Source organism: Nicotiana sylvestris, chromosome 9 (genome assembly GCF_000393655.2).
Source record: "Nicotiana sylvestris chromosome 9, ASM39365v2, whole genome shotgun sequence".
Classification (NCBI taxonomy): Eukaryota; Viridiplantae; Streptophyta; class Magnoliopsida; order Solanales; family Solanaceae; genus Nicotiana; species Nicotiana sylvestris.
Window position 1 is genome coordinate 114,261,818 of NC_091065.1, and position 72,089 is coordinate 114,333,906.

The following is a 72,089-nucleotide window of genomic DNA, read 5'->3' on the forward strand; positions in this document are numbered from 1 at the left end:
AAGTCTACCTTTACCCATAGGAGACGCATTTACTCCTAAGTTTAGTTTTACCCATAGGAGAGGCATTTCCTCCTAAGTCTACTCTTACCCATAGGAGACGCATTTCCTCCCAAGTTTAGTTTTACCCATATGAGAGGCATTTCCTCCTAAGTTGTTAAAATCAGGAGCCCGCCTGAAGAGAGGAGTGGCGTTTATTTTTAAAGTTGTTTAAATCTCGCCAACCTAAAGAAAGGAATGGCATTTTATTTTCAAAGTTGTTGAAATCATGAGCCCGCCTGAAGAGAGGAATGGCATTTATTTTTAAAGTTGTTGTTGAAAATCAGGAGCCCGCCTGAAGAGAGGAGTGGCGTTTATTTTAAAAGTTATTGTTGAAATCAGGAGCCCGCCTGAAGAGAGGAGTGGCGTTTATTTTAAAAGTTGTTGTTGAAGTTGGGAGCCCGCCCATAATAACAGAGGAATACATTCAGTCTTTACTTTTCAAGTGTTGAAGTTGGGAGCCCGCCCAGATAACAGAGGCATACATTCAGTCTTTTCATTTTCAAGTGTTGAAGTTGGGAGCCCGCCCATAATAACAGAGGAATACATTCAGTCTTTATATTTCAAGCGTTGGAGTTGGGAGCCCGCCCAGATAACAGAGGCATACATTTCAGTCTTTAATTTTCAAGTATTGAAGTTGGGAGCCCGCCCAGATAACAGAGGCATACATTCCAGTCTTTACTTTTCAAGTGTTGAAGTTGGGAGCCCGCCCAGATAACAGAGGCATACATTCTAGTCTTTATTTTCAAGCGTTGAAGTTGGGAGCCCGCCCATAATAACAGAGGAATACATTCAGTCTTTACTTTCAAGCGTTGAAGTTGGGAGCCCGCCCAGATAACAGAGGCATACATTTCAATCTTTAATTTTCAAGTGTTGAAATTGGGAGCCCGCCCATATAACAGAGGCATACATTTCAATATCAAGTCAGAAGACAATAAAACAGAGGGTTACAACAAGAATCTCCAGCAGGAAACAATAAAATCCCCAGCACCGGGAAACAAAAGGTTGCAACAAGAGGCCCCAGCACAAATTCAGGCGCATGAGTCAAAAGAAAGAAAAGAGGCATCTTGAAAGAAGCAGCTGGTGAACATTAAATCATGCCCAGCATAACAAGTCTGATGAAGAGAGCCGTACCCACCAGAGGAACCGCCAAAAAGTTTGATGAAGAAAGCCATATCCCTAGCGGACCGAGCAAAATGATGAAAACTGGTATTCAGAAAAGCAAAGGGCCAGTATCATTCCAAAAATTCAAGGAAGAAAAGCACCGGAGGAAACACAAGCCGACAAGAAAGCAAGGCAACAAGAACAAGTTACAGTGTATCCTAGCTTCTTGTTTTCTTTTAAACACGGTGTAATAAGAAGATCGGTAAGCAGTGATAACAGCATGCAACAGCAGTAACATTGCAGTCCCACGGTAGTCCTAGCTACCAAAACTTCCCGAACTACATTAACCTAATTCCCCTTTAGCCAGGGATATGTAGGAAACCTTTGAAGCAAAGGTTCGGTTAAATCGTTTTCAAAAAAAATGCTTCACACGGAGTACTCGGACAGGCAAAAATCGCTCGCTTTATCTTTGCACGAAAACCCTTCGTGTCTCCGGGCAAAGAGGGGCAGCTGTAAGCACGTGATTTTTGCCCTATATGAGAAATACTCCCAAAAAATGCAAAATAAAATGATTTTCCTTGGTGTGCAATTTTGAGTACTTTTGTGATATTTTTGGATAATTATTTGTATTTGTCTGTGTTTGCTTATTTGTTAAATTAATAAAAAATACAAAAATATGTCACATTTTGCATGTAGGATTTAATTCTACAATTGTTAGTAATTAAATTAGTTTTACAAAAATTAAAAATTACAAAAATAGGCATCTTTTGCATTTTTAGCATTTAATGCCCAAATGAATAATTTTATGCTTAATTATTACTTAATTGCGCGTTAATTGTTATTGGGAGTTAATTTGCGATTTTATAACTTAATTTAGTTCTTAATAATAATTTAAGTATTTTTATAATTTAGTTTTAGAAAATGAAAGAAGAAAAGAGAACAAAAATACAAAGAAAAATCGGATTGGGCCACTTCTTCAATTGTAAGCCAAAGGCCCAAAAAAATGTTCAATCTTCTCCATGACCCAGTCCACTTCAGACCGGTTCGACCCGGTCCGCCCCATTAACCCATTAACCCAACACCCCTCTTCATTCAAAAAACAAAACAAGGAAAAACCCTAAAAAATGGTCCGCCCCCTTCCTTACTTTCATCTTCTCCAAACTCCAAAAACACCCCATCCATGGCTGCCCAAACCAGCTCCCTTCTTCTGCGTCCACCACCCATCACCTTCCCGCCGCGAACACCACCACCATGGACGCAGTCCGGACTCCCTCACATCCAAACACCACCACCCGAGCTGCCTTCCCGCTATTGACGCTGCTTCAAGCTCGAGTTTTCTGCTTGCTGCGTCGACCACCTTCCTCCTCCTCGTCAACCAGCTGTTGCTTCATCTTCTCCAGCTCCTCCGTCTGCTGCAACCTCAGTTCCGCCATGGACTACTGCTGTCCGCCATCGTCCACCTCCAAACAAACCCAAACAGCAGCTCGTCCATGGCCGAGCCACATCTGTTCCAGCTCGTCGTCCATGGATGTGTCGCTGCTGATGTTCGTAGCTGCTTCTTCTGCTTTCAGCTTGAGTCCAAACCAAACCCCCATAGATACTGCTTCGTCGACCAGCCAAAACATCGCCATGGACGAACCCCAGACCACGCTTTTTTTGCTTCTGTTTTTTCGACCCCGTTGCTTTCTTCACCAATGGAAAAAGAAAAGAAAAAAAGAAGAAGAAAAGGGCTGCACAGAACAGCCTTCTCGTTCGTCATCCGTTCGTGGTCGTCTTCGGCGTGAAGTTATCTTGGTGCGATACTCGTTTCCGGACAGATTGTTTTTCATCCAAGTTCATCGTCATTTGTTCTAAGCTTTAGTCGTCAAAACAGTTCATACATATGTCGTGTTGATCCGGTTAGTAGTTTTTGAATTTTATGTTTGTCCGTATTTTGTTTTGATATTTTTGAATCTAAAATCGGCAAATGTTTGTTTTGTTTATCGTTTGAATTAATTTTTAGTTCATGTTCATGTGTTGTTTGTTAAATTGATTTTTCAGATTCCAAATGAAAGATTAATTAATTATTTTTCATGTTATTTCGTGTTTGTATTGTTGTTTAAGTGAATATTTGTTGGTTTAATGTTTGTTAGATTCAAATTGAAATTTAATTAATTATTTCTTCAATTTGTTTCATGTGTTATGTATTTTCCAGAAAATATTAATGTTGTTTGAATCGTTAGAATCCGTCATGTTTGTTGCTAAAAATAGATTTAATTCATGTTCATCTTTGTTTGAAGTTCATGTTTAAATCCAGTGATTTAATGTGAGTTTATGTTTGTCTTTGATTTGTTAATTTAGTTTGAATCATGTGTTTTGTTGTTCGTATTGTTGTGTTCTTGCTCATACATTCATGGTCTAAATTAACCAGGATTGGTTCCCGATATGGTTAATTCATTCCATTAATTTTGAGTTGTGTTGTTCATCGTGTTCATATAATTGTTGTTGAAGATTGTTGAGAAATTGGTCATCTTGACTATATTTTGGTTGAGTTATGATTAATTGATTGTTTAGAGCAGAGGGGTAATTTGGTAAATTGCATTGCATTCGGGGGTAGATTTGTAATTGCAATAAGGTCGGAGGGGTAGTTTGGTAATTGAACATTATTTTGATTCTTTATGTTAAGCATGGGGGACAAATATAATGGGGTGGGGTTTTTGAGGTATTTGTTTAATATAATGGGGGACAAGACAAAACATAATGGGGAGGAATCTTGTACTTTTTTAATATAAGCATGGGGACAAATTATAATGGGGAGGAATCTTATACTTTTTTAATATAGGCATGGGGGACAAATTGTAATGGGTTGGGAATGTGTTAGTTATTTAATGTAGTCATGGGGGACAAAATTTAAAATAAAGAAGACATTTAATAGTGGGCCAAAGCATGCCATTGGGGGAATAATTTTGGGATTGGGAATGGAAGACTTGTCTTGCTATATATAGAGTCATTCTTGACATTAAAAAGGGGACTAGAAGGAGAACATTTTAGAGGATTTTTTTTGAGAGAAAAAAGAAGAGAGTTTTTAGAACTTGAATATTATTAAGAGAGACTTGGAGAGTTGACATACTTTGATATTTGAGAGAGTTTGTGATAGTAAAAGAGAAAGACAATTTGAACTTTCACTCGAACAATTCTGTTTGTTTTTCTTCGAGTGTTATTCAAAAATCCGAAGCTACTGCATCTCGTATCTTTTCTCTTCTCTGCTTTGATTGTGATTGCACTTTGGCACTGCTGATTTTTCAATCCGTTGCTGGGTTATTCTACTGGTTGTTACTGGTTTTGCGGTGTTGCTGAACCTGCTGTTGCCGCGTTATTACTGTTGCTGACTCCTACTTCTTTTGTTCTTGTACTGCTGTTTCCAGGTACACATTTGTACACTCTTGGCTTGAAGCGAAAAATGAAATATTAATCAGGCTCCTGTTCCTGTTGAATTCTTTTGTTTGGATCTGTGTTTGAATATTAATTTTCCTCTCTTTGTATAAAAATGTAGTCGATTAATTAATGAGTAATGAGGCTGCATATGTATGATTTCTTCATCTAATAATGCTAGTTTAAATTATTTGAAGAATAGTTAATCTGCTTTGATATTATTGTGTATCTATCTCATGTTATAGCATTAGTAAATAATAGAATGTAGAATTAAAGCAGTTTTCCTTGTACAAACTCGATCGCAATTTCTCGTTCACATTAGTCAAACTAATAACTAATAAGTTACGTTTTTTTCAGCATGTAAATAATTAAGAGATTTTCTTTTATTTTTAGAGACGAATTTAATAGAAAAATGTAGTCACTATAGGTTTATCCTTTAAAATAAAAATGAGACGAGCCTCGCCAAATAAATCACAAACCGCCGGGGCCCTCAATAAAATACATAACCATTGACTAGACTTTGGATTTGGCCGTTTAATGAACCTTCACGGCCTCTTCCTAAAATAACAATACGTTAGACTCTTTAGGACGCGCCTTAATAAATCTTACCTTCTTAAACTCGGGTGCACATTTATGTGACCCAAATCCAATTCTCAACGGAGTCGAAATGTGTTTCTAATCACGGGTACATTGATTGTGACGTGGTTCGAGATGCGTGTCCATGACGTTGCAAATTCATTTTAAAAAAAATAAGAATGAGATGAGCCTCGCCAAATAAAATACAAATTGCGGGGCCCTCAGTAAATATTTGCTTTAAAAATTGTTTAGACTTCGGGATGGACCGTTTAGTAAAATTCCACGGTCCTACCCAAAATAAATACGCTAGTCGCTTTAGGCGCGCCTTTAATAATTTAATTTCCTTAAACTCGGGTGCACATTGATGTGACCCAAATCCAAATCTCAACGGAGTCAAAGTGTGTCGACGACCACGGGTACATTGATTGTAACGTGGTTCGAGATACATTTTATAACGTTGCAATTCTTGATAAAAATAACAGTAAATGATAAAAGCGGTTGAAAGATAAAATTTGCACATAAGTTCATATTGTATTTAAAATCAGATAAATAAGCCAAATATAACAGTTGAGCGACCGTGCTAGAACCACGGAACTCGGGAATGCCTAACACCTTCTCCCGGGTTAACAGAATTCCTTATCCGGATTTCTGGTACGCAGACTGTAATATGGAGTCATTCTTTTCCTCGATTCGGGATTAAAATTGGTGACTTGGGACACCCTAAATCTTCCAAGTGGCAACTCTGAAATTAATAAATAAAACCCGTTTCGATTGTCCTTTAATTGAAAAAAACTCCCTTGTACCCTCTCGGGTACGTAAAAAGGAGGTGTGACAATTGTTAGTAGAGAAACTTTTAAAAAATTCTAGTTTGATTGGGCAGTGGTCCGAATGGCTTCTAGTTATATGCTTGACATTAGCATCTTGGAATAGTTCTAACCATTCTGTGTTCGCAATGCATCTATCAAGCCGTTCCATAATTATGTTTTTACAATTTTTACTCTTGTTAGTCCAAGTAAACCTCGACCCTTTCAACCCTAAATCTACAAGGCCACATCGGTTCATACAATCTAAGAACTTGGATACTCTATTATAATTAATAGGTAAGCCTCCAAGTTTTTCTGATGCACAAGTGACTTCATTAAAGTCTCCCGCGACTAGCCATGGACCTTTATAATTATTAGCTACTATTTTTAAGTTATGCCAAAGAATTGATCTTTCTTCCAAGAGATTACTAGCATATATAATAGAACATAACTAATTTTTTGTTGGATTTCGTACCTTTACCATGGCGTGTATCTCTTGATCCGTTCCTCCAATTTGGTCTACCATTGTATCTCCATTGTTCCACATGAGCACAATGCCCCCCCTAGTTTCCATTAGCAGGCATTTGGATGAGACTAGAGTACCCGAAATCTTGGACCAAGACATGGTGATCCTCCATTTTTGTTTCCAACAGTGCCACTATACTAGGACGATGATAATCTAGCATAGCTCTAAAAGCTCGTCTAAATTCTGCGCTATTTGCGCCTCGACAGTTTCAAATGATCATATTCATACTGATGTTTCTGCTTGATACTCCCCTATCATGGCTACTGGTGGGGCTGTGGCTGCTCCTCATGCCCTCCCGTTGCGTCCAATAATGAGTAAGCATTGTTGGTACTAACACCACTGCATGTTGATAAAGGCTTGGGGGGTTCACTTTCCTGATGGAGATGGGGCATTTCCTCAAATCCACTGGGCAACTTAAGATGAACCTTTTTTCTCTTCTTGCTTGGAAGGCCATTGTTTTTGGGTATCTTAACACTCCGTGCTCCACTATTCTTTTTGTTGGGATTTCTTCCTCTTCTTCCTCCTCTTCCATCACAGTTTGGCTCGGGTTTTGTGGAGTTGGAGTTGCCATCTGTGCTTGGCTCGAAACTTGAAGGGTTGAGGGTGGTATTATTCTGGGCAGTGGTGTTAGAGGAGTGTTGCTGCTGGGTTGGGAGTTTGGTTGGGCTTGGACAGTTTGGATGGTAGGAGCTAGGGTTTGGGGGTTTGCATGGGACGGGCACATGGGTAGGTTGGGGCTAGGCATGTTGAACGTAGGCTGTTGGAGCCATGCATGGGAGCTCCATGGAGAGGGATGAGGACCTAGGTTCATTTGCATGGGGTGGGGCTGTTGGGGACTCATACATGGGCGGATCATAGCGTTGTTCAAGCCTAGTTGTGTCACTTCCGTCACAATCTGAGCTAGGTATGATAGATCCCCTATTTGGACTATTAGATCCCTCCCTTCTAGTTGAAGGCTTATGTTCAGAGCATGTCCCATGAGACCCCATTCCAACCAAGATTGGGGGGCATGGTCCGGTTGTATGGGTCTTGTAGTGAAGATCATAGGTATTTGGGATTGGTTTGGGAGTTGTGGCCTCGTCCAAACGTTCCTTCTTGGCCTTGGGTACCTCCTGTTGTGGTTGTATGGTAGCCTTGGCATCTTGTGTTTTGTTTTTACTTAGGGTTGAGTCTTTTGGAGTGTTGGAATCTCTACTAGTGGGTAAGTAGTTATTTGTATCCGTTGCTAATGTAGAGGGGCCAATATGTGCTGCAAAAATTTTGTCCATCCTAGGAGTCAAAATGTCTTGTTCATTAATGGTGTTATGACTTGAGTTTGACAAGGAATGAGGTTGATTTGTACTTAGTATTTATTGTATGGGTCTTGAAGCACGTATAGGCAGATTGGAGGGGATGATTTGTGAGCTACTAAAGTTTTGCATTAATGAGGGTGATTGGCTTTTTGTAGGTATTATAGAGTCTATGTCCATAGATTGCTCCTTGTTGTTGTCCTTCGATGGTACTATTGCTGATGCTAAGGGGCTATCATCATAAGCTTTTATTTTGTGAGAGTTATTGCCCAAGGGTGTATATGAGTTATGGGGGGAGTTAATGGTTTCTAGGTTGGTTATGGCAAGGTCCTTAGGGTAAAGGCAAGAGAAGGGGTTGTCATTGTGATGTTGATGTCTTGAGTTTTTAGGTACAATATTATCCAATTGTTGGCTTTGGACTATAGTGTAACGGTGTGGGATGGCTGGGGTCTCACCTAAGGTTTTAGTATTGTCCAGTGGGTTTTTCCTTCCCTCAAAGTTAGGAGATAGCCTTTGGTCATTTCCATTTCCAGACCTTTGCCATCTTTGAGTACTCTGGCTAGGTTTTTTGGTAGTCAATCCCCTAGGATGCACTAGGTCGTCTCTAGGGCTTAGGTTATAAAAGTTGTTTTGATGTTTTTTATTTCTCTTTTGGTGGGAGACAATAGTCCATTGGTCAATCTTATGGGTGAGTGTCTCCACCGTGTGAGGCTTATGCAGTGTATTGGATGAGCTTGATTCCTGGAGTTCTACTGGTTTGGGCGCTTGGTGAGGGCAGCTACTCAGGTTATGTCCAAGCCTGCCGCAATTTGTGAATAGGAGATTAAACCCCTCGTAGGAAATTTGTTGTATGTGTTTGCCAATCACAATATAGGTTTTTAGAGGTTTTTCTATGGGTACCATTACGCAAAGTCGAGCATACTTACCTCTTAGAGCAGATTTGGTGCATGCATCAATACGTATTAGTTGTCCTAGCTTCTCTCCAATTTTTTAAAGAATATCGTAGTCGTAGAATTCATTGGATAATTCCGGGAGTCTTGCCCATATGGCTGAGTAAGTTAATGCAGCTTTGGAAGCTACGAATCTAGGCTCCCATTTTCTTACTGTGAGAGATTGGTTCCCTATGAACCATGGTCCTTCATGAAGTGTCTTGTTATAATTTTCCTCTTTAGCAAATTTTATTAAGTAGTAGTCACATCCTAGGTCCACTAGGGATAGGGTTTCAGTTGGTTTCCATATTGCGCGAAGCTTTTTTTGGAGAAATTGGTAACCAACTCTCTTGCCGAGCATTTTGATAATAAGAGCGTTGGTCCAGTTCTTGTATATACGTTCCTTATCCGATGAGGTAATGAGGATGAAAAACTCCGGGTTAGGGTAGTTATTAGTTTCATTTTCTTGTTCATAGGAGATCATGTTTTGTTGGACTGTAACTTGGCTTCCTTCTGGCTCATTATTTGCAGTATTACCCACTACCAAGGTGTCCAGGAAGGTCATCCTCTTTGTAGGGTTGGTTGTGTCATTTGTTCTAGCTTCAGGTTTATCCGTGTGTTTTCCTTTACATATTTCCATGTCCGTTGGAGGGGTTGTATTGATGAGAAGGTCCGGCGTTGCCTTAGTGGCTACTTGCTCGTTTAATACAGATTGACTGGGCATCTCTTCAATTTGGTCATTGAGGGGCATGTCTTTTGGGTTCAAGGTCTTGTGTTCGTTAATATTCATCTGGTGAAAGATGAGGAAAGAAAGTGAGGAAGGGGGGAGTTGGGGAATATTAAAGAAGGAAGCTTTTAGAGAGAAGGTGGAGCCTTTCTCTCTAACCCATTGCTTTATGTTCTTAGAACAATAGACTTCCTATCATTCCATGATTGATTTTGAGTCATTTATCATACTGGGGACCATAAAATTGATAAATGGCCCTAGCCTCTCTTATTAATGTCCCAGGAGAGTGAGGAAATATATATATATATATATATACTGGATTAACTTATGCACTTCAATTACTTTTACCAACTAGTATTTCTAACAAATGCGTACCAAGTAACTCTACCGAAACTTAAACATCAGTAAAGAAATTATCTAATTGTTTCTTTTACTTCCAACACAACCCAAAATCTTGATCTCTTATGTTTTTCATTTCAACTTTGTTGATCGTTAAGCCACATTTTGATTTTTGGAAATTCCAAAAGGAATATTTGGAAAGAGAAATATTCACAGAAACTGAAGGCATAAGAAGGGGTAACAAAAAAAACACCTCAGTTTATTTAGCTGCTATGAATTCTAAAATTTTCTCATTTAATTTTTAAATCCCTTCAGTTAATAATGAAATAAGAGAAAGAAAAAAAAATCCATGTAGCTCATAGATTTTATTATTCTTTACCTAGGAATTGTAATTGAGTTCTGTCATTTCTTTTCCAATCTTTCAATTCTCATTTGATTGAGACTCCAAATCAACAACGCTTATTAAAATCAACGTCAGATTATATCATCCAGAAGCAAAAGGAGCACATGCTGACAGAATTATATAAACGTATAATATACTAAGGTATATGATGATGGAGGAAACCTTGAAAGCAGCATCCTTGATTATCTACTGACTTTTGCTTTTCTTTGGAAAATTATTGACTTAAGTAACACCTCATACTTTCAGAATCTCACATCCGCAAAACACAAAAGAGGTGCTGGATATATAAGTTAACAAGCGTTAAACCCTAGTGACGCGTTTTAAACTCGTGAAGGCCTACGACTCAAAGCGGACAATATCACTAGTGGGTTGGACGGTTACTCTTAAAATCACATTGTCTCATCAGACTATAAAAGTTAAGATTAAAGAACAAACAATTAAGAAATAAAAAAGTAAACACTGAATTAAATTATTAAATGGATAAGTGGGGCCATAATTGACAGATTGACATAAAGGATCTTTTCAAGCAGCTGTGAGAAATAGACATCCATACAAACTGATTACTATATTAATGGTACAGTTAACTTTTATAATAGCCGCCTATGTTTACTACATTGATTGCTAAAGGGACCTCATATGCTCAATCCTATAAAGTCAATTGAATGTTTGGTAGCTTAAGTACAGTTTGTAGTGAGTGAACATGGGATCTAGAATGGGTTTACCTTATTGTCTTCATCTTCTCTTCCTTTCATGGTTTCTGTCTGCTCATGTGTTCTGTTTCTTAGCTGTAGCGCAAAGATCCACTTACATTGTCCACTTGGACAAATCCTTAATGCCTAGTATCTTTGCTGATCACCATCATTGGCATTCTTCCACCATTGATTCCATTAAAGCTGCTGTTCCTTCATCAGTGGACAGATTCCACTCAGCTCCAAAACTTGTTTACTCTTATGACAATGTATTTCATGGCTTCAGTGCTGTTTTGTCCAAAGATGAACTTGAAGCTTTGAAGAAGTTACCAGGTTTCGTTTCAGCTTACAAAGATACAACTGTGGAACCTCACACTACCTATACATCTGATTTCCTCAAGCTCAATCCTTCATCTGGGCTATGGCCTGCTTCTGGTTTAGGCCAAGATGTGATCATTGGTGTTCTTGACACTGGCATCTGGCCTGAATCTGCGAGCTTTCGAGATGATGGTATGCCACAAGTCCCCAAAAGATGGAAAGGAATTTGCAAGCCCGGCACTCAGTTTAACACTTCATTGTGCAACAGAAAACTTATTGGGGCTAATTACTTCAATAAGGGGATTTTGGCTAATGATCCCACTGTAAACATTTCCATGAATTCTGCCAGGGATGATTATGGTCACGGCACACATTGCGCCTCCATTGCTGCTGGGAACTTTGCTGAAGGTGTTTCTCATTTTGGATATGCAGCAGGAACAGCAAAAGGAGTTGCGCCACGAGCTAGGCTAGCTGTATACAAGTTTAGCTTTAACGAAGGAACCTTTACTTCAGATTTAATTGCTGCTATGGACCAAGCTGTTGCAGACGGTGTTGACATGATATCCATTTCTTTTGGGTACCGTTTCATTCCCTTGTATGAAGATGCTATATCTATTGCTTCTTTTGGAGCTATGATGAAGGGAGTGCTAGTTTCTGCTTCAGCTGGAAATCGAGGTCCAAGCATGGGAAGTTTAGGCAACGGATCTCCATGGATCTTGTGTGTGGCATCAGGATACACCGACCGAACATTTGCAGGAACTTTGACTTTGGGCAATGGCTTACAAATTAGGGGGTGGAGCTTGTTTCCTGCAAGAGCCTTTGTCAGGGATTCACTGGTGATTTACAACAAGACTCTAGCCGCTTGCAATTCAGACGAGTTGTTATCACAAGTACCTGATCCCGAACGTACCATCATCATCTGCGATGATAGTAATGGTAATAATTGGGATTTGTCCAGTCAATTTTTTTACGTCACTCGAGCAAGACTTCGGGCAGGCATCTTTATCTCTCAGGATCCAGGAGTATTCAGGTCTGCTTCTTTTTCCTACCCGGGAGTTGTGATTGACAAAAAGGAAGGGAAACAAGTCATCAATTACGTTAAAACCAGTGTTTCTCCCACGGCCACCATCACGTTCCAAGAAACGTATGTGGATGGAGAAAGACCAGCCCCAGTTCTTGCTGGAAGCTCAGCTCGAGGGCCCTCCAGAAGCTACTTGGGAATCGCAAAGCCAGACATTATGGCACCAGGGGTACTGATTCTTGCAGCTGTCCCACCTAATCTCTTTTCAGAAAGCATTGGGACAAATATAGGATTATCTGCTGATTACGAGCTTAAATCAGGCACATCCATGGCTGCACCACATGCTGCTGGAATTGCAGCAATGCTAAAAGGCGCACATCCTGAATGGAGTCCTTCAGCTATTCGCTCCGCCATGATGACCACAGCAAACCATTTGGATAATAGTCAAAAACCTATTAGAGAGGACGATGGCATGGTAGCCACGCCCCTAGACATGGGAGCAGGGCACGTTGATCCAAACAAAGCTCTTGATCCCGGCCTAGTATATGATGCTACTCCACAAGATTACATAAATCTTATATGCTCAATGAATTTCACAGAAGAGCAATTTAAAACATTTGCAAGATCGTCAGCCAATTACCACAACTGCTCAAATCCATCTGCTGATCTCAATTACCCATCATTCATTGCCTTGTACCCGTTCAGCCTCGAGGGCAACTTCACCTGGTTGGAGCAGAAATTCAGGAGGACCCTTACAAATGTTGGAAAAGGTGGAGCAACTTATAAAGTAAAGATAGAAACTCCAAAGAATTCCACAGTTTCAATGTCTCCAAAAACTCTGGTGTTCAAGAAGAAAAATGAGAAGCAAAGTTATACTTTGACAATTCGGTATATAGGTGACGAGAATCAGAGTAGAAACGTTGGGTCTATCACTTGGGTTGAAGAGAATGGGAACCATTCAGTAAGAAGTCCTATAGTGGTAACTCGTATAATTGCGCTCTGGGGTTCAGATGATTAGGACCATTAGGTTATGTGTACTTAATAAAAAAGTGCTTGTATCCAAACGATATTGGAATAATTTATGTTTACGCTAGAAGCAACTTTAAGCCTTGAAGGTAAACCAATTAACAACTAACCAATTTAATGGGATTTATAAAGAAAAGAAATGATAAAACAATTGTTTTTATATAAGAATTTTCCAAGAACTGGTAGTACAAATCATGAGCGCCTGAGATTTAGAATTTCAAAGCTGGTATGAAATAAAGTACATCATCTGTTTGAACTATACATGAATAGATTAAAATTCTAAAGCTACCAAAATCAAGAGGCAACTATGACCGGAACGCAGGTACATCTTCAAATCCAGCTTCCGCCGTGCACAGCAACATTAGCATCTAACATCTACACGCAAAGTGCAGAAGTGTAGTATGAGTACAACCGACCTCATGTATTCAATAAGTAACAAACTTATCCTTAGGTTAAAAGTAGTAACGAGCTGGGACAAGAGTCAGAGTCCAACTCCAACAACCAGCAACAGTTCATAACAATATAATAAAACAGTGCATGAAAATAACTCAGAGATAAAACGCTCAACTCGTTCATAGTTACGGAAAAATAGGCTTGCTTTTCAAGTATAACAGTCAACTCCAAAACTTTCACCGAAAACACCAAAAGCATATAAGTAAGTTTGAACACTGTGATTTTTCCCAAAAACATTCAACAATAAACAAGATGCTTCATTTTCAGATAGCATGAGGAAAAATACATCTCTATGCTTACATGTCAATATACAAGTGAAATCATGAATGGCACGAAAACCAAGTAGCAAAAGGAAACACATCTCTATGCATGTATCTCAAGTACGCATGTCAAATGCAATATATCTGAGTGATGAACTTATGTACTCACACTCAAAGTACTCAATCTCATTGTCTCGTATCCTCTCTCACCATGAATACTCAGCACTCTCGTACAATACCTGATGCGGCACGCAACCCGATCCACACATATATATAGCCATAAGGCTCGTTGCGGAGTGCAGCCCGGTTTATATATATATAGCCATAAGGCTTGTTGCGGTGTGCAACCCGATCCACACACACACACACACACACACATATATATATATATATACACACACACACACACATCACGACACTCAGGCCCCAACTCAATCACCAATCTCTCTAGTCTCACAGGCTCACAACGCTCATATTAAGAAGCCCTTATCAATAATGCGGGATGTGACAATATACAATAATAGAGACTGAGATATGATATGAAATGATGAATGCGACTGAGTACATAACTGCAATTAAGCAAATAACTCAACAGCAAAGAACGACCACTGTGAGTCCCAATAGTACCATCATATAGCCTAAACATGATTTCTAGCATAAATTACAGCTCAAGTGCTTTAACACATAGTGTACCGTAAAAATGTTAAGATAAGATGGTTACACAGTTCCATGGAATCGACTAAATCACAAATCACACGGTGCACGCCCAAACGTCGGCCATCTAGCATGCGCGTCACCTCAACACCAATCACATAACGTGTAATTTGGGGTTTCATACCCTTAGCACCAAGTTTAGAACTGTTACTTACCTCGAACAAGCCAAATCCAATACCGAGCAAGCCAAACGATGCTCCAAAAGTGCCATCCCGCGCGTACCGACCTCCGAACGGCTCGAAACCCAATCCTCATGGTGAAAATCACTCCAAAAATTGCCTCAATCTGAGCCCCACATCTCAAAATATGATAAAAGAACCAAAAACCTCGATTTTTATAGCTTCTGCCCAAAAAATCGACTATGTTCATACATATAAATATTCCAGAAAACGCCGTCATATTAACATAACTACTAATTTATATGTTTATTCTAATGTCCTTTCCAAAGGAAATTGGAATAAATTTACTAGTCAATTGCAGCAGTTTTCAGAGCATATGAATACGTGTTGAAAACATATGCCGAAGCAAGCAGAATCTGACTTAATCAATAAAATTAACTCAGCTCATATCTCAGCTACAACAAATTAAAGCACACCTTCTGCTGGAATGCTAGTGCTAATGGCTGCTTTTCTACAAAATCTGCTTACTCCATTCTGACATATATGCATATAATGACCAAACTTTATATAAACTTTGAGAAATCGATGATGTTCATAATTCACTTTGAAAAATTTGTGCGTTCATCCTAGTATTTTGAATCTGTTTTATTTTAAGATGGATGAAATAAATTATTTCCTTTCCTCTTCTATACAAACCAAACTTAGGGTGTGTTTGGTACGAAGAAAAATATTTTTCATGAAACATATTTCCTAGAAAATGTTTTCTTGAATAATGAGTGATTTTATCACTTATTTTTCCTTGTTTGGTTTATAGGTGTCAAGGGGCCGGGTCGGGCCGGTCGAGGTAGGGGGAAAAGCAAACCGGCAGGTTTTTGTTTTTTTTTACCGAGTTTACCGGTTCCAGGCTTCCTCGGTGCAAAACTTAACCGAAACGGTTCCGAGCCTAATGGGCCGGGCCGGGCCAGGCATTTTTTTTGTATAACAATCGTAATTTATATTAAGATAAAGTAAAAATATAAAACATTAAAAACTAACGTATAAAAAGAATGTTTGAATAAATTTCAAAGGCTTTAAAAGCCTTATATTTGAAAAAATCATTATGAATTTAAAATAATACAATGAACATGAAAAAAATATAACTTATAACTTGATATGTAAGGATCAAACTTCAACGGCTTTCTGTCACGACCCGTATTTCCCACCATCGGAAGTCGTGATAGCGCCTACTATTGGAGCTAGGCCAACCAAGTATTAAAACATTGCTGATAACATTCGCAACAATATAAATAAAACGAGACAATTAAATAAAAGCGGAAGTCTTTAAACTTAGATAACTGAAATCAAATGCGGAAGTCTAAATACATCTCTACCCAGAGTTTGGTGTCACTAACTCACGAACTACTAAAAAGTACTACAAACAAGGTTTGAATAAAAGACACAATGCTTTGTTCTGATACAAAAGGGAAACAATGTAAGTAAAATAGGAAGGGACTCCGATCTGCGCACGTTAGCTAGGCTGCCTCGAAAGTCCCTGGACTGAAGTCAGCTCCCGATCAAATCCTACTGCTGAGGTCCAAAAGCTGCTCCTGAATCTGTGCAAAAAGATGCACAGAGTGAAGCATCAGCACAACCGACCCCATGTGCTGGTAAGTGTCTGGCCTAACCCCGGCGAGGTAGTGACGAGGCTAGGACCAGACTCCAGATAAACCTGTGCAGTTATATAGCATTTGGCGGAAAAATAACAGATAATAAACAATTAAAGCTGGGGAAAGGAACATGCTTCAGGGGCAACAGTTAAAGCAACATATCAAGAATAATATGGGGACTGCAACTTAACATCTAATATAAATAAAGGGAAATTAAAGGCAACTTTCACTTTTCAATACTCATCTTGTTGCAGGCGTGCAACCCGAACCCATTTCTCATATCTCGTGGTAGGCGTACCACCCGCTCCCATTTCATCATTAACTTGTGGTAGGCGTACCACCCGCTCCCATTTCAATATATAAATACATACGACGGATTAGAAGTACGGAAAAATAATCAATCAAAGAGGGAGGGGAATATGTTGTGGGGAGAGTAACAGTTCATAAATAAAACACCAAATAAGGAAAGAAAACAACACAACTAGAATATCAACAAGAGTAGGAAAACTCAACAATTGCACGACATCACCCTTCGTGCTTTTACTCTCGTCCTCACCAAAACAATCATATAAAGTACACGGTATTAACCTTTGTGTTTTTCCTCACATAAACTCTCATATCAAGGCACGGAATGACCCTTCGTGCATAAATATTCAAAACGTGGCACGGTATGACCCTTCGTGCATAAATATTCAAAACATGGCACAGAATGACCCTTCGTGCATAAATATTCAAAACGTGGCACGGTATGACCTTTCGTGCATGATCACTCTTCCTCACCCAATAAACAATCACAACCAAATGGGGCGAGGGGATAGACAAACAATATTAAACATCCCGGCAAGGGAGAACAAATATAATAAACTACACGTCCCGGCAAGGGAATAATTACATCACTTTCTCTTTTGATCACTTCTTGCTCAATTATCATTTTCTCGTTCGAGCCAACGCTCCAAGAATGTACAAATCATAATTCTTCCTCAAACTCTTCACATTATATGAAATTTATCAATTTAACAAGGAAGAGGTATTACAAAATCCGAATAAACACAAATAAGACTCACGGTCATGCTAGACTTCGGTGTATAGATACTTGTCACCATGCCTATACACCGTACTCAATAATTAGCAAATAGCAAACAACACTCTAATCCTATTCCCTCAAGCCAAAGTTAGAACAAACACTTACCTCGGTCCAAAGAATAGCAATCAACCCTCAAATACTGCCTTTCCTTTATAATCTGACTCCGAAACAACGATATCTAGACATAATTAATTCAATAATATCAATTAAGACTCGATAACAAAATCTCATAGCTTAGATATGAAGTTCCTAGCATTCTTCCAAAAATACCAAAATTTGACCCCGGACCCACATGGTCCAAACATGAGGCTCGGACCAAAACCCCATTACCCATAACCCCACGAGTGCAAATATATAATTTATTTTAAGATCCGACTCCAAATTGAGGTTGAATCACTCAAAATTCCCAAAAACCTAACTCTACCCAAAACCCCTAATTTCTACTTTGATTTCATGATTTAGGTCTAGGATTTCAGTAATTAATGAAGAAGAGTGAAGGAAATAGGTGGGAAATTACTTATCCAAAAGACTTTGATGAAGAAGAGCTTCAAAAATCGCCCCTAGTGCTTGGAGAAGAAGAGGTTTTGTGAACTTTCTAATGAATCTCGTAGCTACTGTTTCTGAAGTTTAAAAATAACTGGGCAGAAAATACTCTATGCGATCGCGAAGAAGGTCATACGATCGCATAGGGAAAGGAAGGTTGCCCATTGCGATCGCGGACAGTGTATTGCGAACGCATAGAAGAAAACGGGCTCCATTCCGGGTTTGGTTTTTATGCATTGCGATCGCGGAAGGGGAATGCGATCGCATATAACAAAGGGTGGCTACTATACGCGATCGCAGGAGAATCTATGCGACCACATAGAACAAACAGGGCACCTGGAAACCAACTCCATGCGATCGCGGAAAGGCCTATGCGATCGCATAGCACTGGATAACAGAACACCAGAACTGCTATTTTCTGCAACTTTTCTAAGTCCAAAACCATCCCAAAACACATCCGAATCACACCCGAGCCCTCGGGGCTCCTAACCAAACACATGTACTAACTCAACAACCTCATATGAACTTATCCGTGCGATCAGATCGCCAAATATCATCATAAACAATGAATTAAACCTCAAAATCAAGAACTTTTTCTCAAAATTCATCAATTATCAAATTTAGCAATTCAAGTTCGAATCACGTCAAACGACGTCCGTTTTTCACCAAATTTTACAGAAAGGACTTAAACCATATATAAGACCTGTACCGGGCGCCGGAACCAAAATACGGGCCTGATACCATCGCTTTCTAATCAAATTTCATTTCCAATTTCCTTAAATATTTTTAGAAAACAATTTTACTTAAAAATTTATTCCTCGGGCTTGGGACCTCGGAATTCGATTCCGGACATATGCCCGAGTCCCATATTTTCCTACGGACCCTTCGGGACCGTCAAATCACGGGTCCGGATCCGTTTACCCAAAATGTTGACCAAAGTCAACTTTAACCATTTTAAAGCCACAATTTATCTAATTTCACATAATTTAACACATAAGCTTTTCCGGCTACACGCCGGGACTGCGCACGCAAATTGAGGCAACTAAAGATGAGGTTTTCAAGGCCTCGGAAGCACGAAAAAAGGGAGAAAACCGGTGATGACCCTTTGGGTCGTCACACTTTCATAGTTTTCATTGCATAATAATACTTCAAATTAATCTAACAAACTAAAACATTAAACTTAAATAAGTCTAATAATTTTAAAATAACCAAAATTATCTCAAATTAACTTAAATACAAATTTCTGATGGATGTATTGCGATCGCGGAAGGGGAATGCGATCGCATATAACAAAGGGTGGCTACTATACGCGATCGCAGGAGAATCTATGCGACCACATAGAACAAACAGGGCACCTGGAAACCAACTCCATGCGATCGCGGAAAGGCCTATGCGATCGCATAGCACTGGATAACAGAACACCAGAACTGCTATTTTCTGCAACTTTTCTAAGTCCAAAACCATCCCGAAACACATCCGAATCACACCCGAGCCCTCGGGGCTCCTAACCAAACACATGTACTAACTCAACAACCTCATATGAACTTATCCGTGCGATCAGATCGCCAAATATCATCATAAACAATGAATTAAACCTCAAAATCAAGAACTTTTTCTCAAAATTCATCAATTATCAAATTTAGCAATTCAAGTTCGAATCACGTCAAACGACGTCCGGTTTTCACCAAATTTTACAGAAAGGACTTAAACCATATATAAGACCTGTACCGGGCGCCGGAACCAAAATACGGGCCTGATACCATCGCTTTCTAATCAAATTTCATTTCCAATTTCTTTTAATATTTTTAGAAAATAATTTTACTTAAAAATTTATTCCTCGGGCTTGGGACCTCGGAATTCGATTCAGGACATATGCCCGAGTCCCATATTTTCCTACGGACCCTCCGGGACCGTCAAATCACGGGTCCGGATCCGTTTACCCAAAATGTTGACCAAAGTCAACTTTAACCATTTTAAAGCCACAATTTATCTAATTTCACATAATTTAACACATAAGCTTTTCCGGCTACACGCCGGGACTGCGCACGCAAATCGAGGCAACTAAAGATGAGGTTTTCAAGGCCTCGGAAGCACGAAAAAGGGAGAAAACCGGTGATGACCCTTTGGGTCGTCACACTTTCATAGTTTTCATTGCATAATAATACTTCAAATTAATCTAACAAACTAAAACATTAAACTTAAATAAGTCTAATAATTTTAAAATAACCAAAATTATCTCAAATTAACTTAAATACGAATTTCTGGAGGACTCTGAAGACAGCTCTTCATATGCCTCCTTAAACAACCAGTGCCCTCCCACTTTTGACGAAAATTTAAGACTCGACCACAGTTCTTGCCTTTTACTTTGCGAACTTGTTCATTTTCTTCTACCACCTCAAATTGTTCTCAACATATGAGTATACTCTAGAAGCACAAGATATTATTTAACTTGAATTGAGAATTTGGGTTTGAGAATTGAGAGATGAGTGAGGAAATTAAGAAGAAGGGAGGTCTATTTATAATTTTTCAAAGGGCTAAATTAGTAAATAATAACAGTATTATTTTTGAAAAAAATGCCCAAAAAGGGCTATTCTTGCAAATTGGCCGTTGGGCAACGGTCAAAATGGCAGCTGACCGTTGCCAAACGGTCAACTTTATAAAAAATTAAAAAAACAAACAAAATAGCCGTTAAACTGGTTCGAGTCGGTCCGGTTAACCGGTTCCCAAACAACTTGACCATAACGGGTCATACTAATCCGGTTAACCAGTGCCAAAAATCTACCTGGCACAGGCCAGTCCCCGTCCCAACCCAGCCCCGCCGTCCCCTTTACTATAGGGCCGCTCCGGTCCGGTCTAAACCGGTCAAGGCCGGTCCGAAACCGGGCCAGCCCGACCCGTTTGACACCTTTAGTTTGGTTGGTGAGTGAAAAATATTTTTTAGTGTTTGGTTAGAGAAAATAAAATACTTTTAGGAAAATAATTTTTTATGCTACTCTCCTCAACCCACCGTCCCCCAAAATTTCCATGTTTCCTGTACTTCTTCCCCCCCTCCCCCCGGGACTCTATTTTCTACAAGAATTTAATTATTCTTTTTAAAATTCACACAAACTCAAAAGAACTAATGGTGCTACTTTACTTTTTCACACAGGAACAATGTTAAAATTTGAGCTCGATAACTAAAAAAAAATACTCTATTTTATTGAAAAAAGTATTCTTTCTACAACATAAAGGAAATTATTCATTTTGCTGAATGAAAGAAAATATTTTTTCTGAAAAGTAAATACTCAATTTGTTGAAATGAAAGAAAATATTTTTTCTACATCATGAAAAGAAAGTACTCTTTTTGTTGAAATGAAAGAAAATACCTTTTCTACAATATGGTTTTGTTGGATAAAAAATATTTTTTATATTTTAGAAGAAAATATACAGTTTGTTGAAATAAAAAAAAATACTTTTTCTATATTATGAAAAGGAAGTACTCGTTTTGTTGGACAATTTTTTTTCTATTTCAAGGAAGAAAATACTTAGTTTATTGAAATGAAAGAAAATACCTTTTTTATATCATAAAAAGAAAGTACTCGTTTTATTGAAATGAAAGAAAATACTTTTACTACATCATGAAAAGAATACTCATTTTGTTGAAAAAAAATACTTTATCTACAACATGAAAGGAAAGTACAATCAATAATAATTCTATTTAGGTTGGGTAGTGGACGAAGTTGGGGTGTGGTGCGGTGAGGGGTAGGGGGTTGCTGTGGGTTGAGGGTAGGGTGGATTAGTGGGGGTTGGTGGGGATGGAGAATAGGGTGAAAAAGGTTGAAAAAGAATTTTGGAAAATGTTTTCTCTTCTTTTGATAGGGAAAACATTTTCCTCCAATTGAATAAAAATGAGTTCATGAAGAAAATATTTTCCAAAACACTTATGTCCCAAAAAATTCTTCACTTACCAACTTCTAGCCCTTAATCATAGACTTACCAAAACTAGCCAGACACATATAAAAATTGAAAATCCAAAGAAATAAGGTTCTTTCTATCCAAGAAACATACACAAAGATCTCCTTCCATATTTTAAGCATGATTAGCAATATTAGATGCAAGACGTAAAGGAAATTTCATGGGTGAAGTAACAAATAAGGTGATGAAATATAAAAAATATATATATCCAAGATTTCAAAAATTTAAGCAAAAAATATTTTTTTTTCAATGGGTATGGTTGAGATTCATTGAAAACATATAGATGAGTCAATATACAAATTTTGGGGAAGATTGGAGGTGATTTGGATTGATTTAATACCAAAATTCGTAGTTAAAATCGAGTTCAAATTTTTTTTCTTCGACACGTGTATTTCACACGCAATTGTACATGGATATACATGTGATACACATTTGATACAAATATGATACATAGTGTGATACACCTATCTTTTTGTATGTTCATCTTCAACTTCGAATTTTCAATTCAAACCACCTCAAAACTTCACCAAATCATCCTGAAATTGGGGTTCAAGCTCCTTAAAATGTACTTAATCTGTTCTAACAACACTCACTCAAAAGAAAGCAAAATTTTGACCTTTTTTGGCTATAAATAGCTAATTGGCTAATATGTTTGGAATTGGCCAATTGTTATAATAAGCTACTTATAAATGGACATAGTTGGTATATTCCCTATTGTTATACCTATGTGTCGTGTATTAATTGTTAGCCTCAAGTAAGAGATTTCTACTCTTAGTTGTATAATTTTATTGTGGGACTTTAGTTTTGTTTTCATATGTTCTCTTGTTTTCAGTAACTAGTCTATATATCTATACTATATTAAAAACACGAAGGCCCTTAGCGAAATATCGTTTGTCTTTTTTTATCCTTTTAAAATAGAGCTCACGCTAGACAAAATAGTCATTTAATTATTATCTTAATATTTAGGACTTTAAAGGAAACTAAAATTTGATTATTAGATTTTTCATTATTGAATTAAATAAGAAACCCCAATATTAAGGACTTTAAAATAGATATTATTTAAGAGAATTAATTAAGAGTATTACGTTTCTTTTCCTTATATACTCACGTGATTTTCATAGAAATATGTTTACATTGATTCCTCTTATTAGGGAACCTATAATTCTAACATTACCTAATTAAATATTTGTTCTAATTATTAAATGTAGTTTTCAATATTACATAAAATCGATAAAGAGAATAATATTATGCTCGAGTAGGAGAATAGTTTGAAAATAATTTGTATCTTCTATACTATCAAAAAAGCATAAAATCTCAACAAATAATTAAGTCTTTGAATTAATAAAGCAACGGAAAAGTCAATTCAATTTTGTTTTAAAATTATTATGTAAGTAAACTTATTTGTCAAGTTGATAAAACTCTTAAGGTACACAAATTATTTTACACAATAAGAGCAATTGCCGTGAAAGAAATAAGAAAATAGAGAAAAATTTATTATAATATAGTATTAAAAGTTAAATTGCTAAAATGTTAAGTTGAAGCAATAAGGATATAACCCAAGACAAAAAAAATCACAAAAATTACCCTTATCATTTTTCTTTCTTTTTATATTTATTTTAATAAATGTAGCTCCCTATATTTTTCATATCGTATTACATCATTTTTTATAATTCAATATTAGCTATTTCATACTTTATATTGTTATTTATCTATGGGTTTCTAGGAGCTATAGTTCTATCTCTACGCTCACAAATTTCTAAAAGACCCAAAGATTCAAATTCTTCAATTTATTTTATTATCTTTGAATAATTATTTTAAAGTATTTTTTTGTTATTTGTTTATAGTATTTGGTAATAAAGATAACAATAATTTTCATAAGATATATATTATCTCATAAATCATAATAAGATATATAAAGACTTATGTGGCGTAGCATTTCTTTGTTTAATGAGCTAGCTTAGTGAGATTAACATTCATTATATTTAGAAACTTACATTTTCTTTCTTTGATATTTTTTCAATAACTAAAACACATTATTGAATAATATATATATATATACACACACACACATATATATTTTTTAAAATTATATATTTATTGATATAAGTACACGCGCAAAGCGCGTACCCCTAATACTAGTCTATATAAAATTGCGAATTGGTCCGCTGATATGGCATCTCTATTTGCATAGGAAACTCAATTATCTATTTTGTCAATTTTTTGACTTTTATCCTATTTTTTACTATTTTCTGCTATCTCTAAAAGTCCAAAAATCACCACCTCATGTGACTATTAAGAGAGCAGTTATGGTAATCTTACAAGTTACAATTTCAAACAAAAATAACGTCTCTAACCAAGCAATCAGTTTCTACAAAAAGCAATTACTTCCCTACCAAGTTTGAAGAAATCCTCAATAAATGTCCCTAAGAAAACAATCAGTCTCCCTAAATTTCTCAAAAAACTGCAATTGGTCGTGTTCGTACCAAGACACTAAAGAAATCCTTAAAGTTTGTTTGTTATACACTTTTGTATGACAGTCTATGATGTAGTAATTTTTATCTCTTCTCTCTTTCTCTCACTTATATCTGTATTCTTTGTTGTTACTAATTTCTTATATTTGATTTTCAGGAGAATGGTAGAGATGCTAATTTTCATATTCTTGCCATGAGACTTTTATCCGTTAATGTTTTCGGTCTAAAACATATTTAATTTCTTATTTTCTTTTTGTATAGGATAAGAAGCTCTTTAAAAAGTATAAAGTAGGATGACAACTCTTATTCGGAAAGTAATTATTTTGATGATTCGGAAAGTAATTATTTTGAACAACTCTTCTATTAAATAATTCGGAAAATAACATGATAAATAAATTATTTTGTATTTGAGTCGATCTAGAAGTTAAAATTTTGATGAGAGTGACGCCTTTAGTAGTGTAAATAGTTATAAGGTTATTTAAGTCATTTTAACAAAAAAAAAAGAGTTTATCAGCACTTTTTAACCAAACACTTCATCTGCTTATTTATTAAGAGCCTGTTTGGATTTGCTTAAAAAAATGGGCTGATGTAGTAGATTTTCACACATGTATTGAGGACTGTGAATTAATAGAGTTTCCTCATTCAGGGAATCACTACACTTGGAATGATAAAAACAATAATCAGAGAATTTTTTCAAAACTAGATTGGATATTCATCAACAACACATGGTTGGATGTAATGCAGATTGCGGAGCAAGGTTCTTGCCAGAAGGCATTAGTGATCATTGTTCAGCCATGGTGACATTGGAGGATAGGAGAATACGGATGAGAAAGCAATTCATCTACAGTAATGTTTGGGCTCAACATCCTCAATTTACTGATTTAGTGAAGGCAGGGTGGGAAGTTCAAGTAGAAGGATGCAAGATGTTTAAGATTGTCAGAAAACTCAAGATGCTCAAGAAGGCTTTAAAGAAGCTAAATGCAGACCACTTTAGTAACATTGTGACCGAGGCAAATATGGATAGGGTAACACTTAAAGAGGTTCGGGAAAGACTACAGAGAGATCCCACCAATAGAGAGTTACAACTGGAAGAGGCCAATATGTATGCTAAGTTTAGAAAATCATCCTATATGGTTGAGGTGTATTTTCAGCAGAAGAGCAAGGCTACATGGTTGAGATTGGGGGATGAAAACACTAAATATTTCCATTCTGTCATAAAACACAAAAGGTTGCAGCAAGCTACTACACAACTTAAGGATGAACAGGGTATCTGGCAAAATGATCCAACTGTTATAGCTAATATGCTTGTGGATTGTTACACAGATCTATTGGGCACTAGAGGGAACTCAAGTGTGAGGTTATGTACCAGCATAATTCAGAATGGACCTTTACTATCCATACCACAACAGGTTGAGTTAATCAGACCTTTCAATGGGAAGGATGTCAATGAAGCAATGTTTAACATAGATAGCAACAAGAGCACTGGGCCAGATGGATATGGAAGTGGTTTCTTTAAAGCTACATGGTCTATTCGGAGAGGAAGTCACTGAAGCTATACTGGAGTTCTTTGAGAATGGAAGGTTATTGAAGCAACTGAATGCAACAATTATTGCACTTATTCCTAAAGTGGATAGTCCAGAGTTTGCAAGCCAATATAGACCAATATCATGTTGCAATGTACTCTACAAATGTATCTTTAAGATGATTTGTAGTAGACTAAAGACTGTTGTAGCACACTTAGTGGCAGAAAACAAAGCTGCTTTTGTACAAGGAAGGTCGATGGTGCATAATGTGTTAATATGTCATGATTTGTTGAGGCATTACAATATGAGAACATCACCTAGATGCTTAATGAAGATTGACTTGAGAAAGGCATATGATATGGTAGAATGGCCATTCTCGGAGGATGCAATGAGAGGATTTGGGTTCCTTAATAAGTTCATTAACTGGATGATGACATGTGTTACTATAACAATGTACTCAGTGAAAGTAAATGGGGAGAGCCATGGCTTCTTTGAAGGAAAGAGGGGATTTAGACAAGGTGATCCTGCTTCACCATTACTATTCATTTTAGTAATGGAATACTTGTCCAGAACCTTGAAGACAATGAGTGTGTTGCCTAACTTTAGATTCCATCCAATGTGTAAAGGGCTGAAACTCACACATCTCATTTTTGGTGATGATCTTATGATATTTTGCAAAGGACAGGTGAAGTCTGTGTCAAGAGTACTAGAGGCATTACAACATTTTAGTGAGGCTTCAGGTTTGATAGCTAATATGGATAAGTCTAGTATATTTTTAGTTGGGGTGACAGAAGAAGTTAAGGAGCAGCTACTAGAGAGAACTGGATTCACAATGGGAGAGTTCCCAATCAGATATCTGGGCTTGCCACTATCCTCAAGAAAGTGGAGTAAATTGGAATGTCATCATCTAATAGATAAGATCACTAATAGGATCAAATTGACATATACAAACAACTCTCCTATGCTGAGAGATTACAGATAATAAACTCAATTTTCTTCTCTATATACAACTTTTGGGGATCTGTATTCATTCTTCCTCAAAGTGTGTTGAAGGAGGTAGATAGGAAGTGTAGTGTCACGACCCATTTTCTGAACAAGCCGGGACCGACACTCGATCACTAAACATGACCGAGCGGACCATCTCTGCTTATCAAATCTATTATAATCTCAAACTTTATATGCCACAAGGCACTACTGTAACCAAATACTTTTGAATGATTTAAATATCTAAAATAAGCAAATTTCAAAACTTTATTCGTAGTAACCAATAAAATGCTGCTAAGTTATTATCAACAATATCTGAATCTTAACCCAACGACTATGTCTATGAAGCCTCTATTGATAAACTGATGCACTGCTCAGGACATGAGATTTCCTGGCCAGTTCTCTAATAGCCTGTTTGGCCAAGCTTCTCAAGACAAAAAGGTGTTTTTCCCCAAAAGCACTTTTTTTCCTAATTTGAGGTGTTTGGCCAAGCTTATTTGGGAAAAAAGTGCTTTTGGGAAGAAGCAGAAGCAGTTTCAGAGAAGCAGAAAAAAGTAGTTTCTTTCCAAAAGCAGAAGCAGTTTTGACTTTTCTTCTTACCTAAAATACCATTAACAAAATATAGTATATACCAAAATAACCCTTAAACTTAATACTTAGGATATTAATTTATAAATATTTTTCTTATTTTTAGGAAACTTTCTAATATATAGTGACTTTAGGGGTAAATGCTTTTATATTTGTTGAAGGAATTTTAATATATTTAAATTATATTAAAAGAATTAAGTACTTTTTAATTTTATTTTCATATTTTACTTAAATAAAATGAATTTTTTTTAATTATTGCATGTAATTACAAAATTTTGATATTATTTATTTACTTATAATATTAATTATTAAGTAAAGTTATCCATGTCCTTATTCGTAATTTGACACTTAAAAGCACTTTCTAAAAAGCTTGGCCAAACACAAATTATTTCTCAAAAGTGCTTTTCAGACTGATTAGCCAAACACAAACTGATTCTCTCCAAAAGTACTTTTTTCAAAAGCACTTCTCAAAATAAGTTAATTTCTCCAGCTTGGCCAAACAGGCTATAAATAACAAAGAAATAACTAAATAAAGATGACTCTAAGGAATACTCCACGAATAAAAGCGGAGCTCACCAATAGCACTGGAAGAGAAGGAAGTCTTAACTCGTAGCTTGCTCGCCTGCAAATCCGGTTCCTACGTTGTACCGCAGACCAACGTAGGTTCCCAAAAGAGAACGTCAGTACCATCCATTGTACTCAGTGAGTCTCAACAACAGGGGCGAAACTTTAATAACATATACATTATGAGCAAAGGTTCTAAATGCATGTAAAACATAAAGCTTATAAGAATAATTCTAAAATAATTGCATAATAGCAGTTCATGAATATTCTAAAAGAAATTCTTTTCTTTTTCTTACTCATAAAAAAAATACTTCACTTTATATATTGGGAGTTCCAACTATCCTGACTTAATTCTGTCTTAGTCACCGTGTGATCGGCACGGGTTCGATCCCAACCTGATCGAATAGGCCCAATCCACGAGGTGCCACTCGCTTCATGGTTCTCAGCGGTCATGTCCCATACCTTAGCATGGCTAAGTAAATTCTCAGCAACGAGACCCTCGGCTCGTGTGCTCCCTACTTTGGCATAAGTGGTTTCAGGAAGTCAACGCCTTGGTCAGGACCCTAGGCCTGGACGATGACCCCTTCTCAGAATAAAAGATACTCCCCAAAAATCTTTTCTTTCTAAAACTTCTTCTTGTGACTTTTCAAGTCTAAATCGTTTATACATACTCATACTGGTATCCTTAAATGTAAGGCATGACATAAGAATGAAATAAACATTCAAAAGTATTTATAAAGGTTCTTGATCCTTCATGAGTTTTCAACATGAAAATAACATATAAGAATAACATAAAAATCTGAAATTTATGCACATAGATCCAAATAATCATCTAAACTTTAGCTAGAAAATAATTCAAAGCTAATGGGTACTTACTACTCCCATTAAGTATATATTAACTCTTTTATGCAATTCATCAAACACCTTGTGTGCGTGTTTTTGTGAGTTAAACAACTTTAGTAAAGGGTTATATCAACTCAGCTCAAAACTTCTCGAGCAAATACGTAGACCCCAGTCTAATTGACACCAGTCAAACAATCGATTCTATAACAACCAGTGCATATTAATCAATTTTAAAGTTTCACACCTAAACATAAAATTTATTGTTGATATAGAGGAAGAAGAAGATTAACTATTCTATTCTTACCTACTACTACTTTAGGATAATTGAGAATAGAAAATTCTATGTACATGAGTTCAAGATTTAGTGATTTATGAAGAACCCTATAATTTTTCGTGAAATTTCTGCTGCCTCTTGTAATACCGTGTGCCTGTTTCTCTGTTTTCTGATCTCTAAGGCATAAGCCCTTTTCTTTGTTCCCTTCAAACCTTTTAGCTTGAGTCACGTGACTCTCTTTTGCTTAATTATTTTTTTTTTTTTTTTTGTATAAGGCTTTAAGCCTTTGTTTACAACAGCCCTTTTATGGGCTTTAGGGTAATTATTTTTTTGACTTAACTAACATTTAAGTATACTTACTTTTAATAATTAATAACATTAAAATTATTAATATTTCGCTAATTGTACATCCAATTATTTATAAATAGGGAAGTAACTCAAAATTAATCACAAGGATTTTAGTCCGTAATAGAAGTAGAATTTAAGATTATAAATAAATAAATAATTAAATTCTATATTTCGCGTGTCTTGAAACTTTTATATATTTGAGGAGTGTTACAATCTTCCCTCCTTAAAAACATTCGTCCTCGAATGTTACTAGGGCCTTGTTCTTAAGCTAACAATCATTCCTTAAGTCCTTGAACCTTTTAATTTTTCTTAGCACTACTCATTTTTATAAGGGACGCAAAATTTTGGCTAACTCCCTAAATTTTCAAAAATTTCGGCAGAGTTTCCCTTGTAAATTGGACTACCCAAAACAATATCCCTGCCATAAATACCATAACTACACCAACAACACCCAAATATACCATAACAGGCTATTCATAGGCACCATACACAGCTCATAAATTAATTACTCATACTTCGGCAAGGAGGTACCACAATAACTAACAAGAATCTAAAGCACAACACTTTAGCAAAAGTAAATCACTCTAATGAATTAAATGTACTCCGGCATAAACTAAATCACTACAACAACTAAATATAATCTAGGAAGGACATAAACACTTGCTAACTTGTATTTAATAAATGAAATATAAATGTCAATCCAAACCTAGGTTCACATACCTTTTTCCTCAAATAAATATGGATATTTCTTTCTCATATCTTCCTCGACCTCCCACGTAGCTTCTTTTGAATCAAGATTACTCAACAAAACTTTTACCGATGCTATATCTTTTGTTCTCAACTTTCTTACTTGTCTATCGAGAATTTCTATAAGTACCTCTTCATAAGTCAGACCTTACTTAATTTCTATGGTATCGGCAGGTATTATATGCGACTCATCATGGATGTACTTTCTAAGCATAGACACATGAAGACAGGATGAACAGAGGACAACTCAACGGGTAGCGCTAGCTTATAAGCCACGTTTCCTTTCTTTTCTAGAATTTCATAAGGTCCGATAAATCTAGGGCTAAGTTTTCCATTCTTACCAAACCTCATAACTCCTTTCATTGGTGAAACATTCAAAAACACCTTATCACCAACCATGAACTCTAACTCATGATGCCTCTTGTCAGAATAAGACTTTTGACGACTCTGAGCCGCTTTAAGTCTTTCTCTAATTAGCTGAACTTTCTCCAAGGCCTTACAAACAAACTCTAGACCAATCAACGACACCTCTGCTGGTTCAAACCAACCCACTGGAGACCTACATTTCCGCCCATACAACGCTTCATAAGGAGCCATACCAATGCTAGCCTGATAACTGTCATTGTAAGCAAATTCTATAAGTGGCAAGTGATCATCCTAATTACCTCCAAAATCTATAACATACGCACGCAACATATCTTCGAGAGTCTGAATGGTTCTTTCTGCCTGGCCATCGGTCTGTGGATGGAAGGCAGTGCTTAAATTGACCTTGGTACCTAATCTTTTCTGAAATGCCTGCCAAAAATGCGTCGTAAACTGAGGGCCTTTGTCGGATATGGTTGAAACTGGAGTACCATGCAATTGGACTATTTCTTTGATGTACAACTGCGCATACTGCTCTACGGAATCTGTCGTCTTTACTGGTAGGAAATGCGCAGACTTTGTCAGTCGGTCTACAATAACCCAAATTGAATCATGCTTACGATACGTGCGAGGTAGACCTACTACGAAATCCATATTAATCATCTCCCACTTCCATTGTGGTATCTCTATATCTTGAGCTAGGCCACCCGGCCTCTGATGCTCGGCTTTGACTTGCTGGCAATTCAAACATTTAGCCACATGATCTGCTACTTGTTTCTTCATGCCTTTCCACCAATACAACTCTTTCAAGTCTAGATATATTTTGGTAGCACCTGGATGGATAGAGTATCTCGAACTGTGAGCTTCTTCTATTATGGCCTTCCTAAGACTATCTACATCAGGCACACATAACCGATCATTCAACTTTAAAACTCCGTCACTTCCTAGAGTGAAGGCAATGATTTTTTTTATTTTTGACTCCTTCTTTTAACTTCAATAAGTACGGATCTTCGTCTTGCTTAGCCTTAACATGCACAACAAGGGAGGATTACGCTAAGGCATAAGTAGTTATATCTCCTTCTTCGGTCTCATCCAATCTAATTCCATAATTTGCTAGTTTTTGAATTTCTCGACCCAAAGATCGCCTTTGTACTGCAAGATGGGCCAAGATACCCATTGGCTTCCTACTAAGTGCATCTTCTACCACATTAGCTTTGCCCGAGTGATAAAGGATATTGATGTCATAATCTTTCAATAGCTCGAGCCACTTTCTCTGTCTCAAATTTAGTTCTTTTTGCTTGAAAATGTACTAGAGGCTTTTGTGATATGTAAACACTTCAGAATGCTCGCCATATTTCTAATGCAAACACCACTACTGCAAGCTCCAAGTCGTGTGTGGGGTAGTTCTTTTCATGATTCTTTAACTGTCTGGAAGCATAAGCAATAACTTTTTCATTTTGCATAAGAGCACAACCAAGGCCCACTCTGGAGGCATCACAATACACTATGAACCCACCCGAACCTGTCGGCAAAGTTAACACATGTGTAGTGATCAACCTCTTCTTTAACTCTTGAAAACTCTACTCACAAGCGTCTGACCATTGAAACTTAACTGCTTTCTGAGTCAACTTAGTTAATGGAGCTGCAAGTGACGAAAACCCCTCTACAAACCTTCTATAATAGCCAGCTAACCCCAAGAAGCTCCTGATTTCGGTTGGCGTTGTTGGCCTAGGCCAGTTCTTGACTGCTTCTATCTTCTGAGGGTCTACTTTTATTCCTTCTCTAGATACCACATGGCCTAAGAATGCCACTGACCGCAACCAGAACTCACATTTTGAAAACTTGGCATAAAGCTCATTCTCCTTCAAGGTTTGCAAGGATATTCTAAGGTGTTCTACATGTTCTTCCTTGCTCTTAGAGTATACCAAAATATCGCCTATAAATACAATAATAAAGGTATCCAGGAATGGCTTGAAAACTCTGTTCATGAGGTCCATGAGTGCAGCTGGAGCATTTGTCAACCCAAAGGACATCACTAGAAATTCATAGTGCCCGTAGCGAGTCCTAAAGGCTGTTTTAGATATATCCTCTTTTCTGATTCTCAACTGATGGTATCCCGACCTCAAATCTATTTTTGAAAAGTACTTTGCACCCTGGAGTTGATCAAATAAATCATCAATTCTTGGCAATGGGGTACTTATTCTTAATGGTAACTTTTTCAACTGCCGATAGTCGACACACATTCTGAGAGACCCATCTTTCTTCTTGACAAATAGGACCGGGGCACCCCACGGTGAAACACTCGGTCTGATGAAACCCTTTTCAAGAAGGTCTTTCAAATGTTCTTTCAACTCATTAAGTTCTGCTGGAGCCATCCTATAAGGAGGTATAGATATGGGCTGAGTGCCTGGCATGAGATCAATGCCGAAGTCTATGATTCTTTCGGGAGGAAGTCCGGGAAGGTCATCTGGGAAAATTTCTGGAAATTCTCTAACAACTGGCACAGACTGAAGAGTTGGTGGTTCTGATTCAGGATTAATGATGTGAGCCAAATAGGCGAGACACCCCTTACCGATCATTCGATGTGCCTTAAGATAAGAATTAAACTTACCTACAAGCGATGTCGAACTACCCTTCCACTCTAAGACTTATTCATTTGGAAATTGGAACCTGACTCGCTTGGCATGACAATCTAACATCGCATAGTAGGAAGACAACCAGTCCATACCCATGGTCACATTAAAATCCACCATTTCTAAATCTATGAGATCGGCTTTGGTGTTGCGACCTTGGACCGAAACTATACAACCTCTATAGACTCTGGTGACTTTCACTGACTCGCCAACTGGAGTAGATACTAGGAACGGCTCACTAAGTTGTTCAGGTTCTAGTCCGAGGTTAATTGCAAAGTATGGAGTCACATATGAAAACGTTGAACCTGGATCCATTATGGCATAAGCATTATGTGAGCAGACTAAAAGTATACCTGTAATAACTTCTGCAGATGCTTCTGCACTCTGACGATCAAGTGTAGCAAACAAACGGGGTTGTCCCCCTCCCTGAGTAACTCGGTCTGCACCTCTACCTGGTCCATGCCTGGTCTGATTATGAGAACCACAAGCCTAGGGGGGTGCAACTGCAGTAGCTGAGGAACTAGAAGGACGAGTTGATCCACCACTGAAATTACGTTGCAACTTTGGGCAGTTGGCCTTTATATGACCAATTTCTCCACAATGGTAGCAACCATGAAACCCAAGCTTGCACTGACCTGAATGTTGCTGCTTACATGTTCCACAAAGACTTTGTTGGTGTGAATGTTGCTCAGCATGACTCTGGCTATGTGAGGATGATGTCCTAAAATTCTGATTCTGGCGAGACTGATTTCCATAACTTTAAGTACGTCTGAAGGAAGGCCCACCACCTGACTGATGACTGGACTGAGCTGGTGCTAATGACTCCTTATTAGAGGAATCCCTTCCACCTCCGCTGGATGTACCATTAAACTTGCCCGTTGTCCGGGCTTTCTTGTTATGCTCTTTTTCTTCTCTCCTTAGTTGTCTGTCTTTCTCTAAGTGCTTGGCAAATCCCACAATAGAGGAGAAGGCTTCCATCCCTACTGCTGCAGCTGATGTCGGATCCTTAATGTGGTAAGCTAAACCGCCAACAAACCTGCGAATCTTTGTTTTTTCAGTCTTCACCATGTGAGGAGCATGCTTAGCTAACCTTATGAATTCCATGTAGTACTCTTGCACACTTTTATTCCCTTGCTTGAGCTATTTGAACTCTGTAGCCTTAGATTCTCTATCCTCTTCTGGGATAAAGTTAGCCATGAAGGCCTCTTCAAATTCTTCCCAAGTAGGCGGACCATCATCTTCATCTCTTTCCTTTTCCCACATCTCAAACCAAGCGCCGGCCACATCTCTAAGCTGGTAAGCAGCTAGCTCCACAGCTTCATCATCAAATACTTTCATCACTCGGAGGGCTTTCTTAACACCCTCCAGCCACAACATCGGATGTTCATCAACTATAGAACCATGGAATACTGGAGGATTCAACTTTAAAAATTAATTCACTCTTGAGGACTCAAAATTGCTCTGTCTATTTGATTGAGGTGGAATCTCATCTCTTCTCTCGTTCTGGTTGGCCATAAAGGCTTTAAACATCTCCATAGCACTATTGATAACATTAAACATCTGACCTACCTCGGGAGATATAGTTGCCTGAGCCGGGGCTGCTGTTGGGGGCGGTACTAGATCCTGAGGTACTGGATCATCATGCTCCACTCCTTCTTCTCGTTCAACCCGGGGTATTTGGACTCCCTTTGTGGATTTTTCCCTCCTTTTCTGAGTCGAAGCCTTCTTAGTTCTACCTTGAGCCATAATAGTATCGATAGTTTCTTGAGCACCATCCTGAGTATCGGTGTAAGAGTTGCGAGCACGAAACATTTCTGTGAGTTTTGGAGAAACGAATAAATTAGATAATTCCTTAGAGGTAGACTCTACTGCACGATCTAAAGTATGAAAAAGTGACTTTTCCTAAATGCTTGTAGCCTCTTGTTTATAAGTATGGCGCGTTTCATACACATAAATGAGACTCTACTAACACGGCTTCATAGACCCCTAGGACTCCATAAACCTGAGGCTCTGATACCAAGTTTGTCACGACCCATTTTCTGAACAAGCTGGGACCGACACTCGATCACTAAACATGACCGAGCGGACCATCTCTGCTTATCAAATCTATTATAATCTCAAACTTTATAGCCACAAGGCACTACTGTAACCAAATACTTTTAAATGATTTAAATATCTAAAATAAGCCAATTTCAAAACATTATTCGTAGTAACCAATAAAATGCTGCTAAGTTATTATCAACAATATCTAAATCTTAACCCAACGACTATACCTATGAAGCCTCTACTGATAAACTGACGCACTGCTCAGGACATGAGATTTCCTGGCCAGTTCTCTAAGTAACAAAGAAATAACTAAATAAAGATGACTCTAAGGAATACTCCACGAACAAAAGTGGAGCTCACCAATAGCACTGGAAGAGAAGGAAGTCCTAACTCGTAGCCTGCTCGCCTGCAAATCCGGTTCCTACGTTGTACCGTAGACCAATGTAGGTTCCCAAAAGAGAACGTCAGTACCATCCATTGTACTCAGTGAGTCTCAACAACAGGGGCGAAACTTTAATAACATATACATTATGAGCAAAGGTTCTAAATGCATGTAAAACATAAAGCTTATAAGAATAATTCTAAAATAATTGCATAATAGCAGTTCATGAATATTCTAAAAGAAATTCTTTTCTTTTTCTTACTCATACAAAAATACTTCACTTTATACATTGGGAGTTCCAACTATCCTGACTTAATTCTGTCTCAGTCACTGTGTGATCGGCACGGGTTCGATCCCAACCTGATCGAATAGGCCCAATCCACGAGGTGCCACTCACTTCATGGTTCTCAGCGGTCATGTCCCATACCTTAGCATGACTAAGTAAATTCTCAGCAGGGAGACCCTCGGCTCGTGTGCTCCCTACTTTGGCACAAGTAGTTTCAGGAAGTTAACGCCTTGGTCAGGACCCTAGGCCTGGACGATGACCCCTTCTCAGAATAATGGATACTCCCCAAAAATCTTTTCTTTCTAAAACTTCTTCTTGTGACTTTTCAAGTCTAAATCTTTTATACATCATACTGGTATCCTTAAATGTAAGGCATGACATAAGAATGAAATAAACATTCAAAATTATTTATAAAGGTTCTTGATCCTTCATGAGTTTTCAACATGAAAATGGCATATAAGAATAACATAAAAATCTGAAATTTATGCATATAGATCCAAATAATCATCTAAACTTTAACTAGAAAATAATTCTAAGCTAATAGGTACTTACTACTCCCATTAAGTATATATTAACTCTTTTATGCAATTCATCAAACACCTTGTGTGTGTGCTCTTGTGAGTTAAACTACTTTAGTAAAGGGTTATATCAACTCACCTCAAAACTTCTCGAGCCAATACGTAGACCTCAATCTAATTGACACCACTCAAACAATCGATTCTACAACAACCAATGCATATTAATCAATTTTAAAGTTTCACACCTAAACATGAAATTTATTGTTGATATAGAGGAAGAAGAAGATTAACTATTCTATTCTTACCTACTACTACTTTATGATAATTGAGAATAGAAAATTCTATGTACCTGAGTTCAAGATTTAGTGATTTGTAAAGAACCCTATAATTTTTCGTGAAATTTCTGTTGCCTCTCGTAATACCGTGCGCCTGTTTCTCTGTTTTCTGATCTCTAAGGCATAATCCCTTTTCTTTGTTCCCTTCAAACCTTTTAGCTTGAGTCACGTGACTCTCTTTTGCTTAATTATTTCTCTTTTTTTTTGGTTTGTATAAGGCTTTAAGCCTTTGTTTACAACAACCCTTTTATGGGCTTTAGGGTAATTATTTTTTTGACTTAACTAACATTTAATTATACTTACTTTTAATAATTAATAACATTAAAATTATTAATATTTTCCTAATTGTACATCCAATTATTTATAAATAGGGAAGTAACTCAAACTTAATCACAAGGGTTTTAGTCCGTAATAGAAGTAGAATTTAAGATTATAAAAAAATAAATAATTAAATTCTATATTTCGCGTGTCTTGAAACTTTTACATATTTGAGGAGTGTTACATGTAGAGAGTACTTATGGGTGGCTCAGAAAATAAGAGGAAAGTATCCTTAGTTGCATGGGATAAAATATGTTGCTCTAAGAAGAATGAAGGCTTAAATATCAAAAAATGTAGATTCCGGAACATGGCTGCAGTTGGAAAAATAGTATGGCAACTGGTAGTAAATAAAGATTCATTGTGGATAAAATGGGTACATGGTGTATACTTAAAGAATGGTGAGGACATCTGGAATCACAAAGTACCTGCAGATAGTAGCTGGTACCGGAGAAAGATCAAAGGGCTAGCTGATAAAATGCAGAATTGGTACATACATGGTAGATATAGGCTCACATCAACATGAGTCTATTCTATTAATAGGAGTTACATGGAACTAAGGAATGACCACCCAAAATTGGCTTTTGCTGAACTAATTTGGACTCCTGTGGCACAGCCTAAGCATAGATTCATCATGTGGCTAGCTATTCAAAATAGACTACTCACTAGAGTTTTTTGAACTAAAACTTACATATTTATTGCATAAAAGTTACAATAAGTCAAAATATTTAAAAATTATCTCTTGTTTGACTCCCCAAATAATAACATGTTCATTCTTTTTTAAAGAGATGGAGTAGTATTTAATAAGGGTAAAGTAGGTGTAAAATGATAAATTATCTTTTGATTTTCTTTTATACTGAACAAGTAAGAGTGGACATTTACTTTTAGTATAATAGACAAGTAAAAAATTGAGGGTGGAAGTATTAATCATTACTGGGGACCATAATAATGATCTATGGCCCTCCCTCTTACAAATATAAACTAGTGTAATGGTCCACGCTCGCGCAGTTCTTAACAAAAAAATGAATCTTATTACATAATAACTCATTTAAATTATTACATGAAATCTTCTTCAAAAGGTTATGTAATACATCCATGATACGCTCCTTTTCAGTCATTACTATTGAATATTGATGTGTCTTAGCAGAGGCCTTCTAAAGGTTGATGAAACAAGACAATATTTGCATTGGTATTGATAAAATCGAGAGACGATTTGATTAAGGATAAGTTTCTACTATCTCAGTTACCGATTTCAATGCCTAATCCCTCATAATTCAGAGACAGTAAGATACGTAAAATAAACTTTCAGGGTTCATAAAGTGCCAAAATTCAGCATCTATAAATTTCTCAGAAAAATATCACGCAAATCACTATCATGACAAAAACACAAAGGAAAATCATCTTTAACTAAGATTCCTCTTTCTGTGTATATATTATTCAAATTTAGAATCCATACATACTATGCTAAAGGTAAATTAATACTACTAAATAAGTATCAAGTAAAATTATCATAATAAACCCAAAAAATCATCTATTCAAGTCTTTGTTTGAATTTACATACAAGTCAAATATTTATAATATGCCATAGAAAACGTATATCAAACGACATCAAAATTGATCATCACGACAAATACATTAAAAATATTCACATATACAAGTTCATATGTTTGCATACAATAATGTTAACCATTTCTCCTCCTAAATGGTCCTTTGAATTTCTTCTGCATTGTGTATGTGGATTAATTTAAGGAAAAGTTCATATTGACCGTGACTTTCTATCTTGTGATTGTCATATTTGTTCCCGTCAATATTTGTGCCTTCAGCTTGAGAAGCACAAACTCTTGCATTTGAAGCAATTTTTTCTTCTTCATATTGCTTATGACTAATATACATTATGGAAAGAAAATGATATCGAACTTTAACAATCGTTAGAAGCATAGAACCTAGTGATGTTAGATATTTAATTCTTTGGAAATATTTGTTGAAAATGATAAGCTAGAGGATCTAACATTGTCTTACGTACTCTTCTTGGCAATTTCAGCTCCATTTTCTCCCCAGATGATATTGAGAAGATGAGACGTTGATGACGGAGAGTCCTTGCTACAATTATTTCTTTTAACATCCATTTGTTTGTTAAAAGAAGTAAATCAATAGTTACAGAAGGGAAAAAGTTGAATGTTATAACTTTAGAGACATTAGGGCTTCTAAAAATTAGGTAACCGATAATTTAGGTGAAAAAGGAAAATAAAAAAGAAAGAAAAAATAAGTACCTTTGATGAGTTACATATGCTTCAGATTGTTGGAGGCAGCAAAGTAAAGGGGCTTATATGAGCCACTGTTCTCTTATCACTCTTTATTACCATTAATACAATTCTTCATTGATTTCTTTATTTGCACAGTAAATAAATACAAACTGGCAAGGTTACTGATGAGATAGTGCAACCCATTACTATTAGTACATCTTATATTGTTAATTGCCACATGGTAGCCTATATATATTAACCAACGTGCTCTTCAATTACAAGTTAATTAATTACTTACTCTTTCTTGATATTCTATAACTGAATTCTCTTCATAATTAAGTAGTAATTACACTTTTTGTATATTCCATAACTGAAATCTTCTACTCCATAAGTCTCATCTGTTTCGTTATTAGTTCTAGGTAGTAAATGATTTTTTGGTATTAAAATTAGTAGAAAATCTCAAAAAATCAGAAAAAAGATAAATATGAAAACTTGCCATATAGGGATACCACATCAGCTGGCCAATTCCTAATTTTATATTTATATATAGATATCCCACGGGAGCGAAAGAATACTTTTTCCTTTTTTCTAAGTTTTTTAATGATATAAAAATAGTGTTGGAAACAAATTAAGCGCACCAACTAATTACCAACTATTACCTCTCACCAACTTAGACATATAGAAGAAATTACTCCACTTTCTTTTACCTCTATTCGATTTTTTTTTTTTTTTTCTCTATTGGAATTCAAGCCATGATCTCTCATATATTTCATCCTAACCTAATAGTTTGGACCGAGAAATATTCACAGAAAGTGAAGGAAAAAGAAGAGAGAGAGAGGGAAAAAAACTGAATGATTCATAAATCCAATTGAATTAACATTCAAATATAAAACCGGTGTTCAAGAAATAAGAGGGAAAAGGAAATCAATGCTCATTCGCTTGCCCGGTTAAGGATTTCAAGATTCTATTATTACTCTTCCTATGAACTTTGGGTTGTTCTGTCATGTTCTCTTTTCTAATCTTTTATTCTACGTTGATTGATTCACCAAATCAACAATGCTTATCAAAATGATTGTAAAATCCAGAAGCAAAAGGAGCATAAGCTGACAGAAGTCACAGAATTATATAAACTTACAATGTGAGGTAAATACTTACCGGCACCCAGTGTTTTACCGGTGTATGGTGATGGAGAAAGCGTGAAAGCAGCATCCTTGATTATCGACTGACTTTTCCTTTTCTTTGAAAAATTATATTTGACTTAGAATTACATTGTCTCAGCAGATTCATAAAAATTACTACTCCAATATTAAAGAAAAGAAGAAACAAAGTACTTAACTAACATTAATTTTAAATTATAAGTGGGGGAATAATTGACAGAACATATAGGGTCTTCTTAGGCAGCCTTTAAGAAGAGCTACAAACTGATACAATACACTTTTACATAAGCCGCCTATGTTTAAAATTAGTATTTTATAAAGAAAAAAGAAACAAAATAAGTAACTTCAATTAAATGATAAGTGGGAATAATATAATTGACAGATTGACATGGAGAATCATTTCAGGCAGCCTGTGAGAAGAGGCAGACATCCGCACAAACTGATATCTTAATTGGAATTGTACATTTTTACACAAGCCGCCTATTGTTTAGTAGTACTTAATTCATTGGTGCCTCTTATCGCATTTCAATAGCGACCTAACTTTATTAGTTTACTGATTACTAGGGGACCTTATGTTCTACGCTAATTAATCCCATAAAGTCAATTCAACAGTTTGTGGCTAAAGAAGAGTAGTGTGTAGTGAGCGAACATGGAATCTTGATAATGCGTTATGGGCTTATCGGACGGCTTACAAAACACTATATATAGGAGTTGTAGTTGGGGATCCTAGAGATTGTACTGTGTTTTTCTTCTCATTCATAGTGAAAAACGCTCTCTACTTTTGCCCGGAGGATTAGGCTTAACCGAACCTCGTTAAATCTGTGTTGATTTTTCTTCTCTATTTGCTTTGTGTGTGATTTCTAAAATTATAATAGGTTCATATTTACTATTTATTGCAATTTTAGTTAATTTTTATATATAATTTTATGCTTTGCATTGAAAGTACTTGGTCCAGACTAATCATGTACCGCCATGCTAGATCCGCCTCTGTTAGATTATGTATACTGAATGAAAGAGTTCTTGTCCTATCCATACGACATTGGAATAAATCATATTGTATGCGCTATAAGCTACTTTAAGCGTTGAAACGCCCCAACATTACTGATTTTATCCCTAAGAACTTTGATCAAATAAAGAAAGGTGTTACAAGAAAAATCAACAATGTTAATGCACACAAAAAATTTCCAGGAAACACGTTAATTAGATAAACATATATGTTTATTCCAATGTCCTACGCCCAAAAGACAATGGAATAAATTTACTAGTCAATTGCAGTAATTTTCAGAGCATATGAACACTTGCTTGCAGTGTGTTGAAAAACATTTTAAGAAAGGACAGTTAGCAGAACCCAAATCAATGGAGAGTTCGAAGGCTAAGGTTGAATTGAGAGGGGAAGTCGCCACGAACAACTTAAGTATTGATATTTGTTGCAATATAAATAAATGCCTGTAGGGTTTTCTACGTTTTTGGAGACACCGAAACATACGTTAGAGATTCTTATAGGGTTTTCTTTATTTTCTTCTATTCAAAGTGTAATTATCATATCATTTTCTCCCAAATAAATATTTGTATTGGATTCATACAATTTCTATTAGTTGGTGATGTAACAGTAACTATATTATCATCCTTTGATTGAAAACGAAAAAAGGAGTAAAGTTAAAGAACATTTTTATTTTTCTTTTAATCTTACCTTATTTTTAACTACTTCGTAATAAAAAGAGAAATGTGCACTTCTCCCAAAAATTAGATAAAAAAATTAAAAGCGAATTGGAACTACTAGTAATTACTGACATAAAAGCATAAAAGAATTGTTGACAACGCACTAGGTGCTGCAAGCAAATGTTCTATACTAAGATAATTGCTGCAATTTGCTAGCAAATTTATCATCATTATTAATTTAGGATAGGCACAGACAATGAGACAATTCGTACAGTATAATACATGATTTCTCCCATGCATCCCAAGTCAAAATATTTCATAAAGTAGCACAACTTATGACCAGATCTCAATAATGGGAGATGTCACTATAGGACTCCTAACAGAATGGTTTCCATTCTCTTCAACCCAAGTGATGGACCCAACGTTTCTACTCTGACCCTCATCACCTAAATAACGAATTGTCAAAGTATAACTTTGTTTCTCATTTTTCTTCTTGAATACCAGAGTTTGTGGTGATACTGAAACTGTAGTGTTCTTTGGAGCTTTTAGCTTAGCTTTATAAGTAGCTGCACCTTGACCAACATTTGTTACTGTCCTCCTGAATTTCTGCTCCAAGAATGTGAAGGGTCCCTCGAGGGGGTACAATGCAATGAACGACGGGTAATTGAGATCGGCGGATGGATTTGAGCAGTTGTGGTTGTCTGATGATCTTGCAATTGTCTTGAATTGCTCTTCTGTGAAATTCAGAGAGCATAGAAGATTTACGTAATCTTGTGGAGTAGCATCGTATACTAGGCCAGGATCAAGCGCTCTGTTGGGATCAACGTGTCCTGCTCCCATGTCTAGGGGCGTGGCGGCCTTGTTAATGTCCGAGTCTTTAATAGGTTTTCGAGTGTTGTCCAAAGGATCTGCTGTGGTCATCATGGCAGAGCGAATAGCTGAAGGACTCCATTCAGGATGCGCGCCTTTTAGCATTGCTGCAATTCCAGCAGCATGTGGTGCAGCCATAGATGTGCCTGATTCAAGAATGTAATCAGTGGACAATTCTATGTTTGGCCCAATACTTGTAGCAAATACGTTTGGTGGATATGCGGCAAGAATCAGCACCCCTGGTGCCAATATATCTGGTTTTGCAATTCCCAAGTAGCTTCTGGAGGGGCCTCGTGCTGAGGATGCAGCAACAACTGGTGCTGGCTTTACATCCAGATACGTCTCTTGGAATGTGATGGTGGCCGTGGGATCGACAGTATTTTTTACGTAATTGATGGCTTGTTTCCCTTCCTTTTTGTTAATCACAACTCCAGGGTTGGGAAATGTAGCAGACCTGAACACTCCTGGATCCTCAGAAATAAAGATGCCTGCTTTAAGTCTTGCTCGAGCGACAATACGCATTTGATCAGAGAAATCCCCATTATCTTCACATATAATGATGGTACGTTCCGGATCAGATAGTTGTGATAATAATTCTTCCGAATTGCAATCAGCTAGAGTCTTGTTGTAAATCACTGTTGAATCCTTAACAATGGCTCTTGCAGGAAACAAGCTCCAACCCCTGATTTTTAAGCCATTTCCCAAAGTCAAAGTGCCAGCAAATGTCCTGTCTGTGTGGCCTGATGCCACGCACAAGATCCATGGAGATCCGTTGTTTAAACTTCCAATCCCCGGACCTCGATTTCCAGCAGAAGCTGAAACTAGCACTCCCTTCATCATAGCTCCAAAAGAAGCAATGGATATAGAATCCTCATACAAAGGAATGAAACGGAACCCAAATGAAATAGATATCATGTCAACACCGTCTGCCACAGCTTGGTCCATAGCAGCAATTAAATCTGAAGTAAAGGTTCCTTCATTAAAGCTAAACTTGTATACGGCCAGACTAGCTCGTGGCGCGACTCCTCTTGCTGTTCCTGGTGCATATCCAAAGTGGGAAACACCTTTGGCGAAATTTCCAGCAGCAATGGAAGCAACGTGTGTGCCGTGACCATCAGTATCCCTTGCCGAATTCATGGAAATGTTCACAGTTGGATCATTAGCCAAAATTCCCTTATTGAAGTAATTAGCCCCAATAAGTTTTCTGTTGCACAATGAAGTGTTAAACTGTGTGCCTGGCTTGCATATACCCTTCCATCTTTTGGGGATTTCAGGCATACCATCATCTCGAAAACTCGCAGATTCAGGCCAGATGCCAGAGTCAAGAACACCAATGATCACATCTTGGCCTAAACCAGAAGCAGGCCATAGCCCAGATGAAGGATTAAGCTTAAGGAAATCAGATGTGTGGGTAGTTTGAGGTTCCACAGTTCTATCTTTATAAGCTGAAACAAAACCTGGTGACTTCTTCAAAGCTTGCAGTTCATCTTTGGACAAAACAGCACTGAAGCCATGAAACACATTGTCATAAGAGTAAACAAGTTTTGGAGCGGAGTGGAATCTGTCTACTGATGAAGGAACTGCAGCTTTAATGGAATCAATAGTGGAAGAATGCCAATGATGGTGATCAGCAAAGATATTAGGCATTAAGGATTTATCCAAATGGACAATGTAAGTGGATCTTTGTGCTGTGGCTAACAAACAGAAGACAAGAGCAGAAAGAAACCATGAAAGGAAAAGAAGATGAAAATAAGGCAACCCCATCTTTAGATCTTAGTGTTGGCTACACACTACACCTTCTTAAGCCACCACAGATTCAAGTGATTTTATAGGATCATGCAAGCAGCATTTGGTTCTTGCAATAATCTATATTGCTAGTCAAGTAAGGATTGAAAGTATAGTAAAGAAAGGCGGCTAAGCTTTGTGTATAAGTAAAATGAACCTATAAAGTATCAGCTTGTATAGATGTCTTGTTCTTCTCACTGTTACCAATCTTGTTGGCTGCTTGGAAGGAACCAATAATGTAGTAATTTGCAAACATGGCCCCACTTGTTATCCATTGAAGTCTATGTTATCTATTACTATATGATTTCTTGTTTTCTTAAATGATCTTGTGAGGCCAGATAAGACAGAATTATGATAAACTAAGTCAAGTGTATTCTCTTTTAAGCAAAAGAAAAGTCAATAATCAATGGGTGTTGCTTTCACTCTTTCTCCATGATCAAATTCTACATGCTAGGATATGCTACTTTAGCTTCTGGATAATATAATCTAACCTGACCACAAGGGCCAGACTTGCCCACTTGCTGATGAGTCAGCTACTGACATTATAAGCATTTCTTTATTTGGAGAATCAATCAAAGGAGAATTGAAAAGATTAGGAAAGAGAACATGACAGAACTTAAAATTCTTAGGTGGAGAATAATAAATTCTTTAAATTTCGTAACAAATGCAAGCAATTTGTATGGATTTTCCCTCTCTTTTTTTATCTCTTATTTCACGAATAGGAATTTTATATTTCATCATCAGTTGAATAGTATTTAAGAATTAACTGAGAAAAAAATTATAATCCTAGCAGGGAAAGTGAAAAAGTGATTGAGTTTTTCCCCTCTTTTCTTCTATTCTTTTACTTTGTATACGTAAATTTTTTCTCGTTCTAAATTTCCATAAATAAATTTCTGAAAGTCTGTATCCGATTACTTTTCATGATACTCTGTTCCCCATTTGGTAAAATTTGTTGGGGCATTAATAATGTAGGGGCACAGTAGTATCCTCTCTTGAAATTTAGTGGTAAAAATTTATTTTGTATTGTATCCGGATGTTTATATCAAATTATATTGAACTATTATGATTGAATCAAAAATTGAAATGAGATTTAGTAATAATAGTGTAAGTGAATATATATAGAGAAAATACATAAAATGCCCATCAAACTTGTTCGGAAAAATCATTTACACCTTAACTTTAGGGGCGACCTATGTCCACCCTATTCTTATTTGGGATGAATTTAATATCCCATTGGTAACACATAGTCAGTCTTGTGGTGGGATGTGTAGTACACACGCACCACGTGTCAAAAGCTCCTTTATTTTTCCCCCACTTATTTCGTTACTTTTTTTTTTGAACTCTTATTTTCTGTGTCATCTTCATCACCACCTACACTAACATGGAAGATCCAACACTTCCAGCTTTAAAAAGTAGGGGAAAATTTCTCGTCGAAAAAATGAAGCCGGCAAATCCCAAACTTTTCAGTCAGTTAAAATCCCTCAAGTTTCGGCAAAATTTATGTCCAAACAGGCCAGATTACATTATTATTCAATTTTTTTCAACGAAATATTACAAGAAATAAATCAGAAAGACATGATTTTTTGTAGCTAGTACAAGTATATATATATATATATATATGGAAAGTACACGTGGTATTGCTATTGCTAAAAGGTAGTGGAGAGTATCTCTACTCTAGTAAAGAAAAACTAAAAGAGAAAAAGAAGAAAAAAGAAAAAAAATAGAGGGATGGAGGCAAATATAATGGCGGAAAATGGAGATACAGTAGTATCTTGGATGGGAAAAATGAAATGGTGACAGAAAGAAGAAAAGGTAGAGAGAGAAAATAAAAAGACAAAAAAATAAGAAAAGAAGAAGTAAAAGAAAAAGGGACGTACACGGTAAAAATATGTCTATTTTTAATCATTTCCCTCTTACACGCGAGTTTGGGAGAGTGGAACTACTGCCTTTGCCACGTCACCATTTAGGGTGATATTAAATTCACCTCAAACAAAAATAAGAGGGACATAGGTCGCCCGTAAAGTTAAAGTGTGTAAATAATTTTTTCGGACAAGTTTGATAGGTAACTTATTTTCTCATATATATTATATATTCATTGATTTAATATAAATATCGAGTGTGAATAAATTTTTGTCTATATCAGGAGAGTAGATAATGCCATGGACGTTTTTCGGGGTCCCAAGTTTGATGAATGACTCAAAATCATTCATGTAATGCGACGAAGTGGGGAGGGAGTGGCATGTGGGTTTTCTGGGGGGGGGGGGTTGTGACGAATATTCAACAACAATTAATACTGCCGACACTCAGCTTCTAATTAGTGTTTGGATACTAGGAGAAGAACATAGATCTCTCCACTGGAATTGGCCAACATTGTATGGCAAAGGAAAGTAAAAACTCTACTCCATCTTTCTTTAAATAAATAGTGGATATCTTTATTTACGGGGCTTAAACTTCTTAACGACACATATTACTTTATCACAGTCACTAATTTTCTTTCGATCTTTAGCTATAATGAGAATTCATCAGTTTTAATTGAGAAGTTAGCTTTGATATCTTTCATTTTCATTGTACTGTCTCGAACAAAGTCCATTTGAAATGTACAGTTTCTAACTCATGCTTAAATTGTACTTTATCGAACAATTCTCTCGGAGTTCCTTTTAAAAATTGTAACACATTCATATCGAGATTCTCGTAAGAAACTTTATCGAATGATCCTCCTCGCACCTTATGATTGGTATCCATCCGTTCCACGTCGAGATATTCCTGTAAGTTACAAATAAAGTACTATATGCTTACTTAGTTGTACTTTGCCTAACGAGAAAAGGGTAAAATGTGATAACAATATGTTGTTATATACTTGAAAAGTCGATTTATTATGGTCACGACACATATGTAGCCTCAATTGCAGCGGGAAATGATGTCCAAGGCGTTTCGTACTTCGGATATGCCAAGGGAACTGCAAGAGGAGTTTCTCCGCGTGCTAGATTGTCTATTTACAAAGTATCATGGCCTGAATTTTTAACCTCTACTGCAGATGTGATTGCTGCTATGGATCAAGCTGTCGCAGATGGAGTTGGCATAGTATCCATTTCCATGGGATTCCGTCATATTCCATGTTGGCACTAGAAATTCCCTTTTCCCTGAAGCTATTACAGAGAAAAGATTAAAGGAGAACGATGATAGACAACATAGAAAGTCAAAGTCAAATGCCGATATTTATATATCTATATAAAAGAGGGACAAAAGAAAATGATGAGAAACTAGGATTACTATTTATTTCTTCCTTCAATTTTTGCCCTTCTCCTTTTTTAAGTGTTGTGTTAAAAAATTGGAATGTCACTTTTAAAGCCCTTATTTACTGAAAAGCCACTTTCAATAGTCATTTTAAATATGCCTCATCATTTTCCCTTTCTTCCTTCCACGATTAGAGGCCCGTCACTGTGGTGTGTTTTTTCTTTGTGGTAACGTTCTCTTCATCTTATTTCTCCAATTGCTAGAGGTAAATTCCTTCCTTTTGGTTTTGAAATTAATCAGTTCTCTTTCATGTTCTCTTGGTGTTTAATCTGATCACTTTTATTTTTATTTTATTTTTATCAAATTGTTTTTATTTTTATTTTTCCTATCATTTTTTGATATACGTCCTTCTAAAATGACTAACAGCATAAAGTATTCTCTTCCCTTTTCAAGATTAATAATTTATATATATCTATGTAATGAGGGGCTTGGCAAGGTGATATGACATTTTCATTGACTGGGAAATGGATTTATCTAATTTCTTATGCTTTGGTGGTTTTACCTATTTTTCTTTAACAAGAAAAAAAATTAAACCATTCGATTACAACTCCAACAGTTCCAACTTGACATTTTGGAAGGGCATATTAACAATCATTAACTTCTTATTTCGTAACAGTCACGAACTGATGAAGACTTTTTTCCGTCCATTATAAGTAGGCGAACTGGTTTCCTGACCACTTAGACTTGTAGGGCTTCTGAAAACCGATACACAAATTTTCTTCTTTCCCATTTAAACACTCAAACTTGTAAAACCTATAACTAATAAACACTTTTGACCATTGACTGTGCTTATGTGGAGGTAGCTTATTTTACGTGGACATAATGCGTACAAGTCACATTCAAATGACGCGTGTATCTGTTACTATTTATTAAAAAGATTGTAAAATCAAAAAAATATACATAAACTATAAGGAAAACCAAAAAAGAAAAGAAAAAAAACTTTCAACCTACCTCTCTTCCTTCATCGTTTTCTCCATTCCCGTTCGTCCAATTTTTCGTTTACTGTTCTTTTACCCTTTGTCCTCTCCACTGTTCTACTATATTAATGAAGTCAAAAATAAATTTCTTTCACCATTTTTTTTTCTTGTGTATGCTCCTTCTAATTTCAACAGAGAGAATAAAACTGTCAACAATCGAGCTCAAAATATATCAGATCCAAATGTGATGTTGGGCGTAACTTTCGCCAGAAAAACAAAACAAAAGCGCAAAAAGGACATCAGGTTTCATTGCATTCATGGGGTCCAATCATACCCATTGTTTCTGAATTTACAAAAGGCTAGCAAATGTTTTGAAGAAGAGAAGAGTAATTTTTCTTGAAGTTGCAGTGATTTTTCTTGTATTTTGACATTGAGTTCCGTGATTATTTTTTCTTTCTTCTTGATGTTTATCCATTTTGATTTTTTCGACATTGGGAAGTCTCACTTTTAGTGGATCAGATCACAAGTTTCACCATTGAAAATGGTGGCTGGGTGAGGAAATTTATTCCAGCACATCTATGGTGAAGAAGAAAATAAGGAAAACAAAAGAAAAGGTAGAAATTAATAAATTTATTCCAGCACAGCTATGGGGTTTGTTTTCGCGCCCTTGACGTGTAACAATTCCATTGGTAATTTGCTGACTGGATGGACACATCTGTGAGTGTGTAATACACGCGCGTAGGGTCAAGGGTCAAATGTGTTTATTAGTTAAGGGTTTCACGAGTTTGAGTGTTCAAATGGGAAAGTCTAAAGTTTATGTATCGGCTTTCAAAAGCCTTACAAGTTTAAGTGGCCAGAAAACCATTACGCCTTATAAGTATTAGTCTCAACAAAGAAATGCTATTTTTCTTTTTTCCTCATTCTTTTTGCCTTTCTTTCATTTGCAATATTGAAAAATTCAAAAGGTACGTTATTAATCCTCTTAATCACACCTATTCCAAAAGACTCTTTCTTAATCCTTTTAATTGCACCTTCCGCTCTTCCGTTCGTAACTACGTATGTCTTCTGTATTTGTTGTGCTTAAATTGGTATCATTATATTACTCTTTCTCACACATTATTCTATTTTAAAGTTTAACAGGGTTTCAATGTTAGGGGATTTGGAAGAAGGGGAGGCGGGTAACGACGAGTTTTCATTTTTATTGTCAAGTAGTAAGACTAGATTTATGCCAGTATGTCTTATTTTGTGCATTAAAGGATTTTCGCCACCAATAAAACTTATGCAACGCCCAACAATATTATTATCGGTTAAAAATTACAAAAATTTCTCCTCGAAAGGTTTTCATTTCACCATAAGTGTTCTTTTATTTCCCTTTTCTACACTAAAACAAATTTTTATTTTTTGTTTGTTTTCCTTAAAAAGTTTAGCTGTCAGAGAATACAAGATGAATCCCACCAAGGCTTCCATAGGACATGATGTTTTTAATGTAAATGTCCTAGCGGCAGAGGTAACAGTATAATAGTATGGACGTAATGATTTCTTCTTCTTGTAGTACCTTTTTGTTTATTGGGCAATTAAGATAATAAATCATATTATTCTTATTGGTAGTATTACATTTTCTAGTAGTGAAACTAATTCTTTATAAAGCCATATCAGACTTCAGATATTACAAGTTCATTTTGCATAAGAGTTGTCTGAAGACAATTTTCATTAAAATATAAAGATACTATAGAGTACTATCACGTTTTGCAAATTCAAATGTATTCCAACTTGCTCTTGGAGATGCTAGAAATTTCCGGTGATGAATTTAAAAAACAGATTTTGGGGGAGAACATGAAGCAGAAATAACCAAAGGTAAAAATCAAGTTTTCTATGCACTTGCCAAGGCTGGCGAAAAGAATATGGTTTTTGATAAAAAAAACATTATTACCATCCCTTTTTACTTTCTTTGTGTTAAAATTTAATTTTATTGCTTATACATTTCCGGTGATAAATGTAAAAAACTAATTTTGAGGGAGAACATGAAGCAAAAATAACCAAAGGTTACAAAAATCAAGTTTTCTATGCACTCGTCAAGGCTGACGAAAAGAGTACATGATTTTTAATAAAAAGTATTGTTACCATCCTTTTTATTTTCTTCTGTGTAAAAAATTAAATTTTATTGCTTAAACATGATTTTCTTTATAATATAATTATTAACATAAAAGAAATATGGTAAACTATCCTCAAAGTATTTTCATACGTTGTTGTCCTCGAATATTTTTATTTTAATTATTTTTCTATAATTGAGCAGATAAATGTGATAATAGATTTAAGCTATCACTACTCACAAGTTAAATCGCAAAATCATGAGTTTTGAAATTATTTATTAGAAATTTTTTACTCGACCAATTATGCAAAAGGGAAAAAAATAATGTGGAATATTTTTGTACAATAGAAAAAGAACAAGAAGGAACCTCTCATTTTTATGATAAATGTGTGCAAGGAATATTTTTCTCCTACAGTTTTCCGGTCTCTTTGCTTTTAGGGTGGTACTTGGATATGTATTCTCTTTTGAATGGTTATTTTGCTAATATACGAGATAGGTGATGGGAATATTGAAATAGACAGATGAATTATTTGTTATACTTTATCAGGAGAAAAAATGGAGAATTGCAGTTTACAAGCATTAAAAGGAGAGTTAAGTTTTGGATTAGCAGGAAAGTGGGAGAAAAGGGAAAGAAATAACCAAAAAAAAGGAAAGAAAAAAAAAAGAAGGTTGGAAGTAGCGGTAGAAAAGGGAGGAGTTTTTAATCGTTTCATTTCATGAAGTTTTTGAAAGACAAAAGGACAATTATCTAATGAAAGAATAAAAATCAAACACTTTGCATGTATTCAATGTATATTGGACTAAGAGATCATATATTAAAACTCCCTACACAAATATTTAAAAGCATAAAAAATTAAAGTTCTTTTTATTCTTAAATTTTAAAGAAAATCTAAATAACAAAAACACAATTCATCTAAAGAAAATACAATTTTTTTGTTTCATAAAAAGAACTATTATTAAATCTTTTGATGTTTTATAAAAATTCACTAGTTTCCAATAATCTTTAGACCATTTTATCTTCAAATATCAAGGCTAATCTCGTTCGTCCATCTGGTTTAAAGAGAAGTTCATCTGGGCCGTTCATTTTGGACACAAAAGGGACACCTGCCAAGCAGAGGCTACCAGGTCCACAATCCTCTTCACTTCTCAAGTGTGTAGAAGAAATATATAGATAATATTAATTCATGGTATTCCTTAAAGATTCTTTTTGTTTGTTATAGATAGCTGAATAAGGATAGGACACGTGTAGCTATTATAACAGATTTTATTCTCTTGTTTTGTATAAAATCATGTATAGTGATCAGATGAAATATACGATCTAAAAAATCATTCCAAATTTTCTTTTCTCTGATATCCATTATATGGAGATTCTATAGCGATTGCGGCTTTTGGTGCCATGATGAAAGGCATCTTAGTTTCTGCTTCGGCAGGAAATCGTGGTCCAGATATTGGATCTCTAGGCAACGGAGCCGCATGGATCATGACTGTTGCATCTAGTGCTATAGATCGAACCTTTGCAGGGACTCTGACTCTAGGCAACGGGCAAAAGATCCGGGGTTGGAGTTTGTTTCCTTTGAGTGCACTTGTCAAAAATTCAATCTTGACATATAACAAGACCCTCTCTTCTTGCAATTCAACTGAATTGTTATCCTAAATTTTCTCGGCTGATCTTAGCGTCATAATTTGTGAAGGTCCAGATGAATTCTTCTTTGTGAAAGTACAAGAGGAGAGGGGGGTGAATTGTGGTTTGTTAAAAACTTAGTCGACTAACGGTGATTTTAGTTAACTAGATCAAGAGCAGAAATAAAGTAAACAAATAGAGAAAGACATACAACAATTTTATACTCGTTCAGTACCGGTGTGGTACTTACATCCAGTTTTTCTTGGGTCACAAGGATTCCTTTTAGATCTTGAAAGAATTACAACAGGGATGGTTTTGATTCGTTCACCACCAACGAAGTACAGTAATCAGTGTCACACCTCCTTTTTTCGCCCCCGCGAGGGGCGTAGGAGTTTTTTCCAATTAAAGGACAATCGAAACGGGATTTATTTATTTATTTCAGAGTCACAACTTGGGAGATTTAGGGTGTCCCAAGTCACCAATTTAATCCCGAATCGAGGAAAAGAATGACTCCATATTACAGTCTGCGCACCAGAAATCCGGATAAGGAATTCTGTTAACCCGGGAGAAGGTGTTAGGCATTCCCGAGTTCCGTGGTTCTAGCACGGTCGCTCAACTGTTATATTCGGCTTGATTATCTGATTTTATACAAATATGAACTTATGTGCAAATTTTATCTTTTAACCGCTTTATTATTATTGTTTTTAAAAGAAATATGAACATCGCTTAAAACACGTCTTTGGACTGCGTTACATGAAATGCACCCACAATCCGGAACACGTTTTATTTGATGTTTTGGGATTTGGATTCGGGTCGCATGAAATGCACACCCAGGCTTAAGAAAGTAAAATATTAAACACGCGCCTAAAGAGACTATCGCGTTATTATTTTGGGGAAGACCGTGAAATTCGCTAAACGGTCCTTCCGAATTCTAATTAAACCATACATTTTGTGAGGGCCCCGCAATCTATACGTTTTATTTGGCGAGGCTCGTCTCATTTTTATTTTTAAAGGATAAACCTACAATGACTATATTTTCTATTAAGTTCGTCTCTAAAATAAAAGAAAATCTCTTAATTATTTACATGCTGAAAAACGTAACTTATTAGTTATTAGTTTACGGCTAATGCGAATGGAAAATTGCGATCGAGTTTGTACAAAGAAAAACTGCTTTCATTTTATATTCTGTTATTCAATAATACTAGAACATGAGATTGACCATAATATCAAAACAGATTAATTATTCTCCGTAATTTAAACTAACATTATTAGATGAAGAAAGTATACATATGCAACCTCATTATTCATTATCTACTTTATTGAAGCTGTTGGATTTTTATTATTGCATTTCAACTTCAAAGCTTTATCACTACAAGATTCGAATGTGTACCTGGAATTCGAATTACAATAAGAAAGAAAAGAGGTCAGGAGCAACAATGTACAGCAGTAGCGCAGCAACAGAATCCCACAGCAAATAACAGCAACAAAAACCAACAATAACCAATGTAACAATGGTCTGAGCCAAACTGAAAAACCCCGGAAAGCCTGACTGAAAATCAATAGCACTAAACGCAATCCACAGAGGCAGTAACAAAGTTCTGATTTCAGTAGTAAAGAAAAGGACCTCACTTTCAATTTTTAGCTCTCAAAGACTGACTTTTAATTCTGAAAAAATAGCCTATTTCTCACTTTGAAGTTCTGAAAATTTTTCTTCTCCAAATTTTCAGTCCCCTTTTCTATATCAACTCCTCCTATTTATAGGCTAGAACTAAACATTATTTATTCAAAGTTTTTCACTTTCAGCCTGTATATTCCCCCCATGTGCATATATACACTTTTATCATTAATCTCATGCTTATTTTCTGATTTCCCACCCTTAAAGATACCAGACAGGGTGTATTCTGCACTACTAATTCCCTTTTGTTATTATTGCCTTGCCCTCACTCTTAACAATCTGTATTTAAACCACTCTGATTTACAACTACACCAAATCACTATACAGCTACAACCAATCCTTAAACCAAATTCACACAAATGATTCAAGTATCAAAACAAACCAAAGAAGTGATTCGGGTTGTACTCGTCCAAACAAAGCAGTCATAAACTAACTATTCGACGAAGTTGTTCAAATCGAAGGTAGCTTATAACGCACACTCAAACAAACAGAAGAAAAACCTTGACCAAATAAAAGGTCTTGAAGAAGAAGGAGAACTAATGAACAAGACAAGATTTACAAAAATAAACACTTTAAACAAAGATTCAATAATCCGAAAAATAGAATGAACAAAATAAGATTATGAACAACACTTAAAACCAAAAACCATAACAGAAAATAAATCAAAATGAACTAAATAATCTTGAAAGAAAAATCTGAAACTTGAACGAACCCAAGTCGAACTCGGAGTTGAACTATTGGAGGTCGAACAGACTGTTTTGTGGACATTGAAAAAGGACGAAGCAGAAGTTGGACGTTTGGACTGTGGCGGATTAGCCTGGAGGGACGAGGGTGTCGTGAGGCGTCGAGGAACAGCAGCGGCAGCAGCTGGACTCGCTGCTGCCATGGTCGTCGGGGCAGCAGCAGCGGCAGTGGTCGTGAGCTGGTGTTGGGGTAGTGGGGTGGTGGTCGTGAGGAGCAATGGTCGACGGGGGGCAGTGGGGTTTGGTCATGAGGAACAATGGTCGATGGGGGGGGGCAGTGGGGTTTGTTTGGACGTGAAGAAGGCGACGGGGGTGGTCGACTGAAGCAACAGCAGCAACGAACAGCTGCTGCTCGACGGGATGGGGGCGGCGATGGCGACGCATCAGCAGTGCTGCTGGGGAAGCTGAGGGTGAGCGAGTCGTTTTGGACGTGAAAGAAGAAGAAGCAATGGGCTAGCCCGTTTCTTTTTTTTTAGTTTCTTCTTCTTCAAAGCCAGAAGAAGAAGATGAACAGTACGTTCTCTTTCTTTTTTTTCAAATCCCCTTTCTCCTTTTTTCCTTGTCCGTGTATCCCCCTTTTTTTCTTTTAAAATCTTCCGTGTAAGTCCAAAATGAGAGGCTCTCATGTGTAAAAAGCGTGAGAGACAAGTGTCTCAAAATATGAGCCCATCACATTGTGTTCCGTCCGTGTCCCCCACGCATGTCCCCCATGTGTGGTGGGCTCGGATTATTATGGGCTAAGTCCGAAAATTAGGCCTAAAAACGGGTAGTTTGAACCCAAATATTATTCTTTTTCCCGGACCCGAGAATAAAAACACGATATTATTCAATTAATCCTATGCAAGCAAAATAACTACCAAAATAAGACTAACATTTAAAACAAAAATATTTTTTTTTTGTAATTTTCGGAATTATACAACGAAAAAAATATAAAGTACTATTTCTATATATATATTTTTAAGTTTAAAATGACTACAAAACAGTAATAAAACTACATTTTTTATAATTTTCGAAATTATAAAAAATACAAAAATAAGGTACTATTTTTTTTTTGTATTTTTTCAAGTTTATGAGAAATACATAAGCTAAAATTTATATATTTTTTTTGTAATTTTTCTTTTTTTGCGAAGAAATAAAGTAAAATAGTCAAAATAGCTATATTAGACTCAATTCAAATATTAACGTTTTGTAGCCCTCTTTTTTTTTTTTTGATAAAACTAAAATTCTAAATTGAGCTACAAACTAAATTAACTCCAAAAATACTAATTAAACTCCTAACAACAATTATCATACACAATTAAACACCAATTAAAACAAAATTGCATAATTTGACATTAAATACTAACAATGCAAAATATTCCTATTTTTTTGTGACTTTCATTTTTGCAAAACAAACTTAATTAAAATACTTAAATGAAAAATGTGATATATTTTATATTTTTATTAATTAAAACAAATAAACATGCACTCATAAAAATACAAATAATTATACAAAAATACCACAAAATAACAAAAATTGCACACAAAGGAAAATTGTTTTATTTTGAATTTTTGGGAGTAATTCTTTCATAGGGCAAAAATCACGTGCTTACAGCTGCCCCTCTTTGCCCGAAAAAAAAACGAAGGGTTTTCGTGCAAAGATAAAGTGAGCGATTTTTGCCCTTCCGAGTACTCCGCGTGAAGCATTTTTTGAAAGATTTGACCGAACCTTTGCTTCAGAGGTTTCCTACATATCCTGGGCCAAACAAGAATCAGGTCAATGTAGTTCGGGAAGTTTTGGTAGCTGAGACTACCAGGGAACTGTGGTTCTGCTGTTACTGCTGATGTATACTGTTACCACTGCCTTACTGATCTCCTTATTACACCGTATCCAAAAAGAAAACAAGAAAATCAGAAGCTAGGCTAGCCTATGGATCACAAGATCTTATCTATTTTCAACTTGTCTTTGCTATCTTGCTTTCTTGTCGGATTGTGTTTCTTCCGCCGCTTCTTTCTTCCGAAAACTTGGGGATAGCACTGACCTTTTGCTTTTCTGAATCTCAGTCCTCACTATCTTGTTCGGTCCGCTGGGATATGGCTTCCTCCACTAAACTTTCAGAGGTTTCTCTTGGGATACGACTTTTCTTCATCAGATTTGTTATGCTGGGAACAATTGAGGTTCAAAGGCCGCTTCTTTTGAGATTTGTCTTATTTTCCCTTTGACTCATGCGCTTGAATTTGTGCTGGACTTCTCGTTGCAACCTTCTGTCTTCTTTCTGATTTCTGAATTTGGACTTATGCTAGGACCTTCTGTTGCAACCTTCTGCTTCCCGATGTTGGGGAACTGATTTCAAAACCTGAAGTATAAGACTGAAAAGTATTCCTCTCGTTATACAGGTGGGCGCCTGAAACATGAAATATAAAGACTGAAAAGTATTCCTCTCGTTATACAGGTGGGCGCCTGAAACATGAAATGTAAAGACTGAAAAGTATTCCTCTCATTATACAGGTGGGCGGCTGATACATGAAATGTAAAGACTGAAAAGTATTCCTCTCGTTATACAGGTGGGCGCCTGATACGTGAAATGAAAAACAGAAATGTATGCCCTCATTATACTGGTGGGCGGCCTAGGACATAAAATGAAATAGAAAAGTATACCCTCATTATACTGGTGGGCGACCTAGAACACGAAATGTAAAGACTGATGTATACCCTCATTATACTGGTGGGCGACCTAGGACAGGAAATGAAAATAGCATACCCTCATTATACTGGTGGGCGACCTAGGACATGAAGTGAAAAATGCATACCCTCATTATACTGGTGGGCAACCTAGGACATGAAATAAAAAATGCATACCCTCATTATACTGGTGGGCGACCTAGGACAGGAATGAAAAATGCGTACCCTCATTATACTGGTGGGCGACCTAGGACATGAAATGTAAAGACAGAATTGTATACCCTCATTATACTGGTGGGCGACCTAGGACAGGAAATGAAAAAATGCATACCCTCATTATACTGGTGGGCGACCTAGGACATGAAATGTAAAGACAGAATTGTATACCCTCATTATACTGGTGGGCGACCTAGGACAGGAAATGAAAAAATGCATACCCTCATTATACTGGTGGACGACCTAGGACATGGAATGAAAAATGCGTACCCTCATTATACTGGTGGGCGACCTAGGACATGAAATGTAAAGACAGAATTGTATACCCTCATTATACTGGTGGGCGACCTAGGACATGGAATGAAAAATGCGTACCCTCATTATACTGGTGGGCGACCTAGGACATGAAATGTAAAGACAGAATTGTATACCCTCATTATACTGGTGGGCGACTTAGGACATGAAATGTAAAGACAAAATTGTATACCCTCATTATACTGGTGGGCGACCTAGGACAGGAAATGAAAAAATGCATACCCTCATTATACTGGTGGGCGACCTAGGACATGGAATGAAAAATGCGTACCCTCATTATACTGGTGGGCGACCTAAGACATGAAATGTAAAGACAGAATTGTATACCCTCATTATACTGGTGGGCGACCTAGGACAGGAAATGAAAACAGAACTGCATACCCTTATTATACTGGTGGGCGACCTAGGACATGGAAAAATATAAAAAAAATGTATTTGGATTTGTTTCCTCGTTCCTCCGAGAAATTTTTTAACAACGGCAGAAAATTTCTGCCCCGGTTTTGGTGACCTTCTTTGTGGCGTGTTTTTCTGCCATCATCAACCTTTGTTTTCCTGTAAAAATCAAAGAAAACTTTGTTAGTCTTAACATGGTGAGTAATGATGTCACTCCTGTTGGGGGATGATTTTTTCTTTCCCTTTCCCTTGCTCTGTGCTCCCAAAACTGGTTGGGGATAAAGTTGCTTGCTGGGGATGATATTCCTGCTGGGGATGATATTTCATTTATCTCTTCCCCGCTTTTGTTTCAAAACATGCTGGGGGAGTTCTCTTCAACTTCAAAACTACTCCCTTAAAAGTTTATTTTCTCTCAGCACTGCAGGACATAAAATGTTAACATCTGGGGATAACGTTATTGAGGATAAGACTGTTAGGGTTATCTTGTTGCGGATTAATTCTCTCTCCCTCTTTCCCCCTTTCTGTTTTGTCTGACCCCCTTGGACCTTGGTCAGTGATCTATCGAAGTTCTACCGGGGATTTTTTTGGAACTTGGTTCATAAGTCTTTAAACCTCTGATTCCCGCTTTTCTTCATGTTCCCCTTAACTTTCCAAGACAGTTTGTCATTTGGTGTTGCAACTAATGCCTTTTGTCTTATTGTCTTGACTTTGGCCTATCCCCTTCGTATTTTGCTTTGTACTCTTTCGGCCCCTGGTAGTAAACTCTGAAAAATCCTTTTCGAAACAAATTTCTGAAAAAAAAATCTTTTTAGACAAAGAAAATGAAAAGATAGAAAAAAAGAAAAAATCTTCCTAAGCAAACGCTGGGGGAGAAGAAAAGGAAAGAACTTATCTGGACGGTATGACTGGTCTCAATGATCATGTCATGCATTACGGATTAATCTACCCAGTCTATTTGTATCAATCAATCTTCCTGATGGCCTCACTTGCTGGGGATAAATAGGTGCTCACCTCTTCGCAAATCCAGACCCTTTTTGCCAATCTATCTTGTTGCCTTATATTGCCCTTCGAGGGGTTTTCACTAATAAGACTTTCTCCTTTCTCTCAGCTCCCGTCGCCTTATGGTGCATGTGAAGGTTTTCACCTATAAGACTCTCTCGTTTCATTTCTCTCATCTTTCGTCGCCTTATGGTGCCTGTGAAGGTTTTCACCGATAAGACTCTCATTTTATTTTTTCAGCGGGGAATTGGAGTGTTGCCGATATGACTCTCTCTTCTGGAGATCATTTTCGGCTATCAATTCATTTCCAGTTTATGATCTTCTTCTTGCTGGGGATCAGTGCATTATTCTCGGCTTTCATTTGCCTGACTTGCCACCTCTCGGATATTGATCGGGAGGTCTTTTTAGACAACGATGTTGGTTTTGGCGTGGGGCTAAAAGAAAGGCTATCAAAAATTCAACATAACTTTGATGGGTGAACTACTGCAACTCTTGGAATCAAAAATTCAAACCCTTGCCATTATGACCGAGCCGTGAAGCGCCTACGTATCCTCTTTGAGGAATCAGGTCAAACGTAGTTCCTACGGTTTTGTTTTTCTTGTGATCTTTATTTTTTTTTCATTTTTCTTTTAATTTCTTTTTTTTTCATCTTCTTTTTCATATCTTTTTCCCATTAGTGATTCCAAAAGAGGGGTATGAAAGAATAACTTAAGGCTCAAAAAGGGAAAGCAAAGGTTAAAAGTGTTTGGATAGAAGAAAGAATTGCCTCCGTCATTTCATTATCCAATAAGTACCAAATACAAACAAACGAACCAATAACTACCATAATCAAAGAAATTACGCATAATATCTTTTGACTGCATCAGAATTGATAGCCATGTCGACACATCTTCCCTAAATATCTGTTAGACACAAAGCACCGTTGGATAACACTCTGGTCACGATATAAGGCCCTTGCCAATTTGGGGCGAACTTGCCTTTTGCTTCAACCTGATGCGGGAGGATCCGTTTCAATACTTGCTACCCTACTTCAAATTTTCTAGGGCGCACTTTCTTATTGTATGCTCTTGCCATTTTTTTCTGATACAACTGACCATGACACACTGCTGCCAATCGTTTTTCGTCTATCAAGCTCAACTGCTCCAGTCGAGCTTTGACCCATTCAGCATCATCAATCTCGGCTTCAGCGACAATCCGGAGGGATGGAATTTCGACCTCCGCTGGTATTACTGCCTCAGTTACGTATACCAACAAATAAGGAGTTGCACCTATGGAAGTCCGGATTGTAGTGCGATAACCCAACAAAGCAAAGGGTAATCTCTCGTGCCATTGTCTAGATCCTTCCACCTTCTTCCGCAGTATCTTCTTGATGTTCTTATTGGCTGCTTCAACTTCTCCATTCGCCTTGGGACGATATTTAGTGGAATTACGGTGTGTAATCTTAAACTGTTCACATACTTCTCTCATCAAGTTGCTGTTAAGATTAGCACCATTGTCCGTGATTATCACTTTCGGGATCCCAAATCTACAAATGATATGGGAATGGACAAAATCCACCACTGCCTTCTTGGTTACTGACTTGAAAGTTTTGGCTTCAACCCACTTAGTGAAATAATCGATGGCTACCAGAATGAACCTGTGACTATTCGAAGCTGCCGGCTCAATAGGCCCAATGACATCCATGCCCCATGCAACAAATGGCCATGGTGCTGACATTGTGTGTAATTCCGTTGGTGGAGAATGAATCATATCTCCGTGTATCTGACACTGATGGCATTTTCGTACGAAACTGATACAATCATGCTTCATAGTGAGCCAATAATATCCCGCTCGCAGAATCTTCTTTGCCAATACATATCCGCTCATATGGGGCCCACAGACTCCAGCATGTACCTCTGTCATCACTATCATGGCTTGACTCGCATCAATACATCTCAGCAATCCCAGATCTGGGGTTCTTTTGTACAACATTCCTCCACTGAGGAAAAATCCATTTGCCAGTCGTCGAATGGCTCTCCTTTGATCTCCAATTGCCTGCTCCGGATATATCCCCATCCTAAGGTATTCCGTGACGTCATAAAACCATGGCTCACCATCCACTTCTTCCTCTATCATGTTGCAATAAGCATGTTGATCACGAACCTGAATATGCAACGGGTCAACATGGATCTTGTCTGGATGGTGCAACATCGATGCTAAAGTGGCCAAGGCATCGGCAACCTCATTGTGAACTCTCAGGATGTGTCTGAACTCCACTGATAGAAATCGCTTGCTCAGATTGTGCAAACATTGTCGATTTTGGGCCAATCGTAGGCCCAAAATGCATGCCTCATATTCAGCCATGTTGTTGGTACAATAGAAACGTAGCTGAGCTGTAACAGGATAGTGATGTCCTGTTTCCGAAATAAGTACTGCTCCTATTCCAACTCCTTTTGCATTCGCAGCCCCATCAAAGAAAAGCTTCCTCCCTGGTTCCTCCTTCAGTTCTAACTCCTCTATATGCATCACTTCTTCATCTGGAAAATACGTCATCAAAGGCTCGTATTCTTCATCAATAGGATTCTCAGCCAAGTGATCGGTCAATGCTTGGGCTTTCATGGCCGTTCTCGTCACATAGACAATGTCGAACTCTGTGAGTAATATCTGCCATATTGCCAATCTTCCTGTTGGCATAGGCTTCTGGAAAATATACTTCAAAGGATCCAGGCGTGAAATAAGGTAAGTAGTATGTGACGACAGATAATGCTTAAACTTCTGTGCTACCCAAGTTAGAGCACAACATGTCTTCTCAAGTTGAGTGTACTTATTCTCATAGACTGTAAACTTCTTGCTGAGATAATAGATGGCTTGCTCTTTCCTTCCTGTGATGTCGTGTTGCCCCAACATGCAACCAAACGAATTCTCCAGGACTGTCAGATAAAGAATTAATGGCCTCCCTGGCTCAGGTGGAACCAACACAGGTGGATTGGACAGATACCCTTTAATCTGGTCAAAAGCCTCTTGACACTCCGTCGTCCAGTCTACCACAACGTCTTTCTTCAACAGCCGAAATATGGGTTCACAAGTCGCCGTGAGTTGAGCGATGAACCTGCTGATGTAATTTAGTCTCCCCAACAGACTCATTACCTCTGTTTTGTTCTTTGGCAGTGGTAAATCTTGGATGGATTTGATCTTGGATGGATCCTATTCAATACCCCGTCGACTGACGATGAATCCTAACAGCTTTCCTGATGGAATCCCAAAGGCGCATTTGGCCGGGTTGAGCTTAATATCATACCTTCGTAGCCTTTGAAAAAATCTCCTTAGGTCTGCTATATGGTCTTCCTGACGCCAAGACCTTATGATCACATCATCTACGTACACTTCAATTTCTTTGTGTATCATGTCGTGAAACACAGTAGTCATTGCTCGCTTGTACGTTGCCCCAGCATTCTTCAGTCCGAACGGCATGACCCGGTAGCAGTAAGTCCCCCATGGTGTGATGAAAGCTGTCTTTTCCGCATCTTCTTCGTCCATTAAGATCTGATGATATCCTGCATAGCAGTCCACAAAGGATCCGATCTCGTGCCCAGCGCAATTATCGATCAGGATATGGATGTTGGGCAATGGAAAATTATCCTTAGGACTTGCTTTATTGAGATTGCGGTAGTCGACGCATACCCTAATTTTCCCATCCCTCTTCGGCACTGGTACCACATTGGCCAACCACTCGGGATATCGAGTGACCCGAATGACCTTCGCCTGGAGCTGCTTAACCACCTCTTCTTTGATCTTCACACTCATCTCTGTTTTAAATTTCCTTAGCTTTTGCTTGACCGGAGGGTATGCCGGGTCAGTGGGCAATTTGTGAACCACTAGATTGGTGCTTAATCCCGGCATATCATCATATGACCATGCGAAAACATCTTTGAATTCCACGAGGGTTTTGATCAATTCCTCCCTGACATTTGGCTCAATGTGGATGCTGATTTTGGTTTCTCTGACATTATCTGCGTCCCCTAGATTCACCGCCTCAGTGTCATTCAGATTAGGCTTGGGTTTCTCTTCAAATTGGCACAGTTCTCGATTTATTTCTTCGAAGGCTTCATCCTCGTCATATTCAGACTCATTGTCACGATCGACCTCTTGTATCATTAAGTCGGAGTTGGATTGATTTATTAGACTAGATCGAAGATCCGCTGTGCATGCCATGTCATTAGAACCAGTAAAAAGAGAATTGTTCAGAAAGAAAAAGAACAAAACAAAAATCAAAATGAGGCAAGAGAAGAGAATTTTATTAAAATTTGGGATAATAGGGTTCACACTTTTACAAAAAAAATAAAAATGAAATTTGGATTACACCCTGGAATAATCCGAAACAAGAAAGCAAAAAATCAAAGCCTACTACCAGGACTCCCCCGGATAGGAAGAGGAGTAACCGTCCAATTGTTGGTTTTGGCCTCAGGCCCCACAAACTGTATGTCTGCTCCGCTGGAACTCTCTCCAACTTCTACCACATTGACATCAGCGAATAGCCTCTCGAAACTCTGATTCAAATCCCTGTCCATCCCAATCAATGGTCCGAGAATTTTTGGGACCGGTGACCCCTTAGGATTTGCTCTAACAAAAGATCTTGAGAGACGTGGCACAGGTTTGGGAAGAAACCAAACTTTCTTCTTCATTTTCCGCGCTCGCTTTACATCTTCCACAGTCGGTTTGAACCCTAACCCAAAGGTCTCCAAATTCTTGGGCAAGGAAACAGGTTGGACAATCCCCTGAAGCTCAACCCCCAGGCCTTTTCCCGGCACAAACCCATTACCCAGCATTTCCGAAACCATCATGACCGTTGCGGAAGCTACCCTAGGGTGCTGAATGATCTCACCCTCGGAAATCTTGTTTGCTGACACTGCATCGAAAATCTAGTAAACCCAGGGACCTTTGTCATCATTGGTCTCTATGAAGGGCACAATAGCGCTTCCCATGGTGCACGCAGTGTCCTCGACGTGCAGTCCGACCTCTTGTCTATCCCACTCAAACTTGACCATCTGATGCAAGGTGGAAGGCACTGCTTTAGCTGCGTGGATCCACGGTCTCCCCAACAGAAGGTTATAAGATATCGCGGCATCTAATACCTGGAACTCCATGGTAAACTGGACTGGATCGATGGTCAATTCAAGTACAATATCCCCCACGGTGGGTGTTCCATTTCCGTCAAATCCTCGGACGCAAATGCTATTCTATGGATAATGGACAAATATTGGCACTTGAGCCGTTATCCACCAATGCCCGAGTAACTGCCGAATCTTCGCATTTGACAGTTAGGTAGAGAGCTTTATTATGCTCTGTGCCCTCCACTGGCAGATCATCATCTGAGAATGTTACCCTGTTTACCTCAAAAATTTTGTTGGCAATCGTTTCCAGGTGATTTACAGAAATCTCGTTGGGCACATAAGCTTCATTCAGTATCTTCATCAGGGCCCGATGATGTTCATCTGAATGGATCAGTAATGATAACAGCGAGATCTGTGCCGGTGTTTTATTCAACTGTTCGACCACGGAGTAATCCTGCACTTTCATCTTCTTCAAGAACTCCTCAGCTTCTTCTTCTGACACAGGTTTCTTTGTTGTAGCTGGGTTGGGTCTTATCAACTCCACTGGAGCAAAACACCGTCCTAATCGAGTTAGTCCCTGCGCCTCACAACTATCCTCTTCCACTGGTTTTTCCCTGTACATCACCACTGCCTTCTCATACTTCCAAGGCACGACCTTGATATCAATCATGGGCAATTGGACTACCAGCTTTATGGTGACCAGTTCCCTGCATACCCCTTTCAACACAACTGCGGGTGTGGGTGGTGTCCCTGATATTACCAATTTGGCTGGCTCCAGTTTCTTTGTTGCGGTGGACGGACTCTTTCCCAATATCACCACTGGCTTGACACCTTCCCCTTTCAAATGTACCCCTGGTCTTCCGCCGGTCGATTCTTCTTTCGGAGCGGCCTGGATTGTCATCACTGTCTGTGAGGTCTTCCTCGGCTCTCCTCCCTCATACACCAACTCGATCATGTGAGCCTCGTGGTGTGTTGGCAATGGGTTCTGGTTGATGTTAGGTGCCTCCGGCGTCTGGACCTCGATCTTGTTGGCATCAATAAGATCTTGTATTGCATGCCTCAATCTCTAGCATTTTTCAATATCATGCCCCAGCATCCCTGAGCAGTATTCACAGCTTATCGATCAGTCCAAATTTTGGGGTAAGGGATTTGGCAATCTAGGCTCAACAGGATTTAATAAACCCAACTGCCTCAATTTGTGGAACAAGGCAGTATAAGTTTCTCCCAACTCAGTAAAGGTTCTTTGCCTCTGCAGTCTTTCATTTCTGGAAGTCGGATTTCCCTTAAAACCCATCCCTGGAGGGTTCCTGTAGGCGCTTGGCGGTGGATAGGTGTTTTGTGTTGGTGGGTAGGTATTATGTGGAGGTGGGTATGTATTGTGGGGAGCTGGCGCGCGCCATTGTGGGCGAACCGGAGGTTGGGTGTATGTCTGGGCTTGATGGACGGTGAAATGTTGTTCTTGTGGTGGGTAGTAGGGTTGTGGAGGGTAATTTGGAGTGTGTGGGTAGTTTAGATGACGGGGTATGGGTTGGTAATGAGGGGAAGGACCTCTAGATCTGGACTAATTATCGGCCTCTATTGTCGTGACCTCCTCTCTCCTTTTCTTTCCGAGCGCACCTCCCACGCCGCTCTGAATGGCCTGAGTCGTTGCCTTGATTGCTGAGTAACTCAGGATCTTATTGGACTTAAGTCCCTCTTCTATCATTCCTCCCATTTTCACCACTTCATTGAATGATTTGCCAACTGACGTCACCAAGTGACCGAAGTAAGTTGGTTCGAGAGTTTGTAGAAAGTAATCCACCATTTCTCCCTCTCTCATTGGGGGATCAACTCTGGCTGCCTGTTCTCTCCATCGGAACCCAAATTCCCGAAAGCTCTCTCCGGGTTTCTTCTCAAACTTCAGCAATGTGAGACGGTCTGGGACTATCTCAAGGTTGTATTGGAAGTGTCCTGCAAAAGCCTGTGCCAAGTCATCCCAGGTGTACCACCTGCTCGGATCTTGTCTTGTATACCACTTCAGTGCCGACCCGCTCAAACTCTGGCCAAAGTAAGCTATCAATAGCTCATCTTTTCCCCCTGCTCCCCTCATTTTGCTACAAAAGCCCCGTAGATGTGCCATAGGATCGCCATGCCCTTCGTACAAATCGAACTTTGGCATCTTGAACCCTGCTGGTAATTGAACGTCAGGGAAAGGGCATAGGTCCTTGTAGGCCACGCTGACCTGGTTGCCTAACCCGTGTATGTTCCTGAAGGACTGCTCCAAGCTTTTAAATTTCCGCATCACTTCGTCCTGCTCTGGGTTCTTAGCCGGCTTTTCAATCTCCACCGGGACCTCAAAGCGGGGATTATAGGTATGCGGCTCGGGTGCTTTGAATGTGAGTTCAGGGGGTAATATTGTGTGTCATGCGCCTGAAACAGTGGCTCACTGGATGATCTGTGCAATGGGGCTGGGGGAGGTGCCACAAAGACGGGAACATTTGGTGGAGGAGGGTTTTGACTGGGTGGTGGAGCTTGGGGATCATAGGCCTCTCTTCCCTGATAGTAGTGATGGCTTGGGAAACTCGTTGAAGGGCCGGTGGAGGGGTATTCCGGTGTGTGAATTGGTTGGACGGTAGGAGTAACGGGTAGTTCCTGCCCCTTCTGGGCTCTAGCTAAGGCTATCTGCATCTCATTCATTTCCAGCCTCATTTTTTCCATTTTCTCCAGGGCTTCCTTCAGCATCTGATTGGCTGTCTTTTCTGACTCAACGCTGTTGTCTGACCCAGTCATGCTTTCTGGTATAGGACCTTTCGATCTTGTTTGATAATGTTACGGTGCCAGTACGCTCTAACAAACTAACTGGTATTGATTGAAAAAACAACAAACTTGTTAGTGTTAGAGTCTTAACAGAGATTGTAATTGCACGTTGGGGGATGCAATGTTCTTAGGCAGTTAATCATTTCTAACATGCTTTTGTTCTGACCGCATGCATCATTCCGGCTTATTTTATTTGGTGCCTCTTTCGAGTGTTTCAGGGACCTTTCTTCTCTCTTCTTCTTTTTCTTTTTTTAAGAATTAAAGTCGAATCCTATAGAGATTGCCTACATATCGTGACCCGCACGAATCAGACCAGGCATAGTTCATGCATCCATAAAATAAATACCCAATTTTACATTCTATTACCCAAATATGCTATTACAAACTATTATTTGAAAGAAAACAAACGAATTACAGACTCAATGTTTGAAGAGAACATAGGGGTAAATAACAGACTCTGAAAAACAAACAAGTGCAGATTTGAACTAGGGACACATTAAAGATTTCAACTTAGGTACTCGCGAGGCATCATTCGGCCTTTTCGCGGGTTTTGGTGTAAGACCCCTCTGCAAGCTCTTCAACTCATTCATGATCCGATGGACGTAGCCCATGATGGAGGCAAGAAGGGTATCACGAGGTATTTGCTCACATGTTAGGCATCTCATGTAGATGTGGTGCCCAATATCATCAATCCTTCCCCGGATGTTATCCCTTTCCCTGAACAGTTGTTCTATTTGTCGGTTCTTTAGCCCTAGCATTTGAGCATTGTCAGCGAGTCGATCCTGAAACCCCTCCATTTGTTTTTCCATTATGGCCATCAGATCATAACAGTGCCTTCTGTCTGCCCGGGCATCTCGGGCTTGTTTAAAGACCTGCTCGTGAAGAGTGGAGTTTGTCTCTCTTAATAGTCCCATGCTTATTTCGGAATCCCCTATGACTTGTTGTAGATGCTTCCTCCGTGCCATTGTCCCTTTTTCCCATCTGACCCGCATTCTTGCTATGCAAGCCTCGGATCTCTCCAAGTCCTCTCGGCTTTTGTCGACTTGATTTCTCAACTCTGTTATCAACCTTTCATCGGATCGACGTTTCTGTCGGTCGTTGTTACTCTTACTGACTTGGCGAATTCGGGCTCTTAGTGCCTGGTTTTCTTTGGTTAATTTATTCTTTTCACCCTGTTCCGAGGCGACTTGCACGCGGTTTTCAAATATAAGCCTTTCAACTTGTTGCTTCAGCTTCCCGATTTCAACCCGGTAACCTTCTTCTCTTGCCAATCAACCCCACTGCTCTTGCGAATCATCCATAAATTGTTGTACATGAGCTCTTTTAGCAGGTCTCGGATGAATCTGGAACCTTTTACCGAACCAAGCATTGTATTTTGGGTCTACCTCACCCTTAGCCAATTCTCGAACCATCGTCTTGGGCTCCAGAAATCTACATTCGTGCCACAACTTTCTAATTTTTTCTTCGAGGAATACGACTCCTGGGCTTAATTCAATGGTGTGCTTGCTTAGATCTTCATCAGTGGGAATTACCTGAAATCTTCCTAGCTGGCGCAATACCCGATGAGGAGCATATGGTTGGATACTACGCACTCCTATCAAAAGAATGTGACATTCCTTGCCGACATGTATATCACCTCAGTATCAGGCAACCACCCAAATGCCCATTCAATTTGGTCGGCCGTCATTGAACTTAATCGTGCAAGACATGCTTCGACACCTTCGGGGAATATAACGCCTATCATCCGTTTCTCACAACCACTGATACAGGTTTTTCCGGTCAACCCGTGATTCATGTATCCTGCTCGGTGACAGAGGTGCTCTTGCATCCATAGTTGTAGTAATAAATTGCATCCCTGGAAGAAATTGCCTCCCTCCCGGCATATAGTCAAGGCTCGGTAGATTTCGGACAAAACCAAAGGGACCACAGTACTGTTAGTTTTTTTGATTGCAACATCAGCCATCCCTACAAGGCCTATCTCTATTTTCTTATCTTTGCGGGGACAAACCATGATTCCCAAGAAGGCTGTTATGAATGCCAAAGTACGTCTTGCCTCCCACTTGTTTCTGTCCCCACCATGAGTTAGTCTGAGGTTCGGTTATTCGAAACCCTAAGGAGTACCATACCGCTGATATAAGAATTGAAGAGCACAATAACCTTTCGACAAATCGTCATCTTGCACCTTCCGACTAATGTGTAGCAAATTCAAAAACCCATGTGGAGACACTGGTCTAGGAGAAAGCAAATATTGCCCCCTCAATTTTCCATCCAAACCTGCATAACCCGCAATCTCCTCTAATGTAGGTGTAAGCTCAAAGTCTGCAAAGCGGAATACATTACGGGTTGGATCCCAGAATGGTATTAAAGCTTCAATGACGTCCGTCCTTGGCTTGATATCTAACAGACTGACGAGGCCTCCCAAAATTCTTTCCACTATTTTCTTACTATCATTTCCCAAATCATTCCACCACATGTGGAGCTGCAGAGGGACCTTGCTAAAGACTGAGAACGGTTCGATTTGATTTGTGCTCATCCTGCACATTTATTAAGGTGATTAAGAAAGAAAAAAAACTTTTATTCGACTCAAAAATAAAACTATTTATATGTTGTTTTGTGTGTTTTCAAATAAAAAACTTGATTTTCAAACGCGGCCTTTCAGCACTTCGGAAGCGAAGATTTTTAAGGCTGTGTGGGTCAACTGGACCAAATCTTAAAAAGAATGACCCAAGAGGTGGCTGTTTATGCAAAGTCAGCCTTCCGGCGTCCTTTTCGGGAACATTCGGCTATTTATGACAAAACAACATCACCTGACTTATTTATGACAGAATTATAATTTTGACATGTTTTTTTATTATTTATTTGTTTATGGCTATTTTAGCAAAAGGTGGGGTTGGACCCGATGAGGGTTGCCTACGTATCTCACATCCGATTAGAATCAAACCTGCGTAGTTCGGGCGAATTAACCGCACTATTTTAAAATAGGACTCTTTTTCATTTTCATTTTTGACATTTCATAAGAAAAAATATAAAAAAAAACATTACTTTTAAAACAAGACCCCTTTGTAGCCCTCTTTTTTTTTTTTTCTTTTTTCTTTTATAAAACTAAAATTCTAAACTGAGCTACAAACTAAATTAACTCCAAAAATACTAATTAAACTCCTAACAACAATTATCATACACAATTAAACACCAATTAAAACAAAATTGCATAATTTGACATTAAATGCTAACAATGCAAAATATTCCTATTTTTTTGTGACTTTCATTTTTGCAAAACAAACTTAATTAAAATACTTAAATGAAAAATGTGATATATTTTATATTTTTATTAATTAAAACAAATAAACATGCACTCATAAAAATAAAAATAATTATACAAAAATACCACAAAATAACAAAAATTGCACACAAAGGAAAATTGTTTTATTTTGAATTTTTGGGAGTAATTCTTTCATAGGGCAAAAATCACGTGCTTACAATCAGTGAATCTTAATAATGACACAACTCTCTTTTGTGTTCTAATTCTTCCTATCTTTTGAGACACTGATAAAATTTAGATTACAGTGTTTAGGCTAAGAAGTAGAGAGACTTAAAAGACAATGTGTGTAGTTGCGCAAGTCTTCCAATTGAACCAAGCAGCCTTCTTATAGAAGAGGAAAATGGTTGTTGAGTCCTTGATCAGAAATAAAGGCACGAGATCTTTTAAAGGATTTGACCCAAGGGGTGCCTCTTCTAATTCTGCTCTTTGGGAAAGACCAGATTCGATGGTGACTTTCCTTTTTCACAGCTTTACATTTATGAGACAATCAACCCATTGATTGAGCTTTAATTGAGGAAGCTGAATATGGCAATAACTCCTTGATTGGAAAACTGATTGCCTTGATTGAGGCCGAGTAGATCAGCAGTCTTTTGGTTCTTTTTATAGATTCATTGATTTAGCAATCACACCTTTAGATAGCTTCTCATTGCTTTTCTTTTCCTTTTGATGATTTTTGCGAAATAGAATAGTTGAACATTGTTATCATTGAAACCTTGGAATTTAACTTAACAATCTCCCCTTTTTTGATGATAGCAATCAAGAGAGAATAAACATTAATAAAGACTATAAGCATTAATTATGAAACTTTCCTTTTTTTCTAAGTTGATGCTTGCTTCCCTTGAGAGGCTGAATGTACTCTGAGAGCTCCCCCTGATTTGATGCTTGCTCCCCCTAAGAGGTTGAATTGCTGCTCAAACCTGTTTACTTCTCTTACCCTGTTATCCCCCTTTGACATCAATCAAAAAGGGAAAGAAAACAACACAAGCAAGAGTAATAGAGGAAGTAATGTACATAATACCTAGCTAAATAGTGCAAACAAAGTAATGCCGTCAGCAG

The 72,089-nt window shown here is 37.7% G+C and overlaps 3 protein-coding genes and 1 long non-coding RNA gene across 12 annotated transcripts; 2 read left to right on the forward strand and 2 right to left on the reverse strand.

Annotated features, from left to right (window-relative positions):
- The first annotated feature begins 10,762 nt into the window (after nucleotides 1–10,762).
- On the forward strand, nucleotides 10,763–13,291 carry LOC104222392 (subtilisin-like protease SBT3). The gene has a single exon (XM_009773623.2). It carries the CDS (start codon nucleotides 10,844–10,846, stop codon nucleotides 13,187–13,189), a length of 2,346 nt encoding a protein of 781 aa, XP_009771925.1. The 5' UTR covers nucleotides 10,763–10,843; the 3' UTR covers nucleotides 13,190–13,291.
- Nucleotides 13,292–16,048: 2,757 nt separating this feature from the next.
- LOC104222391 (uncharacterized) lies at nucleotides 16,049–40,836 on the reverse strand. 9 transcript variants are annotated; one of them, XR_011402480.1, is made up of 5 exons: nucleotides 36,890–37,039; nucleotides 36,680–36,742; nucleotides 28,113–28,173; nucleotides 17,579–17,651; nucleotides 16,049–16,335 (listed from the first exon to the last, which is right to left on the reverse strand). XR_011402480.1 is itself a non-coding variant. In XM_070156727.1 (3 exons), the coding sequence occupies exons 1-3, from the start codon at nucleotides 35,118–35,120 to the stop codon at nucleotides 16,304–16,306; spliced, it is 336 nt and encodes a 111-aa protein (XP_070012828.1). In that variant the 5' UTR covers nucleotides 35,121–35,193; the 3' UTR covers nucleotides 16,049–16,303. The 9 variants fall into 9 exon arrangements, 1 of the variants encoding a protein (XP_070012828.1); XR_011402484.1 differs by lacking the exons at nucleotides 17,579–17,651; nucleotides 36,680–36,742; nucleotides 36,890–37,039 and adding exons at nucleotides 39,200–39,302; nucleotides 40,589–40,836; XR_011402481.1 differs by lacking the exon at nucleotides 17,579–17,651 and having other exon boundaries at nucleotides 28,113–28,158.
- Nucleotides 40,837–42,432: 1,596 nt separating this feature from the next.
- LOC104243905 (subtilisin-like protease SBT3) lies at nucleotides 42,433–45,082 on the reverse strand. The gene has a single exon (XM_009799174.2). The coding sequence runs from the start codon at nucleotides 44,881–44,883 to the stop codon at nucleotides 42,583–42,585; it is 2,301 nt and encodes a 766-aa protein (XP_009797476.1). The 5' UTR covers nucleotides 44,884–45,082; the 3' UTR covers nucleotides 42,433–42,582.
- A 3,252-nt stretch (nucleotides 45,083–48,334) lies between these two features.
- On the forward strand, nucleotides 48,335–49,579 carry LOC138877090 (uncharacterized). The gene is made up of 2 exons (XR_011402408.1): nucleotides 48,335–48,403; nucleotides 49,311–49,579. It is a non-coding gene; the product is annotated as an uncharacterized lncRNA (long non-coding RNA).
- Nucleotides 49,580–72,089: the final 22,510 nt, after the last annotated feature.

What these genes read in the sequence shown, in the direction of transcription:
- LOC104222392 (XM_009773623.2), top strand. Translation starts at nt 10,844, where the DNA reads ATGGGATCTAGAATGGGTTTACCTTATTGTCTTCATCTTCTCTTCCTT.
- LOC104243905 (XM_009799174.2), bottom strand. Translation starts at nt 44,883, where the DNA reads ATGGGGTTGCCTTATTTTCATCTTCTTTTCCTTTCATGGTTTCTTTCT.
- LOC104222391 (XM_070156727.1), bottom strand. Translation starts at nt 35,120, where the DNA reads ATGTTTCGTGCTCGCAACTCTTACACCGATACTCAGGATGGTGCTCAA. An exon ending in AGGCAACTATATCTCCCGAG is followed by an intron (nt 28,174 to 34,877) that starts GTAGGTCAGATG and finishes GGTACAACGTAG; the next exon opens with GAACCGGATTTGCAGGCGAG. An exon ending in CTTCTCTTCCAGTGCTATTG is followed by an intron (nt 16,336 to 28,112) that starts GTGAGCTCCGCT and finishes CTTTTTGCACAG; the next exon opens with ATTCAGGAGCAGCTTTTGGA.